The following is a 60948-nucleotide window of genomic DNA, read 5'->3' on the forward strand; positions in this document are numbered from 1 at the left end:
TTCATTCTTTGTAGCAGTGAGTATTTCTGTGTTAAGTTTCTGTTGTATTTCAGCTGAATGAGTTCCCCATTTGAAGAACAAGTGATGCTGTGATTTAAAGCACAGCGTGCCTTTTATTTCTTGCTGACTGAAATGTTTCTTATGGTAGTTTAAGCTCTGACTTTGGTCCCTTTCAAGCTGGAAGCAAGCTTCTGTAAGAACATGAGACAACAGACGATATCCCATCTCAGATATCTCAGATGGGATATCATAGTCACCTATTTAATTTGTTCTCTGTATCTCTTACAAATGAGAATGCGTTAGAATATTCACACCATCTCATAATCATGCTCTAATCTGTGAACAAGGAGGTGCTTGCGCCAAACTTTGCTTTCTCTCTATAGGGCTACTATGTAAATCATTACCATAAGTACTGAGTTACAATCACTATAGCAATGCAGGGTAGATGGAAAGATCCTTCAATGCCAAGTATTCCTAGACTTCTTTGAATAGGGAAAAGGGGGCAGGGGGGAAGTCCAGCTAGATCCTAAAAGTACGAATACTGTTATGGAAGTCTGTAGGGTAAAATTTATAGAAAGGAGGGAGGTCTTTAATTGGATACTAGATTATATTTCTTTTTATATCCCACTGGATAAAGCTGAAAAAACCAAAATGCATCCGGGGTATACTACCTGCCTGTTGATTACCAGGAATTTAATTCTTCTGTGATAGCATTACTCGCTTAAAATTAGGTCTTTAGCTTCAGCTAGTAATCTAGACTCCTTTGGTCATATTATTATCACTAAATAATTTATGCTGAAAGGATTTCTAGAGATCTGTACTTCACCCCCCTTGCTCAGAGTACAGCTACCTTCAAAGCCCAGTCAGGTTGCCTGGGGCTGTGTCCAACCAAGCTAGCCACCACTGAGGAGGTATCTTTGTCCTCCACTTTCAGCTCTTCAGTCTGAGAAGATGGCTTGTGAGAACTGAACTTTTTGATTAATCGTTGTTAAGCTTAATACCTTTATTTTGCCTTTTACATTAGGTATATGTGAGTAAAATTTAGATTTTGAGTGTGGCAATGCAGACTTGTGAATGTTTTTTGAACTGCAAAACAGACCAAAAAAAATCACCTTCTTTAGAAGGGAGATGCAATTTTGACTAAGTTACAACTTCTTCTTTCTTCCAGGTAAACCTCTGCAACCATTTCCACAATGAAAGATCAGATGCAGAGGGTCAACCTATCAATGGTATCTGAATTTGTTCTCGTAGGACTTTCTGATGCTCTGGAAGTCCGTTTTCTTCTCTTTGTGCTGTTTCTGATCATTTATTTGGCCACCATGGCAGGCAACATCACAATCCTTGTTGCAATTAGCACAGACACTCATCTGCACAACCCCATGTACTACTTCCTTGGCAACTTATCCTTACTGGATATCTTATGTCCCACTATCACTGTGCCAAAGATGCTGGAGGCCTTGTTGCTAGAGAACAAGGGGATTTCATTCACTGGCTGCATGCTTCAGCTGTTCTTCCTTATTGATGTTGTAGGTACAGAGATTTTTCTCTTGGCTGTGATGGCATATGACCGTTACGTTGCAATATGTCATCCTCTGCAGTACATGAATATTGTGAGTATGAAACTGTGTTCTCACCTAGCCATTGGCACCTGGGTAGTAGGATTTTTTAATTCTCTGTTGCACACATCTTTGATTTTTACACTCTTTTTTTGTGGTTCTAATGAAGTTGACCAATATTACTGTGATATTCCCCCTATGCTGGCCCTCTCCTGCTCACCTACTTACAGTAGGGAACTGGTAATTCTCACAGTTGCTGGGGTCCTTGGAAGCAGTGCCTTTGTGGTCACTCTGATCTCGTATATCTATATCCTCTTGGCTATCCTGAGCATGAACTCTTCTGAGAGCAGGCACAAAGCTTTCTCCACTTGTGGTTCTCACTTGACAGTAGTATGCCTTTTCTACGGGACCACCATTTGCACATATGTACGGCCTTCCTCCACCTACTCCCCTAATCAGGATAGGATAGTTTCCATGCTCTATGAAATCCTCACTCCCCTGCTAAACCCTATAATCTACAGTCTGAGGAACAACGAAGTTAAATGTGCCCTAAGAAGAGCGATCAGCCAGGTAAGAACTGCTTTAACAAGACAAGAACATCTCTCCATCTCTGTCACCCTCTGGACCCCCGGCAATTTGATAGGCACTGCAGTTTGTGACTGATCTTCTCTAACTTTAGCCATCTAAAAGTTAGATGCTGGAATCACAACTCCTTCTCTGGGCTCCCTTTACAGTTAAAAGGAAGAGGCGTTCACCTCCAGAAGGCCAACTGGATGGCACAGCTTTAGGTCACTATCACAGGAGGAGATGACTTCAGCTGGTAATGTTTTTCTCCACTGAGCACAGAGGAAGCTTAGATGAGAGCCTCAGCCTTAGACACAGGTGTTGGATGCATATCTTAGAGTGTGAATGCTCGGAATTGGTACTGTAGGCACACCTAGATATACATTCTTCTGTACTAAAGTGGCTTATAGGACTGATGCCTGTTATTGACCACATTGCTCCTGCTGAAAACATGAGCACATCCTTTGTGGGAGATTGACTGGAAGGAAGGCTCCTTTGCCATCATTTAAGGTCATCAGTCTGGGTGTGTTTTCAACCAGCATGCCAAGAATCCAACTGCAACACCTGCAGTGCCACCAGCCACAATCTGGCCATAGTTTGTACCATGTATCTCAATCAGTCTGCCAGGGTGCAAATCAACTCCCATAAGCTAGAGATGTCAACTCTGCTGATATCTATACATTAGATAGCTTTCTAAGACTCCTTTTATGGCCAGTGGGGGTAAAGGGAGGCTTTGCAGTCATGGGCTTTGTGACCATTGCACAGGCATGCCCTGGCTTTTCTCAGTGTTGGCAGACTGAAGGAAGGTTTACAGAGCGTGCTTTAGGTCTGTGTGAGTCCATAACTAGGAACAGTGCTTCATTCCAGGCAAAAAGGTGTGGCTGACAAGTGGAAATGGATGTGCAGAGAGAGGGAGTGCTGTGCAGCCTCCTCTGTGTGTTGTGGCTATAAGTCTGTGTATATCTTAGCTATGAGGCTCTATGCTGGGATGATAAACTCTTACAGCTTGAGATGGACCTCGGGCTGTGTTAGAGTGCTGTGGCATGTCCTTCCAGCTGTTGTGCCTGGTGCTAAATAACTGATGTGACGTTGTTGTTTGCACACTACTCCTTACTAAAACCAAATGTCAAGGATGTCTTTTAGTGGCCGTTTTTGTGGTTGCTGTCTTGGTGTAAAGGATAAGCTGGTAACTTTCCTGCAGAAATTTGTATCTTAGTGGTAACAAATGCACATTCTTAATATTAAACCAGTGGAAATAATTTAAGTTTCATCCATTCTCAGCTGTCAGTCATGTTGACAATGGGTTCAAAAGTCAACTGTAATGACCAAAGAGCTCTTCCCTAGGGTAATACAGTCTGGATTTTCTGGGATTTTCTTTTGTGTTAAAGTAGTCCATCCAAGACCACTTAAATTTCAAAGTCAAGCATTCAGAAGTTGGTAAGGCCACCCACGTAGCTGTAATGCTACAGAGCTTCCCACAGAGTTCAACGTCCTGACCTACAGTAAGGTTGGGTTTCAGTTCCCTAAACACAAGTTTTAAAGGCACGCAAGATGACCCAAGGTATCTTTCCTGGTCCATAGTTTCTGCTCCATAAAAAGTACAGACTACTCAGAGTAGGTGAAAAGATCAGAAGTCACCAACTGGGTGAAAAAATCAGAAGTCCTCTACTGCCAAATAGGGGCTATTTACCTATTATGAGCATAGCAGCAGATGTTTACACGGGGTTTCCTGTGATTCTTGAACTATGATAGTGGAAACCACTTTCAAAAGAAAGCCATTTATTCCAAAGCCATCTGACAAATCCCAAGACATGCATCAGTGTGGACGAAGTGACAGTCTGCGCTTCAGAAAACGTGCACAGAAAACTCAGTATAGGCTGGAGCACCATTCTGCTTCTGGGGTCAGTTAATGGCTCTGCAGGGTCCCAGAAATTACTGCAGACATTATGTGGAGATGGGGAAGGAGCAGCCATGCTCAATTTCCTTGTAAATCTAAAGCTTCTGGTTGTCAAACCTGGGGCTATGAGATCGGACTTGCTCAGGAAGCATTTCCCTTTTACACCTTACAATACCAAACATTCGGAAAGCTGGTATCTGTTGGATAGGAGAGCAGCAATCAGCTGTGAGTACCTGTCTGAGGGCTGATGTGTGCCCAGTGGGTCAGCATTAATGTGGCCCATGTGTATGCCTGGATGGAATAGGGGAGGGACCGGTTCAGCGAAGATGATTTCAGAAGTATAGATGTGAGAGCGACTAGTTGTATTATAAAAGGAGACTTTCCCAGCCTCATAGCTGAGGAAGACCCCAGAGGTTTGGCCATGAGCAGCAGTAGGGCAGAGAGGGTGGTCATGGCCATGTTCTTCATGCCACAGCTGCACTGTCCAGAAGCCCATCTCCTGTGTTGGGTCCTCTACCTGGCAGCTGCCGGACTTCTAGCAGACACTCACAGCCCAGTGGGTTTTGTCCCTGCTTCAACCTCTCAGCAGCGGTGGCTGGAGCCACAGACAGATGATCCCAGCATGCAGGGGTAGGCAGTGAAATGCCAAGAGCTGTACGGCAGCTCCTAGGGGATGTTGGTGAAATAGATGCCCCTGAGGTTCTCTGAGAGCACCAGGTTGGGGTGAGCTGTCTGAGGGTCCACAGTTACTTCTAGCACAGAGCAGGGATGATGGGGAAGCAGGGAAAGCCAAGGAGGGGAGAGGAGGATTCATGTGGGAAAGAAAAGACAATAATGACCCCCTGCCCCAGCCCTAAGTTTCTGCTTTGCCACCTACACACACAGACTTTTCACTGAATTCAGTGCATCCTAACTAGATAGGCAGAGCAGGGAAAAACATGAGGCTCCGCTTTCCTACACTGCCCTTCTAACCCAGTCTGGGATGTTTTGTCAGACTTCTCTCTCATCCTGGAACAGAGCACTAGCTGCAGATGTGGGAGTCAGGGCACCCTTCTGGTGTCCATTCCTTTTAGATTTGAGGAAAGACCTGCTGTGACCTATGTTCCTGCTCTGAATTCAATCTTAATTCCCCTATATCAGAGGAGCTGAGGAAAAAAAACCAATCCTGGTGTTCTTATATAGCACTTTCAACCCCAGGGTGCTTCCCTAGTGAAGAATTGTAGAAGATTCAAGGTGGTGGGTTATATTTGTTCCTGTGGTATCTCTAATGTCACCCTTTTTGCTGGAGACTGGCTTCTATGTTGGTACCCTGAACTTTATCCTTAAGCTAAGGAGTGTGAATAATTCCTTTTCAACACAACTATCCCTCCACCTAGCACAGGGAGTTCATGGCTTAATTTCAATGCTCCCTGACATGCACCCATAGGTGAGCTCTTCTAGTGCTTAATAACTTCATGGTCTCCAGCTAACACCTTGTCCTACCCCGTAATGGTAACAAGATGTCTCTATCCTGCTAGATCCTACGGAGGTAGCGTATGTGCTTCCACATATCAGATGGCAGAAACAGAGAGGTCTCCGCCTTGTCTGAGGTGGAAACTGGAGATAAAAATCCTTGATCCTTTTTAAAATGAGACCCCAAATATATTAAGTTATGTTTTAGGGATTAGTCATGAAATCTCTCTCTCTGCTTTTTGGGTGTATGTTGTTTGGGATGTTGCTGGAATCCTCCATTCCCTTCAGAATGACCTCTCTGATATTAGGAGAAACACTGAGGCTTTCTTTGGCTGCAGAAGCAAGTTTGACACATGTGGTATGGTCAGAAATACAAGTTCATTGTCCAACTCCAGGCTGTGTTGATTACGCTCAGGGCTTATCATCAGGCAGCCACTGGGTGGGTCCATGTGTGAGCCGGAAATCTAGTAAGGTGGTACTCTGGACCACTGGAGCCTCTGTCTGTGTTTGCCGCTAGTTTTGCTTTTTCCCATTTTTGCTGTTTGCTGCATAAAATCCTAATGGAAAGAGAGGTGAAGTGAGGCGATGCTGTTTCCTGCAGTTCACCCATCTCTTCACCACCGTTTTGTCTGATACCCGGGTAGCCGAAATACAGGAGATGGTGTAGTATATCTAGAAATTGGCAGCATGTTACCATCACGTAGGCAATCCTCCTTGAATGTGTGTTATCTAACACACAAGCCTGGTGGAGCTGCCTGCTAAACCTTGGGCTCAACTGGCATAAAGGAACCCAGAAAACCTAGTTCTGTTTTAGACTTCTATAAAGTCTTAAATTTGAGATTTATCCTGCTATATTTGTCTTCCAAACAGAAAAAATCTTGAACCAAAATGCCTACAAATATTCTCAATGGACTTGTCTGATGTTGTCTGTAGTTGCAGAGGTCGCAACGTGAGACCACATGTGAGGCACTACTATGTTACAGCGCCATTGCAAGAGTGAGTGTCACCATATGAAATTAGTTCCTATGCTCAGTGACATATCCATCTTGGGTGTGAGGGGAAAATAGGAAGCCCTGCAATAGGAAGGGGCCTGCCAGCTCTCTTCCACAACAGACAGGTGTGGCAACAAGCAGTCTTAGACCTTGCTCCCTTTTCCTTTCTCTTTGGCAGGGACAGCCAACCTACTTGCACATTTAATTATTCTCTTTTGACAATTCTCAGGTTCTTTTAGACCTGTTCAGACTCCTGAATCTCTGTGGTAGTCACGGAGACAAATACAGCCTTATTTGAAGGGCTTATTTGACCTCCTCGTTCCCCAGGCGGCAAATCATAGGATTCAGCATGGGAATCACCAGAGCATAAAACACAGCGACGATCTTGTGCTCCATGGAGAATCTTGAACTGGGCGGTAAATACATGAAGGAGCCTGTCCCATAGAACGTGGTGGCAGGAGTCAGGTTGGAAGCAGAGGTGGAGAAGGCTTTTTGTCTGCCTTTAGTGGGCTTAATCTTGTGGATGGCAACTCCGATGCAGATGTAGGAGATGAGAATGAGGAGGATGGTTGAGGTGATGAGCACAGTAGCACAGGTGAAATGGACCAGATCAGTGATGTATGTGTCAGAGCAGGAGAGCTTCGGGATGGGGCCCACAGCACAGAAATGATTGATGTTGGAATTGCAGAAGGACAGGAGGAATATAAATGTCTGAGTACCTGCATTCACACACTTCATGAAGTAGAAGCCACACACAAGGAGCACACAGAACCTCTTGGACATAATGACAGGGTAGAGCAAGGGGTTACAGATGGCTACAAACCAGCCATATGCCATCGTGGCCAAGAGGTAGCACTCTTCTGTCACTGTGATGCAGAATGGGAAGATCTGAGCTGTGCTTGCTGTGTATGACATGACTTTTGTCTCAGCCCCAATGGTCATCATTACACTGGGTCCGAGTAGCTAACATCTAAGAAGGAAAGGCTGCTGATGAAGTATGTGGAGGTGTGGAGCCTGGTGTTGATCCAGATGAGCATGATCATCCCCAGATCTCCCACTAGAGTCAACAGGTATAGTCTTCCTAAGTGTACTGAACTAACATGTTTTGGTTTTGTTCTGGAATGTTTTCCCAAAATCATGTCCAGGCTGCTACTGGTTTTCAGTGCTCCTTGGTGAGGAAGGGCCTTGGAGCCGGCTGGCGTTGGCTCTATTTGGACATAGGGGAAGCTTCTAGCAGCTTCTCACAGAAGCAACCCCTGTAGCCCCCGGCCCCCAAACCTTGCCACACAAACCCAATACACTCCCTCTCTGCCCAGCAGCCCATTGCTCCAGGAGCTGACCGTTCCCCACCAGGCTGGCGAGCACTGCTCCAGTAATGACTGCCGAGGTGTCCCAGGTGAAGGGGGAGCGTACAGGCACCAAGCCGTGTAGCAGGCTCACTCCCAGGACTCCTTATGTACATGAACGAATGAACACTTGCTGTTTCCTTATGGCTGCGTTGGTGGTCCCTTTGCTCTGGGTGAGTGGCTCTGACGGAGCCCAGGGGCAGAGGTGATGCTCTGTGGGGGTCTGGAAATGACCCCCCCCTTTCTGGTGTGCTCCAGCTGTGGGCCAGGGCTGGAGGAGCTCCAGCCGTGGCCAGAGAGGCTGATGGTGATGGCACCTACCTGTAAAGGGGCTATGTTGCTGGGCTGGCTGTGGGGGTGGCGGTTGGGACCCTGCCCTTGCTGCCCTGGGGTGGCTGTGGAGGGGCTGGTGTGGGACAAGGGAGGAGTGGTGGCTGTGGCTGTGGCTGTACCTGCACTGAGAGAGAAGGTGAGTGGGGTTGGGCCTCCCTTGGGCTGTGAAAGTGCTGGGCAGGGGGCCGGGGTGGCCCGGGGAGAAGGGTCTTGCGGAGTGGCCCCTGGCCCGGGGGCTGTTACGGACCACCGGGTGAGGGCAGGTGCTGGGGGCTCACAGGAGCGGGGCAGAGGGGCTCTGGGTCTGGTGGTGGGGCCACACGATCTGCCTGCCTCTGTCTTTCCCTGTCTGTCTATCCCTTTGTCCTTCTGCCTCCTCTCTATCTTTTTGTGCTCCATCTTTTTCCTGCTGCCCATCACTGTTGTTTTCTTTCTCTGTCCTCTTCTGCTCCCTTTCCCTTATTTTTCCTCTCTTGGTTACTATGCCTTTCTTCCTGTCCCTATTTCCCCCTCTCTTTATCCCTCTGTCCTGCTCCTCTGTTTCTCTCTCTGTCCAGGTCTGTGTCCTTTATTTTTAATTTTCATCTTCCTCTCCTCTTCCCTGTACCTTTCTTACTCTCTCTGTTCCTCACTCCTTCTCCCTCTTCTTATTTTTCTCAATCTATCACTCTGTATTTTCTTTCTCCGTCTCTGTCCTGCTTCCCGTCCCTGTCTGTCTTTCTATGTGTCTCTGCCTTGCTCCCTGTCCTTCTGTCTGTTATCCTTGTCTTCCTCTTTGTCTCCCTATTCTTCTGTTCTGCTCCTTGTCCCTTTTTTATTCTTGTTGTCCTACTGTCCTTCTTCCTCTCCCTATCTTTTCTGTCTCTCTATGTACCATTCCCTGTCCCACTGTTTCACACTATAACCTGTCCAGCTGGCTGCGTCCTGTTTCCTTTCTATGCCCATGTCCTGCTCCCTGTTGCTTCTTCATAGAATGGTTTGGGTTGGCAGGAACCTTTAAAGATCATCTAGTCCAACCCCCCTGCCATGGGCAGGGACATCTTTCACTTGCTATTTGTGAATAGAGAAGGACTCGTGGGAGATGCCATGGTAGGCGGCTGTCTTGGCCACAGTGATCGTGAAATGGTTGAGTTGAAAATTTTCAGTGTAATGAGAAAAAGGGACAGCAGAGTTGCTACCCTGGAGTTCAAGAGAGCAAACTTCAAGCTATTCAGGGAGCTATTTAGCAGAGCACCCTTTTGTGCTTTTGAGGGCTTAGGAGTCCACAAGTGCTGGTCAGTTTTTAAGAAGCACCTTCTAAAAGCACAAGAGCAGGCCACCCCATTGCGTTGAAAGTCAGGCAAGCGGGGCAGAAGACCAGCTTGGCTGAACAGGGAACTCCTCGTGGAGCTCAAGAGGAAAAAGAAATTATATGATCTCTGGAAGCGAGGTCAGGCTTTGCAGGAAGAGCACAGAGCTGTGGTTCGTTTATGCAGGGAGAAGACACAAAAGGCCAAAGCTCAGTTAGAGCTGAAACTGGCCAGTGTTGTGCCAGATAACAAGAAGGGCTTTTAAGTACGTTAATAGCAAGAGGAGGTCTAAAGAAAATATTGGACTGATACTTGAAGATGGTCATCTGACTAATGGGGATGAAGAAAAAGCAGAGGCATTCAATTCTTCCCCCCCCCCAGTCTTTAATACGATTGACCTTGGGCTGCCCAGTCCCCTGACATGGAGGACCACGAGTGTGGGAACAGTGACTTTCCATTTGTGGACACTGAAGTTGTCAGGGACCAGCTGTATCAGCTGAACGTTCGCAAGTCCACAGGGCCTGATGGGATTCATCCCAGAGTACTGAAGGAGCTAGCGGATGTTATGGCAGGACCCCTTTTGATCATCTGCCAAAGGTCTTGGGAGCCTGGGGAGGTCCCTGCTGACTGGAAGCTAGCCACCATTATTCCAGGCTACAAAAAGGGTGTGAAGGAAGACCCAGGGAACTACAGACCTGTTAGTGTTCCTGGAAAAATTATGGAGAAGATTATACTGGGTGCTATTGAAAGGCATTTAAAGAATTATGCAATCATCAGGCACAGTCAACATGGGTTCACAAAGGGAAAGTCCTGTTTAAATGATTTGATATCCTTCTATGATAAGGTCACCTGCCTAGTGGATGAAGGGAAGGTGCTGGATGTTCTTTTTCTGGATTTCAGTAAGGCTTTTGATCCTGTCCCTCACAGCATCCTTCTGGATGAGTTGTCCAACTGTGAGATGAACAGGTTCATGGTGTGCTGGGTAAAGAACTGGCTGAAGGGCAGAGCTCAAAGGGTTGTAGTGAATGGGGCTACATCTGGCTGATGACCAGTCACCAGCAGTGTTCCTCAGGGCTCAATTCTAGGGCCAGTTCTGTTCAACATATTTATCAATGATCTGGATGCAGGAGCCGAATGCACCATTAGCAAGTTTGCTGAGGATACCAAACTGGGTTGAGGGACGAAAGGCCTTGTAAAGAGACCTAGATAGATTGGAGCATTGGGCTATGATTAATGGGATGAAATTTAACAAGTCCAAATGCTGGATTCTGCACCTAGGATGGAGTAATGCTGTCCACAAGAATAAACTGAGAAAGAAGTGGCTAGAGAGCAGCCCTGCAGAAAGGGATCTGGGGGTGCTGGTTGACTTTTGGTCAGGCAAGCTGGACTAAATGATAGTTGTAGGTCCCTTCCAAATGAATATGCTCACCCCCGCTGCGGGTACCAGCCGGCAGTGCAGCCACCCAGCATGGGGCCCCCGGGGCTTTGGGCATCCTGCTGCGTGCTGGCAGCTTCCCATCCCTGTGAGTGGGTTGGGAACCCCAGTCCCAGAATCGCCCATGGTTGCCCACCGCATCTGCAAGGATGAGGAGGCATGGAAGAGGCTCTGGGAGGGACAAGTTGCTCCTTGTCTGAGAAGAGCCGACAAACTCCGAGTGGGATGTGCCTGCAGGCTGGAGGGGGGAGCCAGGGAAGGGGTGTCCCTGGGGCAGGGTGGTGCTGGCTGCTGTGGGGGTCCCTGTGGGTGACTGTGCCCTCCTGCCAGCGGTCTCCATGCCCTCCTGAGCTTGGTAGCTCAGTGTGAGTAGGGCCTCCTTGCTGATCTTTGGGATATGTCCTTTGAGGATGCCCAACTCTTGATAGCTCAGAGTGCCCTTTGGAGGAAAGGCTGTAGCTCATTTGGGTGAGAATGTCTTTGTGCAGCAGTGACTGTGGAAGGCTGTCACGTGCAGGTGTTTGTCTGGACCTGCTCTGAGTCTTTCCCTGTGCCCTGAAGGGACGGCTCGCTGCTTGGGAGCTAACTGGGCATGGGTTGGTGAGTGGTGAGCAACTGCCTTGTGCATCACTTGTTTTGTATATTCTAATTCTTTTAGTAGTATTATTGCCATATTATTATTATTATTTTTCCTTCCTTTGTGTCCTGTTAAGCTGTCTTTATCTCAGCCCATGAGGTTTTTTTGTTTGTTTTTTTTTTTTAATTCTCTCCCCCATCCCACAGGGTGGGGGGAGTGAGCAAGTGGCTGTGTGGTGCTTAGTTGCCAGCTGGGGTTAAACTACGACAGCTGCAGGGGAATCTCTGCTCCACCGTTAACCTCCATGGGTTGCAGGAGGAGAGCCTGCTGTCTCACCACGGGCTGCAGGGGAATCTCTGCTCTAGCCACCTCCTCCCTCTCCTTCTTCACTGACCTCAGTGTCTGCATGGTTGTTTCTCTCACACTCCTCTCCTCACTGTAGCTCCTCTCCTTCACTCGGCCATCTTTTCCCCTTTCTAAATATGCTGTCACAGAGGTGCTGCCACCATTGCTGATTGGCTCAGCCTTAGTCAGAGGCGGGTCCGGGTTGGAGCTGGGGAAGTGTCTGGCAGCTTCTCCCTGTTGCTGATTTGGCTCGACCTTGGCCAGAGGCGGGTCTGGGTTGGAGTGAGGGAAGCTTCTGGCAGCTTCTCTCCATTGCTGATTGGCTCGGCCTTGGCCAGAGGCGGGTCTGGGTTGGAGCTGGGGAAGCTTCTAGCAGCTTCTCCCTGTTGCTGATTGGCTCGGCCTTGGCCAGAGGCGGGTCTGGGTTGGAGCCAGGGAAGCTTATAGCTGCTCCTCACAGCAGCCACCCCTGCAGCCTCTCCTTCGCTAGACAAACCTCGCACACGGTGCCCATCTCATCGGCAGAGCTGCAGGACGTGGTGGGCAGGGTGCTGGCCTCCAGGGACGCGTGGCTGCCCACCTCCCCAGGCATGGGGCTGTATAAGGGGACAGGCACCGGCGGGAGCCTGCTTCTGGTCCTGCTGTCCAGGCTGGGAAGGGCAGGGGAGGCCATGGCTAAACCAAATGGCCACAGGAGCTCCTTGTCCCATGGCGACAGGCCCCTGTCCATGCGAAGGAAGCTCTCGCGCACAACCGTCCCCAGCTGTATTGGGTTTGTGTGGCAAGGTTTTGGTAGTGGGGGGGCCACAGGGGTTGCTTCTATGAGAAGCTGCTAGAAGCTTCCCCTGTGTCCGATAAAGCCAATGTCAGCCGGCTCCAAGTTGGACCTGCTGCTGGCAAACGCCGAGCCCATCAGCAACAGTGGTAGCGCCTCTGGGATAACATAGTTAAGAAGGGGAAAAAGCTAGCTGCAGAGCAGCAATTGCAGCTAGAGAGAGGAGTGAGAATATGTGAGAGAAAACTCTGCAGACACCCAGCTCAGTGAAGAAGGAGGGGAGGAGGTGCTCCAGGCGCACATTGGTGAAGTTCATGGAGGACTGTCTCCCGTGGGAGGGACCCCACGCTGGAGCAGGGGAAGAGTGTGAGGAGTCCTCCCCCTGAGGAGGAGGGAGCGGCAGAGGCAATGTGTGATGAAGTGACCGCAACCCCCATTCCCTGTCCCCCTGCGCCGCTCAGGGAGGAGGAGGTAGAGAATTCGGGAGTAAAGTTAAGCCTGGGAAGAGGGGAGGGGTGGGGGGAAGGTGTTTTTAAGATTTGGTTTATTTCTCATTACCAGTGAAATCAGAGTAGGATAATAAAATAATTTTTTTTTTTCCCCAAGTCAAGTCTGCTTTGCCCATGATGGTAATTGCTGAGTGATCTCCCTGTCCTTCTCTTGACCCACAAGCCTTTTGTTATATTTTCTCTCCCCTGTCCAGCTGAGGAGGGGACTGATAGAGCAGCTTTGGTGGGTACCTGGCATCCAGCCCAGAGTCAACCCACCACAGCAGCGCTGGTGGATGGATGGAGGAGCAGACCCCAGCGGGCAGCTCTTGAGCTCTGCTGCTTGCCTAAGGGCTCTGAATCTCAGTGCTGATGGGCACGGGGGCCATCAGGACCTGCAGACAGCAGCCGTGCCTGGGGAACCTGCCTGTGCTGGGGCTGCCGGGAGCCACTCTCAGGGAAGGCTTGGACCACAGGCTCAGATGAGCCAGAAGACCTGCCCTGAGGGTGTAAAACCTGCCTGGCTGCAGAAGGGGCTGATGGCCTGTTCCTGCCACTGTCGGAGCCTGCAGTCTCCTCTGTGTGTTACTAGTGCAGCCTTTGGGGTGAGGCTGAGGAGGAGCTCCAGGAGGAGCAGCCATCGTGCCCAGGCTTATCCTCGTTGCCTCGTCCTCCTGCTGGGACAGCACAGCTTCCTGAATTCCCCTGAGCCCACCTTCCCTTTCCCGTCCCCAACATACCCTGCCCCGCTGGCAGGTGAGGCCCCTCAGACGGCTCTCTGGGGAACAAGTCAACAGGTTTATTTACAACAGAGGGATGTGGAAGAGCAGGAGCTGCAGAAGGCCTGGTGCTGCCACTCCACAGCATGGCAGCTGTGCTCAGAGGCAGAGCTCTCCAGAGACAGGGCCACCTTCCTTCGCTGCTGGCAAATCTTCTCCAGGACCAAGCGGAGGGTGTTGCCAGTCCGCACTGCTGCAGTGTCCTGGGTGCTGCTGGCTGGGCGCAGGTGGCACAAGCACACGTGCCTGGTGACAGGGGCACTGCAGTGCTGCTGCAAGGACGAGCTGTACTGGCTGGGGGTCCCCTCTGGGCTGGAGGGTGTGAAGGTGGGAGGTGGCATGGCCGTCTGGGGTGGCATTCCCTGTGGGAGGCCAACAGGAGGCCATCTGCCTTGCCAGTCCATGCTGTTGGAGGTGCCCTGGGAACATGCCCCCGAGCTTGCAGAGCTCTCAGAGGTGGCAGGGCACTGCCTCCTGGAGAACCACCACCTCTTCCCTTTGCGGCCTGCCTCAGCCCCACATGGCTTGGATGCTGCGGTCCCCTCTGTGCTGGTGGTGCCCTCCATGCTCGTGGTCCCCTCCGTGTTGATGGTCCCCTCTGTGCTAGTGGTCCCCTCCAGAAGGACTGCAGCGGTCAGGTGGTGGAAGCCGCCATCAGCGGTTCTGGCCTGTGCCTTGCAGCAGCCCCAATGGCCTTGTGGGGCTCCTGGGGCTGGTGCCACAAAGCCTCCGTGGGGCACCCACACGTCTGCTCCTCGCCAGGGCTCAGGCCTCGGGTCCGTAGCAGGGAACCCTGGGACGAGGCCTGGGGAGACCAGGGTGGACGCTTGCCCGGCCAAGGCCTTCGCCATCCCCCAGGGTGTCCTTGGGACTGCACCCGTGGTGGCCATGCCCATCTTATCAACAGAACTGCAGGCCGTGGTGGGCAGGGTGCTGGCCTCCAGGGATGCCTGGCCGCCGTCCTTCCTGGGCGCGGGGCCGTAGAATGGGAGAGGCACCGGGAGGGAGCGTGGTGTCGTGGGGGCCGCCGGGCAGGTGAGGGATGCCCCAAGCTGCTGCAGCGTGTCCTGGTCCGGCTGGACGAGGTGCTTTAGTTCCAGCAAGGGGGGAGAGGCACTGTGTGGCCCCAGGGGCCCAGCCCCAGCCCGCCCTGGTTTGGGCGTGGACCGATGCAGCATTTCAATGGACTGCTGCACTGCCGCGGGGAGCCTTTGCAGCTTTATCTCCAGGCATTTTCTTGCTGTGTGCATCCAGAGATTGCTGCGCACCGCCAGGCTCAGCTGCAGCCTTGAGATGGCGACAGGTGCTGCAACACGGAGCCGTCTCTTGTCCTTGACATCGGCCTGGCCCCCGCACTGGGTGGTGAAGTTGCTGTGACGGCCGACATCTTGCTTTGGCAGGATGGAAGCCGATCCTGCCGCCGGTCCTGCTGCCCCATTGTCCAGGCTGGGAAGGGCAGGGGAGGCCGTGGCTACACCAAATGGCCACAGGCACTCCTCGTCCCACGGCGACAGGCCCCCGTCCGGGCGAAGGAGGCTCTCGCGCACCACGTTGCCCCGCGCTGATGGTGGGATGGCTGGTGCCTCCTCAGAGCCGTGCCAGCTGTGCGGCTCCTGCTCTCCCTCCCTGGGGTGCCCCACTGCGCTGGCCTGTCCCAGAGCCCGGGACCCCCACACGCTGTGCTCCTGGGAGAGCTGCGGGTCCAGGGGAGCGAGCAGCGGTGGGGGGCACGGCACCAGCAGGGCCAGGGACTCCTCGGTGGGGTTGGGGTCCCCCCACAGCCTCCGGAGCTTCTTCTCTTTGATATTGTTTGCAATGGCGTTCGCCTTTGCCTGCAGCGATGGGCACAGCCCGCGCCGCGGCAAGGGCTGGCTCTGCCCCGGCTGGATGAGCTTTGGCAGGACACGGCGGCCCCACTGCTGCGCCACTCGCTGCTGGGACAGCTGTACCGGCACGGGCAGGGCCCCCAGCCGTATTTCCAATCCCTTCCTGGCCACGTGCATCTTCAGGGCTGAACAGGCTCGGCCGACATGCCCGGGTCCAGGGGAGCGGGCAGAGCTCATCTCCACGGGGGCTCCTCCATCTTGAGTCAGGCCCACGTCTCTCAGGCTCTCGGAGGGACAGAGGCTCTCGGGGGAGCCGGAGGAGCTGCAGCCGCAGCAGGGCAGCTGGCCCTGCTCCACCAGCTCCTCCAGGTCCTGCCACAATGCCCGCCAGGTGCCAGCATCCAGCGTGGCTGAGGCCCTGCTCCCAGCCCATGCTGACAGCACCAGCTGCTGCAGCTCCTGGGCAGCCTTGCTGCAGTGGGCGCAGCCGGGGCTGCAGCGCCAGGGCCCGCAGAGAGGCCCCGCAGGAAAACCTGCAAACCAGGGAGGGGTTGCCTGAGCCGTGGGGGGCCGGGGACACTGGGACCACCCAGGGACTGTCCACCCGGGCTGCTCCGCAGCGGGGCTAGGCTGCTCTGGCCTGGCCTGGGGATGCACCTGCGCAGCCCCGCGGGGACCCGCAGGGGACTTACATGGCTCTGGTGCCACCGCTCGCCGCCTCCATCTCCGGCATCGCCGGCTCCGGCCGTCACCCTGTGGGCACAGGCGTGTGGCACAGTCACCCACCTGGGGCCAGCTTCTGCCAGGGCTGGCCCCAAGCGTCTCCCCTGGTCCCGAGCGGCCCCGTACCTGTTGGCGATGGCTGATGGCGAGCAGGATGGCCCCAGCCGCCAGGAACAGGATGCCAAGGCCCAGAAGAAAGCTGCCGTTGCTCATGCTGCAGAGTCCGACACGGCCGCACTGGGAGCTGTGGTTTAGTGGCACGTGTCTTGTAACGATGCTGCTGCAAGGTCATAGACCTGTGGGTGGGGACACCTCAGTGACATCACCTCTGTGACGTCACAGCCCCACATCACACCAGCGCTCACCCCTGCTGCGGGTATCACCCGGCAGTGCAGCCACCCAGCGCAGGGCCCCCGGGGCTTTGGGCATCCTGCTGCTGAGGGTGTGAAGGTGGGAGGTGGCATGGCCATCTGGGGTGGCATTCCCTGTGGGAGGCCAACAGGAGGCCATCTGCCTTGCAAGTCCATGCTGTTGGAGGTGCCCTGGGAACATGCCCCTGAGCCTGCAGAGCTCTCAGAGGTGCGAGGGCACTGCCTCCTGGAGGACCACCACCTCTTCCCTTTGCAGCCTGCCTCAGCCCCACAGGGCTTGGAAGCTGCAATGCCTTCTGTGCTGGTGGTGCCCTCCATGCTGGTGGTCCCCTCTGGAGGCGTGGGGTCCTCCACAGGCTGCAGGGGAGTCTCTGCTCCACCGTTAACCTCCCCGGGTTGCAGGAGGAGAGCCTGCCGTCTCACCACGGGCTGCAGGGGAATCTCTGCTGTGGCGCACCTCCTCCCTCTCCTTCTTCACTGACCTCAGTGTCTGCATGGTTGTTCCTCTCACACCCCACTCCTCCCTTTGCTGTAGCTCCTCTCCTTCACTCAGCAGCTTCTCCCCGTCTTAAATATGCTGGCACAGAGGCACTGCCACCGTTGCTGATTGGCTCGGCCTTGGCCAGAGGCGGGTCCGACTTGGAGCTGGGGAAGCTTCTGGCAGCTTCTCCCCATTGCTGATGGGCTCAGCCTTGGCCAGCGGCGGGTCTGGGTTGGAGTGAGGGAAGCTTCTGGCAGCTTCTCACTGAGCCACCCCTGCAGCCTCTCCCCCGCTACACAAACCCAGCACATGGTGCCCATCTCATCAGCAGAGCTGCAGGACGTGGTGGGCAGGGTGCTGGCCTCCAGGGACGCGTGGCTGCCCACCTCCCCAGGCATGGGGCTGTATAAGGGGACAGGCACCGGGCGGGAGCCTGCTTCTGGTCCTGCTGTCCAGGCTGGGAAGGGCAGGGGAGGCCATGGCTAAACCAAATGGCCACAGGAGCTCCTTGTCCCATGGCGACAGGCCCCCGTCCAAGTGCAGGAAGCTCTCATGCACAACCGTCCCCAGCTGTATTGGGTTTGTGTGGCAAGGTTTTGGTAGTGGGGGGGCCACAGGGGTTGCTTCTGTGAGAAGCTGCTAGAAGCTTCCCCTATGTCTGATAAAGCCAATGCCAGCCGGCTCCAAGTTGGACCTGCTGCTGGCCAAGGCCAAGCCCATCAGCGACGGTGGTAGCGCCTCTGGGATAACAAGAAGGGGGAAAAAACCTGCACAACAGCAGCTGAAGAGAGAGGAGTGAGAATATGTGAGAGGAACAACTCTGCAGACACCAAGGTCAGTGAAGAAGGAGGGGAGGAGGTGCTCCAGGCGCCGGAGCAGAGATTCCCCTGCAGCCCATGGGGAAGACCCTGGTGAGGCAGGCTGTCCCCCTGCAGCCCATGGAGGTCCACGGGGGAGCAGATCTCCACCTGCAGCCCGTGGAGGAACCCACGCGGGAGCAGGGGGATGCCTGAAGGAGGCTGTGACCCCGTGGGAAGCCCGTGCTGGAGCAGGCTTGTGGCAGGACCTGTGGCCCTGTGGAGAGAGGAGCCCAGGCTGGAGCAGGTTTGCTGGCAGGGCTTGTGACCCCGCGGGGGACCCACGCTGGAGCAGTCTGTTCCTGAAGGACTGCACCCCGTGGAAGGGACACATGCTGGAGCAGTTTGTGAGGAACTGCAGCCCATGCGAAGGACTCACATTGGTGAAGTTCATGGAGGACTGTCTCCCGTGGGAGGGACCCCACGCTGGAGCAGGGGAAGAGTGTGAGGAGTCCTCCCCCTGAGGAGGAGGGAGCGGCAGAGGCAATGTGTGATGAAGTGACCGCAACCCCCATTCCCTGTCCCCCTGCGCCGCTCAGGGAGGAGGAGGTAGAGAATTCGGGAGTAAAGTTAAGCCTGGGAAGAGGGGAGGGGTGGGGGGAAGGTGTTTTTAAGATTTGGTTTATTTCTCATTATCCTACTCTGATTTCACTGGTAATAAAATAATTTTTTTTTTCCCCAAGTCGAGTCTGCTTTGCCCATGACGGTAATTGCTGAGTGATCTCCCTGTCCTTCTCTTGACCCACAAGCCTTTTGTTATATTTTCTCTCCCCTGTCCAGCTGAGGAGGGGACTGATAGAGCAGCTTTGGTGGGTACCTGGCATCCAGCCCAGAGTCAACCCACCACAGCAGCGCTGGTGGATGGATGGAGGAGCAGACCCCAGCGGGCAGCTCTTGAGCTCTGCTGCTTGCCTAAGGGCTCTGAATCTCAGTGCTGATGGGCACGGGGGCCATCAGGACCTGCAGACAGCAGCCGTGCCTGGGGAACCTGCCTGTGCTGGGGCTGCCGGGAGCCACTCTCAGGGAAGGCTTGGACCACAGGCTCAGATGAGCCAGAAGACCTGCCCTGAGGGTGTAAAACCTGCCTGGCTGCAGAAGGGGCTGATGGCCTGTTCCTGCCACTGTCGGAGCCTGCAGTCTCCTCTGTGTGTTACTAGTGCAGCCTTTGGGGTGAGGCTGAGGAGGAGCTCCAGGAGGAGCAGCCATCGTGCCCAGGCTTATCCTCGTTGCCTCGTCCTCCTGCTGGGACAGCACAGCTTCCCGAATTCCCCTGAGCCCACCTTCCCTTTCCCGTCCCCAACATACCCTGCCCCGCTGGCAGGTGAGGCCCCTCAGACAGCTCTCTGGGGAACAAGTCAACAGGTTTATTTACAACAGAGGGATGTGGAAGAGCAGGAGCTGCAGAAGGCCTGGTGCTGCCACTCCACAGCATGGCAGCTGTGCTCAGAGGCAGAGCTCTCCAGAGACGGGGCCACCTTCCTTCGCCGCTGGCAAATCTTCTCCAGGACCAAGCGGAGGGTGTTGCCAGTCCGCACTGCTGCAGTGTCCTGGGTGCCGCTGGCTGGGCGCAGGTGGCACAAGCACACGTGCCTGGTGACAGGGGCACTGCAGTGCTGCTGCAAGGACGAGCTGTACTGGCTGGGGGTCCCCTCTGGGCTGGAGGGTGTGAAGGTGGGAGGTGGCATGGCCGTCTGGGGTGGCATTCCCTGTGGGAGGCCAACAGGAGGCCATCTGCCTTGCCCGTCTGTGCTGTTGGAGGTGCCCTGGGAACATGCCCCCGAGCTTGCAGAGCTCTCAGAGGTGGCAGGGCACTGCCTCCTGGAGGACCACCACCTCTTCCCTTTGCGGCCTGCCTCAGCCCCACACGGCTTGGATGCTGCGGTGCCTTCCGTGCTGGTGGTGCCCTCCATGCTCGTGGTCCCCTCCGTGTTGATGGTCCCCTCTGTGCTAGTGGTCCCCTCCAGAAGGACTGCAGCGGTCAGGTGGTGGAAGCCGCCATCAGCGGTTCTGGCCTGTGCCTTGCAGCAGCCCCAATGGCCTTGTGGGGCTCCTGGGGCTGGTGTCACAAAGCCTCCGTGGGGCACCCACACGTCTGCTCCTCGCCAGGGCTCAGGCCTCGGGTCCGTAGCAGGGAACCCCGGGACGAGGCCTGGGGAGACCAGGGTGGATGCTTGCCCTGCCAAATCTTTCGCCATCCCCCAGGGTGTCCTCGGGACTGCACCCGTGGTGGCCATGCCCATCTTCTCGCCAGAGCTGCAGGCCGTGGTGGGCAGGGTGCTGGCCTCCAGGGATGCCTGGCCGCCGTCCTTCCTGGGCGCGGGGCCGTAGAAGGGGAGAGGCACCGGGAGGGAGCGTGGTGTCGTGGGGGCCGCCGGGCAGGTGAGGGATGCCCCAAGCTGCTGCAGCGTGTCCTGGTCCGGCTGGACGAGGTGCTTTAGTTCCAGCAAGGGGGGAGAGGCACTGTGTGGCCCCAGGGGCCCAGCCCCAGCCCGCCCCGGTTTGGGCGTGGACCGATGCAGCATTTCAATGGACTGCTGCACTGCCGCGGGGAGCCTTTGCAGCTTTATCTCCAGGCATTTTCTTGCTGTGTGCATCCAGAGATTGCTGCGCACCGCCAGGCTCAGCTGCAGCCTTGAGATGGCGACAGGCGCTGCAGCACGGGGCCGTCTCTTGTCCTCGACATCGGCCTGGCCCCCGCGCCGGGTGGTGAAGTTGCTCTGCTGGCCGACATCTTGCTTTGGCAGGATGGAAGCTGATCCTGCCGCCGGTCCTGCTGCCCCATTGTCCAGGCTGGGAAGGGCAGGGGAGGCTGTGGCTACACCAAATGGCCACAGGCACTCCTCGTCCCACGGTGACAGGCCCCCGTCCGGGCGAAGGAGGCTCTCGCGCACCACGTTCCCCCGTGCTGATGGTGGGATGGCTGGTGCCTCCTCAGAGCCGTGCCAGCTGTGCGGCTCCTGCTCTCCCTCCCTGGGGTGCCCCACTGCGCTGGCCTGTCCCAGAGCCTGGGATCCCCACACGCTGTGCTCCTGGGGGAGCTGCGGGTCCAGGGGAGCGAGCAGCGGTGGGGGGCACGGCACCAGCAAGGCCAGGGACTCCTCGGTGGGGTTGGGGTCCCCCCACAGCCTCCGGAGCTCCTTCTCTTTGATATTGTTTGCAATGGCGTTCGCCTTTGCCTGCAGCGATGGGCACAGCCCGCACCGCGGCAAGGGCTGGCTCTGCCCCGGCTGGATGAGCTTTGGCAGGACACGGCGGCCCCGCCGCTGCGCCACTCGCTGCTGGGACAGCTGCACCAGCACGGGCAGGGCCCCCAGCCGTATTTCCAGTCCCTTCCTGGCCACATGCATCTTCAGGGCTGAACAGGCTCGGCCGACATGCCCGGGTCCAGGGGAGTGGGCAGAGCTCATCTCCACGGGGGCTCCTCCATCTTGAGTCAGGCCCACGTCTCTCAGGCTCTCGGAGGGACAGAGGCTCTCGGGGAGCCGGAGGAGCTGCAGCCGCAGCAGGGCAGCTGGCCCTGCTCCACCAGCTCCTCCAGGTCCTGCCACAATGCCCGCCAGGTGCCAGCATCCAGCGTGGCTGAGGCCCTGCTCCCAGCCCATGCTGACAGCACCAGCTGCTGCAGCTCCTGGGCAGCCTTGCTGCAGTGGGCGCAGCCGGGGCTGCAGCGCCAGGGCCCGCAGAGAGGCCCCGCAGGAAAACCTGCAAACCAGGGAGGGGTTGCCTGAGCCGTGGGGGGCCGGGGACACTGGGACCACCCAGGGACCGTCCACCCGGGCTGCTCCGCAGCGGGGCTAGGCTGCTCTGGCCTGGCCTGGGGATGCGCGGGGACCCGCAGGGGACTTACATGGTTCTGGTGCCACCGCTCGCCGCCTCCATCTCCGGCATCGCCGGCTCCGGCCGTCACCCTGTGGGCACAGGCGTGTGGCACAGTCACCCACCTGGGGCCAGCTTCTGCCAGGGCTGGCCCCAAGCGGCCCCCCTGGTCCCGAGCGGCCCCGTACCTGTTGGCGATGGCTGATGGCGAGCAGGATGGCCCCAGCCGCCAGGAACAGGATGCCGAGGCCCAGAAGAAAGCTGCCGTTGCTCATGCTGCAGAGTCCGACACGGCCGCACTGGGAGCTGTGGTTTAGTGGCACGTGTCTTATAACGATGCTGCTGCAAGGTCATAGACCTGTGGGTGGGGACACCTCAGTGACATCACCTCAGTGACGTCACAGCCCCACATCACACCAGCGCTCGCCCCCGCTGTGGGTACCAGCCGGCAGTGCAGCCACCCAGCATGGGGCCCCCGGGGCTTTGGGCATCCTGCAGCTGCGCGCTGGCAGCTTCCCATCCCCGTGAGCGGGGACATCCGAGTCCCAGAATCACAGACTGGCTGAGACTGGCAAGGACCAATCTGGTCCAACCCCCCCTGCTCAGGCAGGGCCACCTGCAGCCCAGGACCACAGCCAGGCAGCTTTTGACAGCGGGACCTGCCGCAGACCCCCAGCCCCGCGCCGCCTCCTTCCCCTTCATCGCTCTGGGGCAGCCGAGTGGCAAGAGGGCGAAGGGCCCGTGGGTGCCCACCACATCTGCAAGGATGAGGAGGCATGGAAGAGGCTCTGGGAGGGACAAGGGTGGGAAGATGAGAGGGAAGGAGAGGGGCTGGCTCTCTATCTCCTGCTGTCCCTCCCCAGGGTGCCCCACTGCGCTGGCCTGACATGGGGCATGGGGGCTCCCACATTCTGTGCTGCCAGGGGAGCCCTGGGTGCAGGGGAATGAGCAGCGCTGGGGGGCATGCCACCAGCGTGATCCACCACTTTTTCTGTGGTTTCCCCGCAGTGATTGTTGCACCTGCTTCGGCACACACAGCAGCAAGGTGGTGCTTTTCACCCTGTCCTTCGTGCTCAGCACCCTGAGCAGCAGCGTTGTCCTCATCTCCTAAACCTACATCCTCACTGATATTCTGAGGATAACTGTGCTGAGGGCTGGCCGAAAGCCTTCAGCACATGAACTTCCCACCTGACTGTGGTCGCCCTGTTCTTCAGGACTGTTTTCTTTATTTACATGCATCCTAGCTCCCATTTCTCCGTGGACAAAGACAAAGTGGCCGCTGTGATCTATACCCTGCTGATGCTCATGCTGAACCCTCTGATCTACAGCCTGAGAAACAAGGAGATGAAGGCTGCACTCGGGAGCATAACCTTGACACAAGACAGAGCTTGACTGAAGGCCAGCTCCTCACAGGTGCACGAGCTGTCATTTTACTCTGCCTTTATGTTCTGTTTGCAGAAAAATTAATGTTGTCTTTTACTTAAAATAGTATGCCAGCCTCTCTAATGGAGCACCATAAGACATAGCACCATCTGTATTCTTTCTCCTAGGGTGTGAGCCAATGTTCAGTATTGGGAAGACATGGTATGATAGAAATTAGTAGCAGAAGTGATAAGCAATGACAGAAGCAGGTTGTGCTCACACAGGCAGTTGCTGTAGAAAATGGCATGTTTTCATCAAATCCATCAGAGCAGGAGGACAAGGAACAGAGATGCACAAATGAGGCACTGTGGTGAGTATAACGCAAATCGCAGAAACAGCCTCGAATCTGTCTCATTTGTACTTACAAAGGCTTCCATTACCTATACATCGTGACGGCAGCAACCCCACATTCCCCACCACACGCCTTCTCCCAAGTCCTAGCGCAGCTCCCTGCTCTTCCAAGGTAGCTGGAAGCACTTTGGGTAAAGCAGTTTCTTCCATGGAGACAAATCACTTGCAACCAAATCTTCTCGACTTGCAGAGCCCTGAGTGGTTCCTGGGCAAAGCGCTGGACAGCTTCAGTAGCACATGCTCTTCCTGACCATCTCCAGCATGTCCCATGGGCGCGGTCCTTACCTCATAACAGGTCCATGGTGCCCTATATGAAAACCCACATATTTTTCCAAAGCTGCTTGCTTTACTGGTTCTTCTTCACTTGCAATTGAGACCCTTAAGTTAAAAAAATCAGCGCTGACTGACATCCCCAATAGGACTTATTTGGTGACCTCATTGAGCTTGCTTGCTTTGTAGAAAGGTGCTCACTCTGGTACCTCAGGATGAACCTGCTATTTCTATGGTGTTTCATAGAGAAGCTATGAACTTTATGTGACTCTTTTCTTTAGAATTATGAATTCATACTTCATGTGAAATACTCCCTCTAACTTTCTGGCCAAACAGCAGTGGCAAAATAAATTTGACACTTCAAATTCCTTCACTGTCTGATGCAATAATTATTAGCTTGGCTTCTTTGGGACATAATGCTGTGCATTATGCTGTACGTGCACACATATGTGCATGTATTTTTGTGTTCTCCTAACAGCAAAACCTAGCAGCCTGTTTCAGTCCAGCTTGGTGCAGGATAAGGTCTCACAGGAGCATGGCTTCTTGAAGGGCTCATGCATAACTCTTCCTCTTGATTGTTCAAGCATGCTCCAACCCCGGAGAATGCAGCCAGAAAACACTGGAAATTACTCTGGTTTTGATACCTCAGGTGGGGATCATCTCGCCCAACTTCGTATGTCCACTCCTTAGCTAGTACTTTCTACTTTAGGATGAGGTAGCTTCTGGGGACGCTTTAGATGTCAACATGTAGGTGAGACAAATCCCTCTTGTTTTGCTCAAGAGCCGAGTTTCCTACATTTGCATTATGGCTGGATTATTTTTTCCCTGGTAGTTGTTGCACTTAATTTGGGTCATTTTATATGACAGGACACTGGGGTGTAATTAACTTTCCTCTGGAGAAAAAAAAAAGAAAAAAAGGAAGCAAAACAAAACAGCAGAGTAGTTGGTAATTGCTTCTTCTGGGCATGAGACATCTCTGGAGACTCATGGAACACCAGGGACAGCTTTCAAAGGCAAAAATTGTCCATTATAGATCTACAGATGACAGAAGCTGGGCAAACTGGAGTGTGCCTTGCTTTCATAGGACCTGAATAAATCCAAGTGCTCTCTTATGCCTGGAGGATGGCTCTTGTGTTGGAATAACACCTCAAACTAACATAAACTGTGAACTGAATTTCCAGAGTCTGAGTTTACCCAACATTCACATCCATACACCCAGCATAGTGTGGCTCCTGCACTCTTTCTCCACACCAGGTTTGTACCAACCTCCCAAGCCCTCATGTACCCAAGGTCCCAACCCACCATTTCACACCATAATTTGAATCATTGCAACTTGGGCCCATTTTTAATACTTTCTAATACTTATTTCTCTTGTTAGCTTAATTGAATAGTAGGGACTGAGAGAGCATACTGGAAGAGGGTAATCATCCTTTCCAAGCTCAGATGGAGACTGCACATAGGGGCAGCCAAACATGTAAGAGCACAAGCTAGAAGAGCCAACCGCATGAAATTTAACAAAAACAAGTGCCGGATTCTGCACCTAGGATAGGGTGATCCTGGTTATACATACAAATGGGGTGACGAGAGGCTGGAGAGCAGCCCCGCGGAAAGAGATCTGGGGGTTTGGGTTGATGGCAAGTTGAATATGAGTCAACAGTGTGCTCTGGCAGCCAAAAGGGCCAACCGTGTCCTGGGGTACATCAAGCACAGCGTAGCTAGCTGGTTGAGGGAGGTGATTGTCCCACTCTACACTGCACTGGTGCGGCCCCACCTCGAGTACTGTGTGCAGTTTTGGGTGCCTCAATGTAAGACGGACATCAGACTGTTAGAGTGTGTCCAGAGGAGGGCAACCAAGATGGTGAAAGGTCTCAAGGGCAAGACTTAAAAGGAGTAGCTAAGGTCACTTGGCTTGTCAATACGTACTAACAGCCATACATGAAATGTGGAGAGCAGGATGCTGTGGTGAAAGCAGAGCTTGATCCTCATGAAAATGAGCGCGGCTGTGAGCAGAGGGCATCAAGTAAGCCCATCACAAGCCAACCTGCACAAGCCGGAGGAGCACAGGGATGCACAGCAGCAGGCGGGAACCCAAATCAAGGAGTTGCGAGGAACGACCATCCTGTCCGGGCCCCTCCCAGAGCTGTCCCAGCAGAGCCATCAGCTCCAGTGTCCAGTTGTGAAACCCATCACCATGAGCCATTGGCAGCAGCTCTCCAGATCAGGCGGGTCAGCTATTGGGACCTAGAAAGTCCTGGCCAGTGTGACGGTCTGTACCAGCAACTGGAGCAGGGCTGCAGCCTCGGGAGCCCGTATGTCCAGGTGTCAGCAACTGGGGAGACTGGGATCCAGGGGCAGCTGCTGGGCAGACTGCGTGTCTGAGCCCAGCTGCTGGAGGATCCACCTTTTACATATGTGTGTATATATATATATTCTCACTAGTGGCCTAGTGGTCTAGAGGCCATTGGTGCTGTCTATGTTCATGCGGGAGCTCTTAGTGTCTGTCTGTCTGTGATCTGTGTGGCCAGCCATGTATATAAGTATACATACATGTACCTGTAGACATGTATACATGTAGTATGTATGCGTGCTCTGTGTGCATGCATCTGCTGGGAATATATCTTCAGCCTCACTACAGTTTGGACCTGGGGACATGCAGCGGCAGCAGCCTCACCTCTCTTGGGCTGTTGGATCATGCAAGATATATTTCCCTCTAACAATCGCAAAACCAGAAAAGTGGGAATATAATAGCAAATTGATTTCTGTATTTTGATTTGCTTTTTCTTTAATATATATACATCCACTTTAGCCAAAAAAATGCAGTACAAACGAAAGTACATTTAACCTAACTGGCCACTGCAAAGATAAACACCGATTTCCCTAACTTGACTCATTAATAAACAGTTACTGTAGTTTATTCTCCAGAAACACAGGAAGAAAAAGTTCTTCCGATTCAAATCCTACAAGATGTATCATCTTGTGCTTATTTTTTTCTTGCAAAGTTAAGTACGTAAGTAGAATTACTTATCTTCCGCACATATTATTTCTGAAGTTTTGACAAACTGTCAAAACATAAACTTCAGAGAGGAATCCCTGCAGGATGCCCTTGGGGAAACGTCACTCTCTTTTCCAGATGCCCTAGAGAGGCTATGATGATTTACCCCATGATCATGGGATCAATGGGACATCATTCTGGTTTCATAAAGACCGATGGAGCCTGTTTTGGGACTTCAGCATAATAATTGCTGAGTGTGGGTCTGCAAATAACATGGGCGACCTTTGAAATGAGAGAGGGTGGGTGAATTTCTGATACAAAGTTGTGCTGTATGGTAAGGTGTTGACCGTCCTCATGAGTCTCTGTTAACAACTAAGTAATTTTGTGCGTGGACAAAATCTTCCGTCAACACCTGCTTGATGATCCTACCTGCCTGCAGTTTCACTGGGATGGAGGAGAACTATGAAAAACTGCAGAAGCTCTTATGTAAGGTAGGAAAATTAAGGATCTTATTAAGAATCTAGTGGTAAAGAATGCAGCAAAGATGCAAAAGAAGAGGAGGAAAATGACAATGCATGTTGAATAACACTTTCACACATGAATTCACGAGGAATTTGAGCATCACAGCAGATAATAAACACAACAAATAAGGATTCTTAGTTTAGCACTGTGTTTAAATCACGTGGCTAAAATCAGCTTTTCCTAAGTTTGTCATTTTGTCTTGCCCATGGCCCGTCTTCAAAATGAAGGGTGGCAAAATTGCTCACCATTATTATTCAGTTTTGAAAGTTTGTCTGAATCACTGGTATAAATGGCATAAGAGTCTGAAGTTTCAAGTCTGGCTGAAGACTGTAGAGGACTCTCATGTATATTAACAGGATGAGGAACTGAGGGAAGTTTTAAATCATAATTGATGGAAATGCCTATTCGGGTGTCAATATCTGGCACTGATCACCATTCTCAAAATAATGGAGATCTCAAAAAGAGAATATGTACTGACAAAAGGCACTCTGCAGACATACTCCTCAAATGTATTTCACTGCATCACCCCCAGGAGCTGCAGGAGAAGAGACATGAATGAATGAGAGAATAAACATGACTACTGTAATCTGTAAGAAGGAGTTTTAGTGACTGGTGAGATTGAATACCGCAAATAAACCTCATAAGTGTAGCTGCGCTGTCTGTCTACCCTCTCGTTAAATGCAAGAAGTAAGCAACGACAAGTGATAATTCACCTCAAATATCTGAGAGCTTTTCCAGATGGATAGAATTGCCCTGTGGAAGTGTCTGACTCCAATCTTAGCAAGCATATTTTCTGATAATGCTATTGAGAGCTTCTCAATAAAGACATTCGTGGGAGTGAAAGCCAAGGATTGTATCATGCACCGAGTTGGAGGAGCATGTTGGCGCTCTATTACACATTGGAAAATCCTTTCTAAAGCCTATGAAAATGAGAGCTTAAACAGACATACGTCTCAGTATACTGAAAGGGAGTTTGGAAGGCATAAAATTGTAGGTATCTTTGAGGCTGTTTGAGGAAGGCTGAAAGATGAAAACTCCTTTATAGAGAATATGTCATTCTGTAAAAATGCTGAGATTATTTTCACTTGATTGATCCCAGAAGTTTCTGATTCGATATGTTTAATAAAATCTATATTATTTAACTACAATTGGCTCTGGATTTTTAAATGAATGATATGTATTTTACATGTCTGCTTGAGCAGTTTCACATTAGCTGTGCAAAAGAGATCAAAATCTTGAACTGGAAAGGACGTAATGAAGGGAAAATTTGCCTTGAGATTTACCCACTTGGGCAATCTTTGGTCAAAATGTTACAAGTGAAAGTGTCAGTCTTCAGGAGTTATGTTGCATCCATGATGATCTGCAGGGAGGCAGCTGGGATTGATAACGCTCTCCCTTTCAACATCTACAGCGCAAGTGTCAACCTCTGAACAGGTCATCTACCTTCTGAGGGTACCCATAGTCAAGGTACCCTCAGAGGGTGAGCTGTCTTATCCCAAGCAAAGTAGTTCATAATAGGTCAGAAGAGCTAATTTTGTATGTTGCCTGGGAGGCCCAATACTCAGCTCATTTATAGCTGTGTATAGCGTGGTCATCCAAAGCAAGATGGATCTTACTTCTAACGACCAAGGAATCGATGCCAGAAGGAAGGACTACACCTAGCCTGCGCATAGATAAAAAGATACCGGTTCCTAGACTGAAAAGCACAGCCACTGTCCCCCAGGATGTTAAATTCCAAGTTACGCTTTCACTTTGTGATGGGACCTTGTATTAACTGTAGCCTTAAGATGTTTGAAGTGAACTAGATGTTTGAAATACAGGAAAAATCGTCAGTGTGAACAAGGTTCCATGATTGCAACTGTGGACAGGATATTTATGAAACACTTCATGTGCCCCAAAAAATCCTTGTGCAGATACGGGACTTGAAACTGATAGGTCAAAGGAGAGGTTGTGACAAACTGCTTTCTGTTAAGGCTTAAGAAAAAAAAACTTCTAAGAACTGCTGATGTTTCTTCCAGAGACAGCACTGTCGTTGCAAGAAAAAAATCAGCAGTTCTTACATTTTTTTCTTTTCCATTTAAATTCAATGACGGTGTCAACTTTTTACGTTGATATTTATGAAGTGGAAATTGCATCAGGAATTTTTTCACCCTCTTCCCTCCCTGTCTCTCTGCAGTGATGTAAAAATGGCTGATGAGAACTGCACCAAGGTGACCCAGTTCACCTTCTTGGGACTCACAGAGCACCCACAACTGAAGCCCGTCCTCTTCGTGCTCTTCCTGGGCACCTACGTGCTGACGTTAGCAGGAAACCTCATCCTGATCGCCCTAATCAGGGTCAGCCCCCAGCTTCACACCCCCATGTACTTTTTCCTCAGTAACTTGTCCTTCTTAGACGTTTGCTACTCTTCCACCATCAGCCCCAAAATGCTGCTGGACCTTCCAGCAAAAACCAAAGTCATTTCTTTTGCTGGCTGCCTCACGCAGCTTTATTTCTATGCTGTTTTTGCTACAGCTGAGGTTTACGTGCTGGCTGCCATGGCCTATGACCGCTATGTGGCCATCTCCAAGCCCCTGCTCTATGAGGTTTTCATGTCTCCTGGCGTCTGCATGAGCCTCGTTGCTGGGTCCTACCTTGCAGGGTTGCTGAATGCCATCGTGCACACAGCTGCCCTGCTCCGGCTGTCCTTCTGCGGTCCCCTGGTCATCAACAACTTCTACTGCGACGGGCCACCGCTGTTCGTCGTCGCCTCCACCGACACGCGCCTCAATGAGGGTTTAATGTTTGCGTTTGTGGGTTTCAACATGATGACCACCAACCTGCTCATCCTCACCTCCTACACCTGCATCGCGGTGGCCGTGGGCAGGATGGGCTCTGCTGCGGGCAGGCGCAAAGCCTGCTCCACCTGCGCCTCCCACCTGGCAGCTGTCATCATTTTCTATGTGTGTGGTGCTTTTAATTACATGCAACACAGTTCATCAAACTCACTGGAGAGCAAGAAGATCGCATCCATCTTTTACACCATTGTAGTCCCCATGCTGAACCCCATGATTTACAGCCTGAGAAACAAGGAGGTGAAGCATGCCCTTAGCAGTTTTATCAGGAAGAAAACGTACTTCTGAAAGACAATCTCATGTTATATTATTCTCCTTTTTTTCTCTCTCTAAGAAGAACGTTTCATCTAGGTCTCTGAGACTGTTGCCTCCAAAACCATTTGGCACCTCATATGTTAGGGTTGAAACATTAATTAGTCTGCTCTCAAACTGTGCCCACTAACATAGCTACATCGGTCTTGTCTCTAGTACAAACTTCTTGCCCAGTTACTCTACCTCCCATGCAAGAATCATGATGCCACTGTGCAAAACAAGGTGAAAGGTAAGTCTGTGGGCCAGAGACGGTGACGATCTGGATCTTCACACAGAACCACAGGATGGCGGACGTTTGACGGGACCTCTGGAGATGACCTAGTCCAACCACCTGCTCAAAGCCAGGCCAACCAGAGAGGCTGTCGAGGCACGTGTCCACTCTGAATATCTTTAAGGATGGAGACCCCACAACCTTTCTGGGTTTTCAGTGCTTGATCACCTTTACAGGAATAAAGCTTTTTCTTATGTTTAGGTGGAATTCTCTGTCTTTCAATTTGTCTTCTCACTGGGCACCACTGAGAAGAGTCTGGTTCTGTTTTCTTTACCCCCTCCCCCTCCGACACTCACTGATAAGATCCCCCCTGAGCCTTCTCTTCTCCAGGCTGAACTATCTGAGCTCCCTCCTGGTATGAGATGTGCTAGTCCCTTAAGCCTGATCCTGTTTCAGCATGTCCTTGTCTCTCGTGCACTGAGAAGCTGAGACCTGGACACAGCACCCCAGGTGTGGTCTCACTGACTTGACCTGCTGGCAATGCTTTTCCTAATGCGGCCCAGGAGGCTTTTGATGTTCTTTGCCACAAGGGCTGGCTCATGGTCAGCCTGGTGTCCCACCGGACACCCGGGTCCTTCTCTGCCAAGCTGCTTTCCAGCTGGTCGGCCTCCAGCCTTTACTGGTGCCTGGGGTTATTCCTCCCCAGGTGCAGGACTTTGTTGAGCTCCATGAGGTCCCTCTTGACCCATTTCTCCAGCCTTTCCAGGTCTCTCTGAATGGCAGCACAACCAGGGTGCAGTAGTTGGAGTTCCCGTCAAAATATTTGCAGCTACTTAGAACCATCACTCTTTTTTGGTTAACCAGAACTATTTGTTTCTATTTTCCATTTTTGTTAAGCAGTCTGACTGCAAACCGTATTTCCAGAATGCTTGGTGCACATGCTGAGCGAGCATGAATTTTAATGTGCAGTACTAATGAGGAATTCTTTAAAAGCCATGATAAAATATAAAGTGTTATTAATTCTGAAAAAACTTATGTAATATATCTGAGTATTTTTAGGCTGAATCATAAAATGTTGCACTAGCTTATTTGTTGACCACCACTAGCCTCCAAGATAGTAAATGTATAACTTCATATCCTTCAGCTGAATATACTTTTCTGTATATATAAAGAACACATTAAATGAGCTGTTCAAACTAATTTTCTGAGTCTTTCCTTAAAGTAAGTTTTCTTTAGATTATATTGAGAGCCAGAGGCACTTTTCCCATTTGCTTAGTTCAGCGCAGAATATGAAACAGTGATCAAGTACAAAACCTGGGGCTCTGACCTGAAGTGAATGCTTTTTATTTCCCCCTGTGCATTGCTTTATATATAGATAATGCTGAATTTCATCAGCCATCCTATTCCTCAGCCTCTCCTCATGCGTGACTCTGCTGAGAGCGCCTCAGGGTGCAGACCCCTGCGTTGTGCTTGGTGTTTCTCGACTCCCCCGTGCTCACACGGGCCAGCTCCAGGTCGCATCGAGGAGCTCACGCCATGCACCACCCCACTGGTGATTCAGGCAAGCGCTCGATTACAAGAGGTTCTCTAAGAGAAATAAGGTGCTAATGTCCCCTTCCCCAGTCTGAAGAGAGAAGTTATGAGCTCCCCCACGCCTGCCAAGACGTTGGCCTGCGTGAACAGTGAATTCAGTAGGACTGATAGCATTTTTCACAACATTTAGCATTTTTAACACACGAATGTTCTTCACTACCTTATCCAAGTGAATTGTTTTTAAGCAGCAGCATGTCTCGGGGAGGTGCAAGGCTGCAACGCAGCAGCAGACAGGACTATGCTTTGACATCTGCAAGGGAGGGAGATGGAGGGCAAGTGTCAGGATGAGCCCTGGATGGCTGCAGATCAAGCTTTTACTGATAGAGCTGCCTATGGAGGAGACCACCTCACAGACTTCAGCCCCTCAAGCAGCAGAAAGCAACTGAGAACCACCAGCACAGTTAGCATCTGTGAACTGGGGCAGTTCATGTGGGTCAGGACCCTGATGGCAACAATAGGTTGTAGTGGACCTGATCAACCTCACCTGGTGTTTTCTTGCCTCACCACATGCACATTCACCTCTTCCCATGGACTAGGATCCTCCATTTTAGGGGGCCTTCAGGCCTTCCCTACGCCACATTGCAGGTGTGCCTGGCTGCATCTGGCTCCTAGATGGACCTTGGACCTGTGCTGTAGATAGTTTTATTCCTGGATGGGCAAAAGTATGTACATTGTGTTTTATCTCCATCCATAGCACCTTTTGCTTCTGACTGGACTCCCTGGATGAACCCTTGTCCTGGACTCAGCTGGGATAGAGTTAATTCTCTTCCTAGTAGCTGGAACAGTGCTGTGTTTTGGATTTAATGTGAGAATAATGTTGATAACACGCTGATGTTTTAGTTGTTGCTAAGTAGCGCTTATCTTAAGCCAAGGACTTTTCAGTTTCCCATGCTCTGCCAGCAAGCCGGTGTGCAAGAAGCTGGGAGGGAGCAGAGCCAGGACAGCTGACCCGAACTAGCCAAAGGGGTATTCCATACCATGGAACGTCATGCCCAGTATATGAACAGGGGGAGCTGGCTGGGAGGGATGGATCATGGCTCAGGCATTGGTCAGTGGGTGGTGAGCAGTTGCATTTTACATCACTTGTCTTTTCTTGGGTTTTATTTCTCTCTTTTTTTTGTTATATTCCTTTTCATTACAATTATTATTATATTTTTATTATTAGTAGTATTATATTTTATTTTACTTTAGTTATTAAACTGTTCTTATCTCAACCCACAAGTTTTACTTTTTTCCTCCAGTCCTCCTCCCCATCCCACTGGGAGGGGGGAGAGGGGAGTGGCTGCGTGGTGCTCAGTTGCTGGCTGGGATTAAACCACGACAACCCTGAATCTGGTTCATCTTCTGCCATGGCTGTGGCTGTTGATGGACGCCTTGTGGTGTCCCAAACACTTGTTGCAAGGTGCTGGGTGACTTCTGCCAACCAGAAGCTGTTGGCCAGGGGCAGCCGCTCTCTCAGCTGCTGGTGGTGTGATGCACAGATCTGTTATCTTTCAAACTCCAGTGGTAACTTCTGTACCAACCGAGTGGAGGACTGGAAAGATGTATGCCAACCCATGAACTCTACAACCACCAACTTCAGGGTGTAGAATAGTTGTGACAAACTAAACTGCTTTAGAAGTGCTCATTGCCTTTAACAAAGAGGAAAGTTTCCTGCTCTTTAGTGTCTGTGAAGTTGTCCCCAGGGGCTCGTTAGGAAGAATGAGGTAGGTTTACTATGAGCTTTCTAAGAAGGTTTCAAGATCATTAGAGGCTTCTTCAGGATGCCCAGAAGGGCTTGTTAAGCTGATGACTCTTGGGTGGCTGGCCCCCAGGGGAGTTCCTTCTTTTGGGAAAGGGAGAAGGGTAATTTGTGATGGAAATAGATTTAATGACTTAGCTGATGTTGGAGTTCAGGCCTGCTGAGAGGCTTCCAGTGGGTCATGCTATGACTATTGCCTCCACCTACTGCTAGACAAGGCCTCTTATTTAGTCTCGTTAAGGGTTAAGAAATCTCCTGTTCTCCCTACAAGTACAGTTCATATGCATTTGTTTGCCTTCACTAATCACATACTTCATCTTTGCCTTATCTTCCCTATCTTTCACTCATGGGAAGAATGTTTTTTTAAAAAGTAAAGAGTCCTTTAGGTGTGGTGGGAGCTTGGGCTGGTCTAGGAAAAGGCTGGTGTCTGGCGCTGGCTACGCTTCCCCTTTTCTGGCTTACTCTGCACTGAATATCTTTGCATTTATCTTTGCATTTACCCGCTAAAGGCTTCATCTATCCAAGGGCTCACTTACGCTATCCCAAGAGACTCTGCAGGAGATGCAGACTTCTCCAGTACATAGCCCACCAGGTCCAAACTCAATTCTGGGCTTGCTCAGTTGACATCATTCAAGGCTAACTAATGCTCCTGGGAGGTGGCTGGAGGGTCTTGGTCCGGGACGGTGCTGAGCAGCAGGAATATCTGCCAGCGTAGCACGCCTCTGCTGGGGCTGTGAAGAATGAGTCGTTCATCAAAGTGGCAATATGTCCTGCCCCAGCAAGGACTTCTGCCAGATGTCAGACCCAAACCTTTCCCCTGGCCACCCTCAAAGGTGGCGTATAGCAGTCGGGGCAGACCTCTGGCATGTGACTTTCCCCCAGGGAACAGCAATCGGCCCAAAAACCTAAGCAAGGAGTTTGTCCTCATATGTTTTGTATCTTACATGGCATAAGAGTAAAGGAGTAGTTGAAGATACAACACTAAATAAGCTTTCTCCTTTCCCTGCCCTTGCTAGGAAGGCAAGAGCCACAGCTGGGGCCACGTGCCCTGCTGTGAGCAGCAGGAGAGCCCAGACCTGTCTCTCTGGGATGGGTTTCTGGACTCAGACCCATGAATGCCACCTCCAGATCTTGGTGTTTGATAGCAGTGTAAAGAGCCAGGGCTGAAATTATCCCTTAGTTTGGTCCTTCCCTGTGTGGGACGGGTGTAAGCACACTTCTGGTGCGTAGGATACTGGCTAATGAGTGACATTTGTTCACTAATTGCATTTTCCACACTTCAACCTCCAGGCAGGGTCAGGATGCACCGATCTCCCTCAAAACACCTTTCTAGTCGCTGCTGTGATCTTCCTTAGGCGGGGACAAGAAGTACCAGTCTCACTCAAAAAAACTTCCTTTACTTTCTGCTGGGACTCCACTTTCTGCTAGCTTGCAGAGGAAACCACATCAGTACAAATCCTGCCTATTAAGGCTGGTTGTTTGGTGTTGGCAAACTTTAAAAAAAGAAGGTACACCACGAAATTATAATTACAAATTTGTGTATCTGGGACAACTGTTATTTTTAGATGTGTTGTTAAAGCTCGGTCATGCTGGGTGGGGTGGGGAGAGAGTGTTTGCATACCTGTAAGGTTACAGGTATACTTGCATCTATAAAAGCTGAAATTCATCCTGCCTAACTCTGGTACTCTAAAAACTAATTGTTTAGAATCATCTTGAAACAGGTGTCTAAAAGTCAGTTTTCCTGGACACACAGAGAGGCAGAAACACAAAATAAGTACCAGGTCACAGATGCCTGTGACAGCTTATTTGTATTTTACATTTTTTCAAGGATATTATTCAAGCATATCAATTTCATTACCTCCCTTCTCTGGGGGAAAAAAAAAAAAGAGAGATATTAAGGTGAGAATTGCTTTCTTAGTCTTCCATTCACACACGAATCTGTCAGCCAGCGTACTGTCCTGGCAGCAGTTTGGATTTAGTATGCCTTTCTTTAGTACAGCTGTAGAATTTGGACAGCTTTCCCTCAAGTCTAATGTTGGCTATGAATGAGCAGCTTTGTCCAGCAGTTCAGAAACCAATGAGGTTTCCTTTCCAGACCTGCGTCTGGCAAACCAGCTGGGGGTACGCCTTGCGCTCTCCGCTGATGTGCCCTCTCAATACCCTTCTGAAGCCTTTCCACTGCCCCTTCAGCCAGGTTAAGGAACTTTTTGCACTGCTGCTTGATACCAAGCAAACACATTTCTGTCTAGCTCTCTGACTTCATGAATGTGATTCTTCTTCTTCCCTCATTTATAGATAATTCACTGGTACTTTCTTAGACACTTACCGTAGCACGGGATGAGTTTCTCTGCCCACCGTACAAGGAGCCCAGCGAACCACCTCAGAGCCTTGGGAGCTAGCTTAGACTTAGACGCTTCACTACAGATTTTTAAAAACATGTGAGATGACTCTCATCTTTAGAGATCAGAAAGTCGGCTGTGTCCCACCATGTTTTGTTATAACTTTCCATACGCTTGATCTAGTTTTCCTGATACCTTCCTCAGGTGCTTCTGGTGATGGTTATTTGACAGGCAGAAGGAAAAAGGGACAAAGCTGGAGGATATTTCTTAGAGCAGAACAGTTTGGACCGCAAAATTAAAGGGGAAAGACAAGATTTTGGCTTTAAAGATGCTCTATCTGCCTTGGCTGTACATGTCTTAGATGTCATAGGGATTTGTTCTTGCTTTCTTTTCAAGCATTGGTTTATTTAGACTTTGAAGTCCTTTGGGGAAGAACTTTCTGTGGGTTTCTCTAGGCTTGAATTATTCCATCTAACTTTAGCCATCAAAATATGCCTACATAAGGAAGGATGATCAGTCTGTGGAGAGGAGTTCTCCCTCTGTAGTCAGTGGGGTATTCAGATATGAAATTAGAATTACAGTGGCATCCAACAGCATCCAGATTTTGGCTATAATGTCACTGAGTAACAAATAAACCCACACCACAGAAAGGAGGATGCACAGTCGTCCATGACTGAGAAAGCTAGCGGGTGGGGAGCAAAAACACCTGCGTTGCGTGAATGCGAGTACAAAGCACATCTTTAAAAAGGTTAGTTTAATTGGCAGTAAGTTCAGGAGGTCTGAAATACTCTTCATCTTGCCTGGGTTACTTAAAACCTAAGGATCTGTCTTTGGGTTACAGAAAGAAAACCCCTCTCTGATGTTCATGTCTGATTATGCTCTACTCAAATCGGAAAACAAAATAATCTACTGTCAGGTGACCGCATGGCAAAATAACATTGAAGGATCTTGGCCCGTGAGCACCCAGAGTTGGACTGAAATGCAGTAGGAATTAAGAGGGGCAGAAATCAGTTACAGAGGAAGCAAAGTGCGTTATGGAAACAGGGTTGAGAAAATGCTCACAGCGCAAGGGGATAAATCTGAGTTGCAACCAACTGCACCGTTTATTGGAGAAGATGGCAGTTTTGTTTGCTAACCAACATAACAGATGTTAAATCTTCAGGTCTGAAGAGAAATCACAGTAGCACCTCCTGTTTGCAACATAACTTAAATGTTTGTACGCTCTGAAGTTAATTATGAAACCCTTCAGAAGCAAAATATATTTTAAGCTTTATATAAAGCACTTAATTTTCTCACAGTTTTTTAAACTATTTTTTCTTTTTTCTTCTTTTTTTTCTTTCTTGTCATGATGCTATTGGCGTTTTGCACTTCTATTTTAAATGAATTGCCAGTGAGGCAGGCTGAAGTCGCAATGTCTTTATTTAGCCTCTGGGTTTTAGGCCAAATCCCAAACATTATTTAGAAAGTTATTTGTATGCAAGGTCTTTTTGTTTAGGTGCTGTTCAATTTAGCACATTTATGATTTCATTTCAGTCTTTGTAATGATAAGTCTAGGACAATTGCAGGTAGAGAAATAATCACATTTGAGTATTGTTTCAACTCATAGAACTAAATGCAATACTACCAGTCCCTGAAAAGCCTTTAAATAAACAGGGATTTGGGTCTATTCATTGCCCTTCTCAGGGCACGCTTCACGTCCTTGTTCCTGAGGCTGTAGATGAGGGGGTTCAGCATTGGGGCTACGACGGTATAAAACACTGCAACCACTTTGTCCCTGTCCTGCGGAGGCCTCGACTTAGGATTCAGGTACATGCAGATGGCTGTCCCATAGAATATGGTTACCACCGTCAGGTGGGATCCACAGGTGGAGAAGGCCTTGGATTGCACATGTACAGATTGAATCTTCAAGATGGCAGAAAGGATATGGGCGTAGGAGGTGATGATCAGAAGAAAGGGGATGAAGACTATGAGGATGCTGAAGATGAAGATGACCAACTCCATGAGGGCAGTGTCGGTGCAGGCCAAGGCCAGCACTGCTGGCACTTCGCAGAAGTAATGGTTCAAGATGTCAGGCCCGCAGAAGGGCAGCCGCAAGGTGAGGACGTTGATGACCATGGAGCTCAGCAGGCTGCTGGTCCAGGAAGCCACGACCATGTGAATGCAAACCTTCCTGTTCATGACAGTGGTGTAGAGCAAGGGGTGACATATTGCCATATATCGATCATAGGCCATGACCCCAAGCAGGACACACTCTGTCATGCCAAAAGCCAGAGAGAAATACATCTGAGCAGCACATCCAGAGAAGGAGATGGTCCTCTTCTTGGTCAAGAGGTTCACCAGCATCTGGGGGATGTTGCTGGAGACATAGCAGATGTCTAAGAAGGCCAGGTTGGCAAGGAAAAAGTACATGGGTGACTGCAACTGGCAATCAGCTCTGATCACTGTCATGATCATGATGTTCCCAACCAGTGTAAACAGATAAAAAACCAGGAACACTATGAAAAGAACAGTCTGTGTCCTTGGCTGGGAGGAAAGGCCTTGAAAGACAAATTCTGTCACTACGCTTTGGTTTTCCCTGGCCATTATTATTCTGGTGGTTTAACTGTCAAGATAAGAAATAGTAACAAAGTCAAATCAAATCTGTTGCAAGATAAGTGTAACAAGAGGTCATATTTTTCTCTGAAGGGAAGAAAGTCTGTCATGGAAAATAATGTACCAGACACAACATACCATCCATTTTACATTGTCTATTATGGTGACCAGAGAAATGAGAAAATGTTGAGAAAGTTTTCTCATGGTACATTTAGCTGAACCCCTGTTCATGCTGGTTGCAGTCTAATTACACAGATTTAACAGAAGAATGCCTAATTTATACATATTTTAATGCCCAACAGAGTTACTGTCCTCCTACAAAAACAAAATTCAATGTTAGATCAAAAGATTATGTGTTGAAATCCCAGTTCTCAATATCCTTTCTTAACATGGGAAGAAGCATGAAACAGAGTTCTGGAGTGAAACAATCCTTCAGACACTCTTATTGTGACACAGATCTACTCTTTTGGACAAATATCCGTAGACCTGTATCCTTTTCCTGCAATAAAGCCAAAATTCAGCACACAGACCACATCTAACAAATTAAATATGTCCGACCACCTTAATGTGTATCTAGGATCTTATGGCATTCTCATCACTATAGCTCCTAATGTTCATATTCTGTCTTTACACTGTATTGTCTAAGATGTTTTAAGGCTTTACTATGACATGAGAGTTTCTGAGTAGTATACGGTCACAGTTGCTGGATCCTGAGTCTTCGTGAAGTAAAAGGAGAGTAGCAGAATGCCTACATTAATAATGCAATGGAAGACACTCATAAATGTCACTTGATAGGCTGTAGGGTATCTGAGACATCTGAAGGCGGCTGTCACATTTGATGCAGGGATGTTGGAGGGCTTGTGCTCCTCTGGAATGAAAATTGGACAAATGACAGGTCACACCGGGATGTCTCAAGTGGTACCAGACTGCTACAGCTGAACAAATTATTTGGATGCCTAGTTGATACAGTCAATGGACTCCCAAGGGCGATTCAGATGACCAGCTAGGTGATAACTTTAGCCATCTCAACTTGTGAGCTATTCCTGAGAACCTGAGCAGCCTTCTGGACTTAACTTTGACACCTGGTTTATTCCTCACTCATGACAGAAATTTAGATGTATAACTTACATATAAATGTTTATATGTAGATGCCTAAATCTGATGCCTTAACCTGAAACTGAATCCTATCCTGTATTTTTAAGACCAAGCAGCCTCTCACAACCTGAATTAGCAATTATGCTGTCAAGGGAAAGTATTGCAAAATGAAGCATCTTTCCAAAACAGAAACTGTTCTGGAAGGGAGGTTAAGAAATAATCCCAAAAGCTCAATTCAAGGAGGCAGTTTGCCTCAGCCCAAGATTACTGTCTCAGGTAGGTGAGATGGCTGAGCTATCACTCCAGTCAGTACAACCGGAGGACTCTGTCTCCGCTGCAGCCCAGGGAGCCCAGACTGCTCAGCACCTATCTCCTAGTCAGCAAAGGCAGGTGCATCCCTCCTGACTTGAGAGGAAGGATTAAGGTGCCAACGCATCTGCGCCTCTTGCCATTTTAGGTACACTATGGTATCGAAGATATCTCTATGGGACAAGCACATATGATAAAAGAGCTGCAGAAGACTCGTATATCAACTGTACCGACTAGCTTTGCACTGGCACCTGTGCAAATGTGGCAATCAGCTCATACGTAAACACCTAAATTTCGGTGAGATGGGTCTGATCCCTGATGTTTAATGAGATTAATCCAATTCTTATTCAAGACATGAACTCTCTAGACTAGGTGGACTCTATCAGTTATGATGTCAACTATAAGAACCTGAATAATATGAAATTCAGCATCTTTCTTAAGATGGATGTAGAACTTGAGAGACATCTTTCTCTCATTTAAGCACATATATACACAATCATTTTAAAGCCTGTGCCAACATAAACAGCTACATTCAACTTCTGATTCTGTTCAGGAATTTGTAATTTACACAACTACACTGCGTAGGCAAAGAACAATTAAATTTTGCCTTCAATAAACCAGTTGTGGTAAAGTTTTTGATGAATATTATACCACATTAAAAAAAACCCTTCAGGATCTGAAAACTGTAAGCCTCTGAGAGCAAGGAGGGAAATTTACTCTAGCAATAGTATAAATAACTAGAGTGGGATTTTCTATAGGATTTAGTTTTCTAAATACTTTGGAGTATCTCAGACCAAGTGGCTCATGAGAAGTGCCATGGACTTGAGATCTGTGCTTCTACATCACTTACCTACTTCTGAAAATCCTCTCCTTATATTATTGACGTTAGTAGACAGCACAAGCTCTGAACTTTACATCTTTTGATTTCAAAGCAATTTGAAGGATGAGAGTCATTTAGGTTTTGTAGGTGAGAAAAAGTAGACAAAAACAAGGTAAGAAGTACTTTGCTCAAGGTTGACAGGTTTCTTAGAGAAACCATTACCTTATCATGACATATCTATCAGCAGGGACAACCATACCTTGGACCTATGTGAATTCTCATATAGACCAAAATACCTTGAAATCATCCTGACACATCTCTGTTGAAGATTTGTAAAATTAAAGAATGTTTTTTCTGTACCTGAAAATGTTGAATCTGCAAGAATGTTGAAACTCATCCAATAACGGGAATACTGATAGCAGAATACACAAAAGAAAAGGGCAGACACCCTCTCCAGTCTCAAGAAATGTTAGATATTTGTAGGTAAGAAATAAATGTGGAGTGGCTTGGTCCTTCACAAAGATCTAACTCATTCAAAGTGATAGCAATGTAGTGGCAGAATTGAAATCACATTTCAAAATTTCCCTTTTGAGACACCATAACTTATTTTCAATGCCAAAGGGAAGAGGTCCCAGAGGTAACATTGCAATTACTTCTTGTAAGCACAAGCCCAAGTATACTTTTAAGTATTTAAGTCATAAACAATTGTAGTTGCAGTAAAAGTTATTAAAATTGCCTGCTCTCTGTTCAAGCCTTGGTGAACTGTATGTTACACTTCAAATCTGAAGAGACCAAATATTTTAATGGATTTGTGGAGTTTTTAGAGGATTGTCTAAACATGGAATTCTATCCAGTTATTCTTATTTTGAGCCAAATGACTTCTGTGCGGGTGAAACACACCAATAGTCCAATTTTGGTCTGAAGACATCAGGAGATGCAGAATCTGATACATATCATAAGGTGAAAGCCTCCTCAGATGTCTGAAAGTGAGTCATCTAGGCCTAAGCTACTAACTTTCTGTATAGTTAACAAGGAAAATAGCCATTTTCAGAGCACAAGGGAAACAACGCTTCCTCCATATTCAGCTCAGAGGAATCAGCATTTCTAGAGAGTGATTGATCTGTTTGGAAAGAGCAGGATAAATACCTATATTTGGTCAAATGACTTGCCAAGGGCCAGTGGGGCGGGAAGGCAGGGTGGAACGGACAGTCTAGATCGTTTCCCCTAGCACCAGGTATTCATTTCTTTCCCATCTGTCTGGACCTAAGACGGACACCTCAAGAAGTCAGAAGAGCTTCTGAGGGAACTGCACAGGATTCAGCAAATATGTTTCGGGTTTTTTTTTTAACTTCAGCCATTTGAACTACAAAAATTTGGGCTCAGTGACTGGGTTTGTTTCATGACACGTTTTTGATGAGGCGTCAGTGCTGGAGGAGGTGTGCCAAAGATTCATTCAAACTTTTGGAGGCCTGAGGGGAAGTAAGACCTCACTTTGGACCTGCTTCCATTAGGAAAATAAGCATCTTCAGCCAGGATAAAGAGGTGCACTCATCTCTGAGGAGAGGTCATCAGCTGTAACACCTTCCTGGAGCTAGGTGCTCATCCACAAGTGTTCCTCAAAAACGAGAGGTTTTTTTTTTTCTCTCGTGCCCAATAGCCTACAACACTAGAAAGAGGGAGCTCTGTCAGACAGCTGTGATTTTCTTTGCCAGAGCTGGAAAAATTCTAACAGGGAAGGATCATAATATACTCTTCCAGTTTCTGATACTCTTTCTCTGAAGACCTATTTTTGGCTGCTGTCAGAAATCGATACCCCTGGGCTGACTCGTCTCTCATTGCAGAGCTATTCTCATATTCTTAGAAGTGGGGCTGCCTTGTTGGAACAGCAGGGTGGGAGTACAGACAGTGCCATCACCGAACAGCCAGCTCAAACAGGCAGAAAAATGTTGGCAGGCTCTGTTTGGTGATCTTTTTTTATACTGCTGCTTCGGGAGAATCTCCAGTCTTTCCCTGCAGTTGCTCACTCACATCTCTACAAATACAGTCTTCTCTGACATGCTCTTTTGCAGCAGGATGCTGGGAGGGGAAGCAGAATTTCCCCTCTAATCGTATAAAGGTATCCCTGTAAATGAATAAAATATGGAGGAGTCCAAATAAAGGGAAGAAAAATACCCTGTATCAAGGAAATCCCCGTACTAATCATCATCTGCGCATTTGCATTTCGCATTTGCCACTGAAAATCAGACTTCACCTATCTGCATATCTGGCTAATCTCATATAACCAGTGAGGGATGAAAATGAACCGTTTTCATGTATCTATTCCTAAAGATAAAGGATTCCTGAAATTCTTGATATGCCTTCAAAAAAATTTCATATGCCTATTGCTATTGAACTTCAACTGAAACCTCAGCAAAGACATCGGCTTTTACTGCTTAATATAACCATATAGACCAGTTGTAGATGGCTTAATATGCCTCCTGAGCCACTCCGACAATCACTGCCATAATTCATTCCCATATGAACACCTTGTATTCTTACAAAGTGTATGTTAGCCAAGACGTAGAACCAGTGCAGAAGAATACAGTTAAGTTGTGAATTTTCGTCTGTTTTCTCACTTCTCCGTATTTGCTGTGGAGAAGGTATTTCTTAAGGAAAAAAAAAAAGTTTTTTTTTTCCTTAAGCAAAATTCAAATATCTTATTAATGTGTGGGGTTTTATTGTTTGCAATGCAACCAGGGCAGATTTCCCTATCTGTCTTTTGTATGGTGCTGTCAGATATGAAAATGTGCAACATGAAAGAGCTTGTGAATGATTAATTTTTCTCCTTTAAAAATACTATCCAGTTGTGAAATTCAGGTTGGGCTATAGTTCTGGCTTTAAAATTCCCAAGACTTTGGGGATCAAAAAAAGTTAGCATTCAGTGTTTCAGTGCCATTCTCTCCTCCCTTTCTTCTGTATTTTTTTAAATTCTGCATACAAAGGACAGAATCATAGAATCGTAGAATCACAGAATGGTTTGGGTTGGAAGGGACCTTTAAAGATCATCTAGTCTACCCGCCCCCGTCATGGGCAGGGACATCTTTCGCTAGATCAGGTTGCCCAAAGTTATGTGCAAAGATGCGCATACCTGCCATGACCACCTTCCTTATACCCATGGAGCATTATAAATTTGGAATCGAGGACTTTCAAAACTTCAAACCCAAGACTCCTACTGCAGAAAGTAGCTGAGTAAATCTAATGATGCTTTCCTAAGATCCCTTGTTTCCTCTAAGAAGTGGGCTGTTTTCCATTGAAAGTCTTTTTTATACTCTTAAATACTTAGTACATACAATATGTGAGATGAGCTGTTTAGACGCAGTGCAATCCATAGGGCCAACATAAACACTGAGAACAAACAGATTAAAGACTAACACGTAACTGTCATTCACCTTGGACTGCACATGCACACATATGCACACACACGTGGAGCAGTGTTTATTACTTTGGTGGCACTTCATAGAATCATCATAGAATAGCCCAGGTTGGAAGGGACCTCGAAAGATCATCTGGTCCAACCTTTTGTGGGAAAGGGAACCTAGATGAGATTATCTAGCACCCTGTCCAATTGCATCTTGAAATCCTCCAGTGATGGGGACTCCACCACGTCCCTGGAGAGGTTGTTCCAGTGAACAACTGTTCTTACTGTAAAAAATTTCTTTCTTATGTTGAGATGAAATCTCTCCCGGTGCAACTCATACCTGTTGCCCCTTGTCTTCTCCATATGGCTCCTTGTGAAGAGAGAGCCTTTGTCCTCAGTGTAGCCACCCTTTAAGTACTTTGTGTCTTCATATATTAGAAACTGTATTTCCTCTACTTGGGAAGCTGTGGATCCTTGAAAACTTACTATCATGTAAAGCGGGTACTTCAGCTGATTCAGAAAGTGAGGTTTATGTTTAGTTCTTTCAATTTGGAAAGCAAAAGGAGGGGTTAAATGGCATAGGACAGCCCTTATCAGTGGAGTCTTAATGAGTTCCTCAACTTCTCCAAAAGAATCACTCCTCTTACAGAGATTCACCCTCTCACTAGTATTATTCTGCTAATTCATAGCCAAAACTCAGCCTTCCTGCTACTACTTCCCAAGTCCACCTAGAAGCTGCCAGGGCCTTGAGGGCACTGACAGGACTTAATGGCCCTGACGAGTTTCATCTGGACCACTCCACACACATGCCCATGGCCCAGGAACCCCATTTAAGCTCAGTCTAAGGCCATTAGTCCTTCCTTGACTACGCTGTAGGTGTGCCTGGCTGCTGCTGTGTCTCTGCCTCCTGGATGGATCCCGGATCAAGAGCGCAGCCTTGTCTCCAACGCTGTTCCTGGCCCATCTCCCTTTGCTCCTGGTGGTACGCTGTGGCTGGACCCTGTACCTAGTCCACTGCTTGCTGTGGCTGGGGCTGTTAATGGACCCTGTTGCCAGCCCTTGGCTCTGCGTGCTGCGTTCAGCCTCTGTAGGTCTGTGCCCCAAGAGTCAGGCGCTGCCTGCCCTCGTGTCCCCCTTGGCTCCTTGCCCCCTGGCCCTTGGGGACCACCTGGCCCTTGCAGCTCCCTGACAGTAGCCATGCGGATATGTTGCAGGAACATGCCTCTACTTCTAAACTTCCTTGGACTCTGAAAGAAAACACTGCTCGGTCTGTCTAACCCAGGTATGAAATATCCCTGAATATCTTCAATATTAAATCCCTTTCCTTTTTCTTCACAAAACTTCTTGTTTTTAGGGCTAGACTCTGATGTTTTGCTCCATCTCTCCCTAAAGCTATTTTCTTTCTGTTCCCAACCTATCACATACAGTAGAAGTGACTAGGAGCTCTCATTCTACTAGGTGTGTGCATTTTCTGCTGTCTCTGCATGGTCACGTGGATAGAAGATTTTCATTCAGTTTGATGTCCCAGCTGACTGTGGTGAAATAATTGCATTGCTTATACCTGGTGTGTAGTTGCATCTCTTCCCCAAAAGAATTTCGAAGCTCTAAAACCCAGTTGTTGGCAGAAGCAGTCATAAATATATAGCTCATCGTTGCGAATACGATTTAGTAAGAGGATGGGACCAGCTGTGGTGGTCAAGCACAGGGCTCGGTCAGACAACAAACTGACCAGCAGCCTGCTTAGAGGCCACCAGCCCCTTTTAACGCCTCCCTTCTCTCATTGTCCCCTTTTTGCTCTTCCCTCATCAGCCATGATACCTCGGTTTCTCCACCATTGTCTCCTCCCACATAAATGACCCACCCTGATCACTTCCCCACGTTCATTCCAGTTTTGCTACGTTCACATCTGAATTTGCTATTCCTGATACCCAGGGTAAACTAGACCCGTGGTGTTTCTGGTATGGTTCCTAGGCACTGGCTGGCCTTGTGAGGATCTGCTCCCCAAAGGGTGCCCAATGCTTCCCTTTCAACCATCTGTGAAGTCTGCCCATCTCTAGCACCTCTGGTGCCTGCCCAACCACTGGTGAAATCTGGCTATCCGTCATGGTGCTGTTAATTCGACAGTTCCTCACTGTTACTTGTTATGTCCAGTGGTTTCTAATGTCACATCCAGTAGTTTTTCGTGGTCTGTTCAGTGAGTTTGATGTCAGGCTAGGGACTACTCATCCTCCCAAATATCTTTTCTAAGATGAACGTTATCACAGGTGTGTCTGAACCACTCTGTTTCTGCACGGCTAAGATTCATGTCCCTAGTTTTGTGTATCTAACAGGGAAATAGGCAATTAATATTTACTTGTCTCTGAGCAGTTCATTATCAAAGGGGTGAAATATGTATCTCCTAAGGTAATTTTTCCTACGTGTGGCACATAGGAAGAGCTCCTCCACAAGTATTTTGAGACAAAAGCTCTCCTTTTCTCTGCTGCTCCTAAGGGCTTCAGTTGATGTGGTGTGGTTTGGCATTGGTCCTGCTAATGAATAAATATTTGTGAGTGGTGATCCATCATCTTAGATGACATTTTCTATTTAAATCCACAGCTGGGACTTGCAAATATTTTTGTTTCTCTTTTAAAAATAGATGGGTTTTCTGTATCAGCAAAGGGTCCTATAAAGATGTCACATAGAATTGATTGCATCAAGCTGTGTCTGATTGCTGAACCCTATCTGGGGAATGCACATATGTAGCATTCATTTATTTGATCTTAAAACAGCACTGCTCACTAGTAATGTTAAACCTGGCTTCTGCAAACTCAGACTACACCGTCAATTGGAAATGTTCCTGGTTTCAAACACATAAACCCAGATTTATTCTTAGCAAACGTCCATGAGGACCTGGATCTCCTCTTTGCCCCATCATTCCCTCTTGAAGAACTGCCAGAAGAACTAAATAATGTGAGGGATGCTTCTCAATCTGAAAAATACAGCTCCTTATGGAGTGACCCAAAGAACACCAAGTCTTTAAAGTAGGGGGTGGCATGTGGGAGAGGAGTGCACGTGAGGCTTTGAGTATAATTAGTGGGTTTAAGGGTAAAATCAGACAGTATAGCTACACTCTGACAGAGGAGAAAGCAAGCAGTGGCTCACTATATCTCGTAGCAATGACATGCACAAGCACTCGGGTCCTCATGATTGCTATCTCCTTTTCACTTTCAGTTTAAATGGTGAGCCGCCAAATGGAGACTGAAATTCAAGAATGTCCAAGTTTATTTTGTTTAGTTTATGACACCTCTTTACCAGTTTGATTTCTAAAGGAAACGAACTTTTTCTAGGAGTCTCTTGAGAGCATTCTTCACCTCCATGTTCCTCAGGCTGTAGATCAAGGGGTTCAGCATGGGAATCACCAGGGTGTAGAAAACGGACACCACTTTGTCCTGGTCCAGGGAGTAGCTCGAACTGGGGCGGAGGTACATGAAGATCATGGTCCCGTAAAAAACTGAGACTGATGTCAAATGTGAGGCACAGGTGGAGAAAGCTTTGTGCCTGCCCTCTGAGGAGCTGATCCTCAGGACAGTGGTGAGGATATAACCATAAGAGACAACAATGAATGCTAAAGTGCTGAGTGCAATAAAAGTAGCAACGGTAAAAAGCACATGTTCCTTGACAGTCGTACTGGAGCAGGAAAGTTTCAGGAGCGGCGGAATGTCACAGAAGAAGTGATTGATGACATTAGGGCCACAGAAGTGTAAACTGAACACTGAGCTGACAAGCACTGTTTCACTCACAGTAGCTACTAGGTAGGATCCCGCAGCCAGTTGGACACAAACCTTTTGAGACATGGTGGCCCCGTAGAGCAGAGGGTTACAGATGGCCATGTACCGGTCATAGGCCATCACAGCCAGCAGGTAACACTCGGTGATTATGCAGACTCCACAAAAGTACATCTGGGCTGCACACCCTGGCAGAGAGATGGCTTTCCTTTCTTCAAAGAAGCTCACTAGCATTTTGGGAGCAATCGCTGAGGAATTACCTAGGTCTACCAGAGAGAGGTGGTAGAGGAAGAAGTACATGGGGGTGTGGAGTCGAGAGTCAAGCCTGATTAATGCAATCATGCCAAGATTCCCCACCAAGGAGGTGACACAGATCAGAAGGAACAGCACAAAGAGAATGACCTGCAGCTCCCAAATATCTGTGATTCCCAAGAGAATGAACTCATCAACAGTTGTCTTGTTTCTTCTGACCATTCCCTTAATGAACCTGAAGCTTTAAAAGGGAGAAAAATCAAAGAACACAAGTAAGTTACAACTCTGGATAGAAGAATAAGTCATAATGATGCTGGTAACATCGGGCAGGAATGTAGTAGAAGAAAATTGGATGCTGCTTTATTTTAATGGAAACCTAGCTGTCTGTTAGTATGCAAGAACTGAATGCTTAACCCAATTCTCTTGAGAAGCTTGCTGTTATCCATTTAACACTTTTGTAATGACAGTCTCAAAGAAGGATTACTTTGGTTCCATTGCTGAGATTGTTCTAGGAAAGAGGAGAAACTTGTTATTCATTCTGAGCTTTTTTTTAATATTTCCTGCTTAGTTCTATTGTTAAATTTTCTCAAATGCTTATCTGTGTCCGTGGTGCCTAGGAGGACTAACAGGATGATTCTGGTTATCTGCTCTGTTGGTCTTAAATAAGGGAGTAATAAATTGCTCTCAGCTTCTAAGGATGACATTTAAGTTGGCCAGTGCAGTTCTGAGGAGAAGTCCTCATAGGAAGATAGCCCCCAAATTAAAAAAAATCTGTGTAGAAAAGCAGTTTATGTTAAAAAGCAGATGATAATTTCATTAAAGTTTATTTGCTGGTTCCAAACATAACAATTCAAAGGAGAAGACAGGGGCAGCGTAGTCATGGACCTTGCCCTGCGTCCCTGAACCTGTTCGTGCTAATGGCAGGAGGAAAGTCTGTAAGGCTGTCCTGACAAAATCACACTTGTTTCGTCCAACACTAAGAGAGGAGTTGCGTATACATTGAAAGAAACATAGGAGCTGACACTGAAGACAGAATCCATCTTGCCTAACATTACCTACTTCCTAGGTGGATAGCTACATTTGAGGTAGCCGTTCAAGGCTTCACTTACAGTCATTGAAAAGAAGTAGGCACTTTAAGGCAAAATTCATGTAAGCTACTTAAAATGTCTACTTACTTTGAGGTGAAATGAATTGCCTCTTAGAGGTGCTGGTTTCTCATCCGTGCTTATAAAGAGCACACAATGATTAGATAAACTGTAGAAGTCTATCTCTGTAGGGGATAATATTTAGTCGGACAAATCAGACCATCAGACTTGATAGGCATGTTAAATAACAGCACGTCCATGGGTGAAACAAAGAACACTATAACCTCATAGTTATCTTTTCACTTCTCTTAAAATGTTGACTTCAAGAAAAATGCCTCTCTCATTTTCAGATTGTCGTCTTGTTTTGACATTTCTGCTTAGAGTTCTGTAGAAAAGGAGAACTGTTAATTGCAGGTGTATTAAATGAATGCCTGAGCTTGCAAGGTGGAGCTTCTTACTGAAACAATTGAACGACTGAAATATCTTTTAAGCTGTTGCTATTTGCATTGTATTGAGAGTAACTGAGTGCACTTTCAGACAGTTACAGTAGTTCAACTGATGAGCAGCACCTTGCAGAGCCCCACAGCTTGATTGCTAATAACTTTCTGTGCTGTAGGAAATTCTAGACAAGTCAGTTGGACTATTTGTAGTGATCAACACTACAGTCTGTATGACAAGGTGATGCTGTGAAGTGATTTTTCTTTTGCTGTGACCCCACATTTCAGTGCTCATCAAGCCAATATTAGAACTTCTGTGGATTTTGGTGGTTTGAGATTAAGACTTAAACACATGTTTAAGTCTTAAACCAACCCTGCATCTGCTGTAACCACAGCGAATGGCTGAATTGCAGCTATGGCAGATCTGCCCCAGCTGTGAGGGCAGAGACCTCTCTTGTAAAGTACTGACCTGAATGTCATTTGTCACTCTACGTACGAACTTCCAGGAGCAAGAGTCCAAAAGTCTCCACGTTAGGAAAAGAAGCCACATGGACATTCACAAGTATTTGTTCTCCTATTTTCCAAAATAAGAAAAAGAATCCAGCTCAGGTCAAAACAATTTTCCTCTCTATGACCGCATTTTTGTTTTTGTAGACTTTACTTTTAGCATTCCTTATATGAAAATTCATTCATTAATTTTTTTACTCTTGTGTATATGAGCATAGACTGCAATTACGTGCATTCTGTGTGCAAGATTTAAAGTACAGAGTAAGGATAGAGAATAAAACAGTGACACAATTAACAGTCTGTCAGATTTTATAATATTTCAGGCTATGGATAAGTTTCCTACCTTGGAAACTAACGTTAAAAATGATGCTTTCTTTTCCTCAGGAACAAATGCTGCTAGAAAGCTGGACACACAATGGCACTTAGAGAAGCTCTGACTACAGGATCAAGTAAGCTGTTGGCACATTCTGCCCCTCCCCGTCTGGCATTGACTACAGATGAGATGGTACGCACACTCAGCAGGGGAATGGCAAGGTCTTCACAATCAACTTCCCTTAAGTGCTGTGTGTGTCCCGGAGGGATCCCGTTGAGTGATGTAACGGTTGCAGTCTGCTGAGGTCTTTGGTTCATGAATACAGAGCTCATTAGGGGAAAAAAAATAACAACAATGAAAAAAAACCCTCCAGAACATAAGCAGAGGATTCATATTCTTCTCTAGGTAATGCTATCATTAATTTTGACAATAAGTTGGAGCTTTCTTTTTGTGTTGTTTTTACATAGATGACACTTTCTCTGTGGCCACAGATCCTCCAAGTCATGGGGTCATATGGAGCAACAGGCTGCAGGGGATTGCTGGCCTCATGAAATTATCAGCCTTTATATGAGAACTAGAAGGAGCTGACTTGAAGGGAGGGTAATCATTATTTCAAGTTTTTGCTGGCCCTCATGAAACAATACCAACACATGCAAGCTGAATTCCAGTCCGCGTTCTCCTTATTTGATCTAAAGATAGTTTACATCACTGGCAGTCTTCCTTATTGGACTGTTAAGATGTATTTTCCCTGATTCACAGTCTGTAGTCATCTGAGAGAGCTGATTAATACTAGATAGTTGATTAATACTAGACACATGACTGGTCTCTGAAAGCACAACTGGATCAGAAGAGAGAGATGCACAGTCCTCTCCTGAACTCAGATAAGCAATGCCCACAGTAGCCTATATATAGATATTTGTGCTCTGAATACTTTAGGATTTGAGTGATTATTTCTCTACATGAATTACAGAAGTCACCTAGAAGTTAGGCTTAGACAAGTAACTTCTAATTAAGTTGAGTGACGAACCCCATACTAAGAATATCAATGAAAGAGCAGAGATGCATAACAACCCAAACATGGTAATTTTCCCATATTCCTCTGGAGGGGCTTTCCCGCATCACTCCCCTCACCCCCCAAACCAGAGCATCCATTACATCCCTGTCATGTGTCACAGTTTAGCCCCTGCCCAGGGTTTCAGAAGGTCGAAATACATCCGTCACTGGCTACTGGAAACCTCTGTGGAGCTTTCCCATCTCTTCACAGACTGTTGAAATGGGAGAAATAAAAATCAGTTCTGCTGTGGTGTTCTGCTTTCCTCCCATGTGATTGTTTTGGTCACAAAACAGGGTGTCTTGCCTCAGGGGTGTCATCTGTGAACTCATACCCCAGAGCTTCAAGCTATGTTCTGTGTAGTGCTGAGGATCAGGGTATGGGGATAGGAAGGGTAGGATCCATTTTGTATAATTTCAGCAGCATAACATGGAGCTATGCAAGCCTAACCTAGCCGTCTGGACTTATTTTATAGTCATATAAGATCTGTAGGGAGGGAGAGACCTGCAGAAAGCAATACGTGCCATTTGCCTTAGAAACTTATTTTACGATAGGATGAGTCGTCCTTTGGAAGTGCCTATTTCTTGCCAATGATAGCTAAAAAACCCCAACTAACTTAGCCATCTAAAAGTTATTAATCTAAAACTAGTTGAGATCATTTTTCATGCATTTTTGGGGTTTCTCTGACCTCAAGAGCCTTTGAGGTCTGGTGTATTGCCCAACACAAATTGCATGCCTCAAAGTTGTCCTCATCCCGTTCTGATGTTCTCAGAGACCCCTGGGAGGAATGGCTCAGGTTCAGATGAAATAAAACCGTAAGAGCTTAAGTGCTTGCCTATGAACATACACGTGCCCTCCATTGCACTGGGACACATGAACTAGATAGAAGGAAGGAAAAGGCAAGCAATGCAAATGAAGCTTGTTAGTTGGAGAATTAGAATGTCGAAAGAGTTACCCAAGTTTCCTCACAGAAAAAGACATCAGCTGCATGTTTGTCAAAGAAGCTAAACATCTGCTAGTGAAGAGCGGTTGAATTGAAAGCTTTTTTTATTGTATCTGTCCACCTAGGCAGCTGCTTGATACCCTTACTTTATTCACTGAACACCTTTAGGTCAATTTAATATCACAAGTCTCCTATGAAAGAACAAAGATTAGCTCTTTTTTTTTTTTTTTTTTAACCAAATTGATACTAATGAAAGTAAAGAGATTAACTACTACTTAATATAAGTAGTAAGGTAACAAGTTAAACTGCTCTAAATCTTCCTCTGGGTGTATAATTCCTGTATTACATAGGGTGTTTAGCTAGTGAGAACCACCGCCTTTTAATTTGATAGGATCATAATCACATTACCAAAAGTTCTAACGACTGCCTGAATTTTGTTTTCTAAATTGTCATGATCACTTTGAGGTGCATTTGCATTTTTTTTTTCAAAAAGTGGTTGCTTCAAGGTCACAGTGGCCTTGTATCCATGACTCCAGATCACAGGTTGGGACTCCATTTTGCCAAAATGTCCATCCTTATTTTGGCACTGTTTTGATGCTTCAAAAAAAATCCTGTTTATGGGTTTCCAGTCAAAGGAAATATTAGAAGCATTTCCAAGAGTGTGTACAGTATCTTTAGAGTGTATCATTTAATTGAAACATTTCTACACTGAGACAACACCAGTAGCATTTTAATTGTTTGTTCTACTCTTCCCTTGAGAGCATCATGGTCTCCCGTGTCCAAAAGAAAGATATAAAATCTGTGACATTCCCCAAAAGAAACATTTCCTGCATCCAGGAAAAAAAAAAAGAAATATTTCCCTAGCAGGTAAGTCTGCTAATGAGTAAAATTTCCTTCCATTCGGGGAGTTGTGTAGAAATTGTTCTAAGTCCATCGCCTTGTTGACTGAATGAATTTCAGACGCACTAAAGGAAAAGAGTTGCTGCATCAGGATACAACAAAAGAAAAAATAATTATGAATATATCTTTAAAAAGGGGGGGAGTTTATTTTTTCTTAATTTTTGCACCTAAAATATTGATCTGGGAACTGAAATCTCTTGCTGGTCTTCATCAAAGACCACTGAATTCTTAGCAGCTGGTAGGATTTCCGTACCTAAATTTCTGAGCATGATCAATGGCTGAAAATAGGAAGAAACAGCCACATGTGCGTAACCACGGAATATTTTTCATGGCAGAAAGGTTCTTTTTTTACTTTCACCAGAAATCCCTAACAAATTGCCTGTGATAGTGTCAAAATAAATTGTAATGTTACATGGTCGCTGTTTAACTGGTCTTGGCTAAAAATAAAACACGATTGAAATTTTGTGGAACTTGGCACCTTATTCTAGGAACGTAACTGGGGGACCTATGTCATGACCTGAGTCACCGAAGACATTTTCTGGAGTAAACAGTCACATCCAGAAAGTGATTCAGATTTTAGGATGCACCCAACCTTCACCAAGAATGAAGGATCTTGAAAAACAAGAGCAGACAAAGCCGTCTAAAACAGGGTTCATCTCACTCGAGGGTAACCATCTAAAATTTTGGCAGTGAATTTATATTGGTCATCCAGGCTTCCTTTCTCATCAACAGACACGCACAGAGCCAGGATACGATGCATCCCACCTATCCCCCTGTAATGGTTATAGACGGAGCTGAAAGATGATGCACGCAGACCAACCTTTAGAAAGCCAAATACAGGTGAGCTTCGTTGCAGCTGGAGTGCCTGGAAACACCGCTGGGAACTAAAGCCCTCCTTTCCGAACCCCCAGACTCTACTGTAACAATCTAATATCCTATCCTGAATCAATCAGCTTAGATTATTCTTCTTTTTTTCAGCAACACAGACATTTCTGGTTTGTCTGTGCCTTTGTCCACATAGCATTGATATTTACAGGATTATTTAACTGACCTGTGTTAGCAGTTCTTTTATTAGATGTCCTTTTGTAATCCTTATATTTCCTGTAAATGTAAAGGTGAGCAAGATATATCTGCCCTGCCTAGAATTTATACTGGCATCAGCAGAAACGTGTCTTAACTTTTGCAAAGTTAAATCGAATCATGCACTTTTTCTGGAAAGGTAAAATTAATATCCAGAATTAATTTTCTATGGGACTGAGACTAATTCAAATTCAATTAATAGTTTCGGGGGGGGGAAGTGTGGAAAATTGCTTGGAAAACCTAAAAATATTTGTGTTTGAATATTTAAAAACAATATTCATGGCTTTCTTTTCATCAATTGCTTAAGAATTAATCAGCCTCAGGAAAATAAACCCACAAAATATTTGTAAGAAATCCCAGAATGAGATGCAATATTTAATTTCATTTTAAACTCAATGATTTGTGATTGCTCCAAAATAATTATGTCTTTTCTTTTTGTCTTAAAAAAAATAAATCTGCTTATATTCCAGCATTTCAATCCATTTTTTCCAGTGTTCAGTTTCACTGCTGCCTCAGAAAGGTCATTATTAACTGTGCCTGAACTCCTTACTCTACTCGTCACACAGGTAAATGCGTAGCAGCCGTTATACTCAAATAATGTTTTTCCTCAAGTAATATATCATACAAAGTTTCTTCTATACCTGCACTATGGCCTAGCTCTTAAATAAAATCCCATCTGAGGTCCTATTTCATATATATGAAAGGAATATACAGGAAGGAATTCCACATATGAAGTGTGTTTGTAAAGCTCTCTTTGAATGTCCTCCTAAGCTCTCCTTTCAATGGGCATCATCTAAGCCACTGGTTTCCCCTTCTGATATTGGGTGAGACACTGACATTTCCACTACCTCTGTCTTGTGAAGAATGTAACGTGTTTGTGCGTTGCTTACCCACTAGGACTGACCGATCCCCTGACAAATCTTACGTGTACGAAGCCAAACACAAGGTAATGAAATGCCTGCAGAAAACTGCACCGCACTGACCGAGTTCATTCTCTTGGGTTTCACCGACCGTCTGGAGGTGGAGATACCTTTGTTTGGGCTCTTCCTACTCGTCTACGCCACCACTTTGGTGGGGAATGCTGGCCTCATTGTGCTCATCCAGCTCAATGCCTGCCTTCATACCCCCATGTACTATTTCCTAAGCAATTTATCTTTCTTAGACCTTAGCTGTTCATCTGCCATTGCTCCCAAGATGCTGGTGAATCTGTTAGGACAGTGGAAAACCATTTCTTTAATCGGCTGTGCAACACAGATGTTTCTCTTTGCTGCCTTCGCTGATGCCGAGTGCCTCATTTTGGCTGCGATGGCCTATGACCGCTACGTGGCCATATGTCACCCTCTTCTCTACACCATTGCCATGTCCCGCAGGGTCTGCACCTCCATGGTAGCCGGGGCTTATCTCAGCGGGTGTCTGACCTCGCTGGTGCACACGTCTTTCACGTTCACATTGTCGTTCTGTGGCTCCAACACGATCAACCATTTCTTCTGTGATATTCCCCCACTGCTGGAGCTCTCCTGCTCCGATACACGCATCAACGAGATCCTCCTCTTTGCCCTGTGCGGCTTTATACAAGCCAGCACCTTCCTGACCATCGCCGTCTCCTACGCCTGCATCCTCAGCACCATCCTCCGGATCCACGTGGCAGATAGCAGACACAAAGCCTTCTACACCTGCACCTCCCATCTGACGGCCGTCGGGTTATTCTACGGCGCCCTCCTCTTCACATATTTACGGCCCAGCTCCAGCTACTCGCTGGACACGGACAAAGTGGTCTCTGCATTTTATACTGTTGCCTTTCCCATGCTGAACCCCCTGATTTATAGCCTGAGGAACAAAGACGTGAAGGTTGCCCTAAGGAGAACAGTAGAGAGAAGAGTGTTTTCTCAGTGATTTTCTTAGAAGTGAAAAGATATAGTGTGTTTCTGGCGCAATACACAATAAAAATACAAGCGATGGGAACCACCTGACAAAATGTAAGTGGCTTGTTCGGAATATCTGCATCTGAACTAGCTTCCCAGGTTCATTTGGTAATCACTGGGAAAAAAGTGGTCTATTTAGAAGGTGGTTCACCTTATCATAAAACAGAAGCCCGGGTCAGATGGATCCCAGCCCAGAAGGATCTCTTTCTCCTCACTGTCTATAAAGGGAGTCTATCCCAAATGCAGAAGAAAGTTATATTTTTGTAGCTTACAATTATTAAGACAACTCTCAACCAAGATGTTTTAAAGAAAAGTCCAATTTAGACAACTACTACATATGGGTGTGATGGTATGTATTAAATTTGGAAAACTAAAAGCTTTTGTACAGTGGAAAAGACTTCCCTTATTTGGCAGCCAGCTCTGCCATACCCTCTATAGAGAGAGGAATCTCATCTGCTCACAATATAGTTTGTCGTATTTTTAGGACTGGACTTGTTCAGGTTTCACCAGGCGTCCTTCCTGCTGTTCTGCTCCCACCAGACACCTTTCATGCTTGTTCTCGTCCTGTGTTCTTACCTTGAAGATTTTACTACTTGCATATGTTTATCCATAATCTGTTTCTGCCTCTATACCACAAGCTCTTGTTTCCCTTCTCACGGCATAATGAGTTCTTTATTTCTGCTTAATCGTGTTACGAAATGCTTGTTGATGGTTGCGGTATTGGCAGCGTCACAGTGTTACGGAACACATACACCGATGTCGAGATAGACTTTTGTAGTACGCTGGTGTCTGGATTCAGTATAAACAAATATTAATTACACCTTGCTTAATATACTGGTGCAGCATGGGTGCAGTGGGCCTCTGCTTTGGTTCGTGTCATTTCAGCACTGGACCCTTTTATTGTTGGCTTTCCACTTGCTGGTGTCTGTAGAAGCCCTTCTAGTTGCCCTTGCCCGTTCCTTGTCACTCTAATCTGCAGCTAAACTACGGGTTTCCTAATTCCATCCTTTGCAAGCCCAAGAAATGCTCCTGTGTTCCCCCTTGGCCTTTGGGAACCTGTTCCTGCAGAGCGGTGGTGAAGGAGATGGGGAATGGCAGCTGCCCCTCTGCCAAGCAGGCAAGATGAAGATGAGGGGCAGGACCTTCAAGGTAAACGTGCAGCAGTCAACAGCTTGAAGTCCAAGTGGCAGCCAGTTATGGGTGGCATCACTCAAGGAACAACACTGGGGCCCCGATCCTGTTCAGCATCATCCGTTACCAACACAAGGGGCAGAAGGCACCTCAGCCAGTCTTGCAGGTAACGGTAAACTGGAGGGGAAAGCAGTTCATAGCCACGAAGGTAGGATTAATCTTCAGAGGCACCCGTGATGAGCTGGAGGAACAGGCCAAGAGGAACCTCCTGAAGTTCAGCGAAGACAAGCACCATGTCCTGTCCCTGAGCCAGAATAATCCCCAAGCAGCAAGACAGGTTGTGGACCCACTGGTTGGAGCAGCTCAGCCGAAAAGCATTGGGATGCTGGCAGGCAAGACTGGGTGACTCCCTCAGACCCTTCCCAATCCAAGTGATTCTGTGATTCCTAATAACTGCATCTCCTGAAAACCAACTTGACTTGACCCTGGGTTTCTTCACCTTCTTTCACGTGTCCCCACCAAAATCATGGCTTTTTGTGAACAGTGAAAATGGCCACTTCTTAGGTTAGCAACCTCACTGCAAGAAAATGTTGTGTGTGTGTGCCCGTTAGGCACAAACGTCAGCAGCAGAAAATGGAAGATGGAATTTAACTCTCCTGTGAAGTTGCAACGTACTGTTGTACTTGGTGCCGTTTCCACTAAGAATGCCAAGCGTGCTCCTCTTTACCTTCCTCCTATACATTGTGAGCGTCTGTCGTGGTTTAACCCCAGCCAGCAGCTAAGCACCACGCCGCAGTCCCCTCTGAGGGGCTCCCGCCGCTGCGGCCGCCGCCTCTCCCTCCCCGCCTACACTTCCCAGCATGCCCCGCGCACCGCCTGGCGGCGCCGTGGTAACGTCATCACTCCACGACACGGAGGCCTGATCCCGGTGGCAACACCGGGCCGGCCCTGCGGGGCCCGAGATCCCTGCCGCCATCCGAGGGCAGGCCGGCGCCCCCGCGCAGCCTGCGGCAGCACTGGGGGATGCCGGAAAATACCCTGCAGGTCCCCAAGTGACCTTGAGGAGAGAACTATACGCCAGCCGCCCCGGCCAGTCGGCAGCACCCTGCAGAGGGCTCCCCACCGGCCCCGGAAACGGCCCCGCTGAGAGCGGCTGTGGGGGGGGCACCGCTCCGTGCTCCCGCCACGCTGCCAGGGACTACATCTCCCAGCATGCTCCGGGGGCAGCGGCGCATGCGCCCCGCCTGTCCCGCTCACGTAGCCTCCTGATTGGCTCAGCTGGGAGCTCTTCCGCCGTCAGCGCCCCCTTGCGGCCCGCGCGGCGGCAGCGCAGGCCGTGGCTCCCCCCGGTGGCGGCTCGGCGCAGGCCCGGGACTCCGCAGGCTTCACCGGCCCGGCCCGGCCCGGCCTCACCTCACCGCGGCCCCCGCCCGCCTGCCCCTCGGCTCCACAGCGATGTGTAAGCTCCGTCCGGGCCCCAGGCCTGGCTTGAGCTACCCCGCTGTTGCCTGGAAGGGAGGCCGTGCCGTGCCGGACCGGGTGGGCTGGGTTGGTAACGGGGCCAGGTGCCGTGGTGGTTCCCCGCTGTGGTGGTTCCCTCGCCTTGCCTCGCCAGGCTGGCCTGGCCCCTCTCACTCCGGGTGGGAAGGTGCCTGCGGGGTGGGTGCTGGTTTCTGGTTCACGTGTCCTTGCTGCTCATGAGGGTGAGTGGGGTGAGCAGCGAGGCTGGAAGGAGGAGAGGGGCAGTTTAGTGCCGTACCTGGCCTTCCTCTCTCAGTTACCGTTGTCTCCTTCCTCCCCTAAGGTGCACTGACACGGACACCAGAGGCCTAAAGCTTGTATGAGTACTGATGTGGCCGCCTGGTTCTGACAGCTGAGTGTTTGCTTGGTGACTTGCTTTGGCCCCGCTGGCTGGCAGGGTGTGCTTGCTTGCTGCAATGGCAAGTTGAGGTCGTGGTGAGTGGAAGGAGCTCTGGGTCACAGGCTGGCAGGGAGATGCCCTGATGTTACAGGCAGCCTTAGGCAGTCAGATGAGGTGGAAGTGTCACTCAGATTGGTTCTGCTGAGGAAAGAAGACTCAGATGAGTTATGACACAGTTGTACAGCTTGAGGAAGCAGAGCTAATGTATATGAAGACCAACGAAGTGGAAAGTACTTATAGGAAAATGAGCTTTCTTGCTTTACGATGACAGGATTAGGCAGGTGTGTTAGCTGTGCAAATGGTAATGATACTGAAAGGCACCACTGGCAGTTGGCAGCTTTCTCTTGTCCTTCCTCCCTCCCCCAAATTCTATTAAACCTCTGCGTTTTGGGGGGAAGGGGTTGAAAGGGGAGGAGGAGGGGTGCTGGGAGTTGTGACCAACTTCTCAGTGTGCTAGCTGTTGACTGTAATCCTGGTGCTGTAAGCAAGATGGGAACGTTAACAAAGTTTCTAAAATCTTCCTAGAAAGAGTTGTAAAGGACAGCATTCTTTGCAAGACAGCTGAACTCTGAAATGAAAGCCAAGTGCTGTAACCTTTCACGTATCCCCTGACTTGCGGTATAACGCAAGGACAATCCACTAGTTTTCGAAGGTGAAAAAAGGTGCTTTTTAAAATTTGCTCTTGGCAAACGAATAGTGCCTTTCTTAGTTTGGTTACTGCAGACATCAGACAAAACGCATTGCCTGAAAATGAAATCCTATCTAGTTCTCAAGAAGGAAAATCAATAAAGGTCACATGCTGGTCAGGAAGAGATTCTGTCTGCTTCCTAATTCCTAGCCCTTAGGGTTTGGTTGCTTTCGTAGGTGCTGTTGCTCAATCCTGATACTCCCACCTAAGAGGAAAGCAGAAACTGAGTGAAACAAAGAGAGGTTGGTCTGA

General features: G+C 48.5%; 6 protein-coding genes and 1 long non-coding RNA gene across 10 annotated transcripts in view; 4 read left to right on the plus strand and 3 right to left on the minus strand.

Annotated features, from left to right (window-relative positions):
* The window catches only part of LOC127016864 (olfactory receptor 5V1-like), a 9637-nt gene extending 7355 nt beyond the window's left edge, over positions 1-2282 (plus strand). For 3 of the 4 annotated variants that reach the window (XM_050897617.1, XM_050897620.1, XM_050897618.1), the window contains one exon: positions 1169-2282. In XM_050897617.1, coding sequence (XP_050753574.1) covers positions 1194-2219 — 1026 coding nt within the window. In that variant the 5' untranslated portion in view covers positions 1169-1193 and the 3' untranslated portion in view covers positions 2220-2282. Of the gene's footprint in view, positions 17-1168 lie in introns of all 4 variants that reach the window. The other variant, XM_050897619.1, reaches the window with a different exon arrangement.
* Positions 2283-6764: 4482 nt separating this feature from the next.
* Positions 6765-7349, minus strand: LOC127017075 (olfactory receptor 1020-like). The gene has a single exon (XM_050897956.1). The coding sequence runs from the start codon at positions 7296-7298 to the stop codon at positions 6765-6767; it is 534 nt and encodes a 177-aa protein (XP_050753913.1). The 5' UTR covers positions 7299-7349.
* A 22284-nt stretch (positions 7350-29633) lies between these two features.
* Positions 29634-30581, plus strand: LOC127016584 (olfactory receptor 1052-like). The gene has a single exon (XM_050897182.1). It carries the CDS (start codon positions 29646-29648, stop codon positions 30579-30581), a length of 936 nt encoding a protein of 311 aa, XP_050753139.1. The 5' UTR covers positions 29634-29645.
* Positions 30582-38130: 7549 nt separating this feature from the next.
* LOC127016583 (olfactory receptor 2D2-like) lies at positions 38131-39072 on the minus strand. Its single transcript, XM_050897181.1, has one exon. It carries the CDS (start codon positions 39070-39072, stop codon positions 38131-38133), a length of 942 nt encoding a protein of 313 aa, XP_050753138.1.
* Positions 39073-45619: 6547 nt separating this feature from the next.
* Positions 45620-52382, plus strand: LOC127016381 (uncharacterized). Its single transcript, XR_007766495.1, has 3 exons — positions 45620-45793; positions 45917-45984; positions 51132-52382. It is a non-coding gene; the product is annotated as an uncharacterized LOC127016381 (long non-coding RNA).
* Positions 48005-48943, minus strand: LOC127016380 (olfactory receptor 1019-like). Its single transcript, XM_050896822.1, has one exon. The coding sequence runs from the start codon at positions 48938-48940 to the stop codon at positions 48005-48007; it is 936 nt and encodes a 311-aa protein (XP_050752779.1). The 5' UTR covers positions 48941-48943.
* Positions 52383-55988: 3606 nt separating the features above from the next.
* Positions 55989-56927, plus strand: LOC127016368 (olfactory receptor 5AS1-like). Its single transcript, XM_050896798.1, has one exon. It carries the CDS (start codon positions 55989-55991, stop codon positions 56925-56927), a length of 939 nt encoding a protein of 312 aa, XP_050752755.1.
* The last annotated feature ends 4021 nt before the right edge of the window (positions 56928-60948 follow it).

Source organism: Gymnogyps californianus, chromosome 5, assembly GCF_018139145.2.
Source record: "Gymnogyps californianus isolate 813 chromosome 5, ASM1813914v2, whole genome shotgun sequence".
NCBI lineage: Eukaryota > Metazoa > Chordata > Aves > Accipitriformes > Cathartidae > Gymnogyps > Gymnogyps californianus.

What these genes read in the sequence shown, in the direction of transcription:
- LOC127016583 (XM_050897181.1), bottom strand. Translation starts at nt 39,072, where the DNA reads ATGGCCAGGGAAAACCAAAGCGTAGTGACAGAATTTGTCTTTCAAGGC.
- LOC127016380 (XM_050896822.1), bottom strand. Translation starts at nt 48,940, where the DNA reads ATGGTCAGAAGAAACAAGACAACTGTTGATGAGTTCATTCTCTTGGGA.
- LOC127017075 (XM_050897956.1), bottom strand. Translation starts at nt 7,298, where the DNA reads ATGGCATATGGCTGGTTTGTAGCCATCTGTAACCCCTTGCTCTACCCT.
- LOC127016368 (XM_050896798.1), top strand. Translation starts at nt 55,989, where the DNA reads ATGCCTGCAGAAAACTGCACCGCACTGACCGAGTTCATTCTCTTGGGT.
- LOC127016584 (XM_050897182.1), top strand. Translation starts at nt 29,646, where the DNA reads ATGGCTGATGAGAACTGCACCAAGGTGACCCAGTTCACCTTCTTGGGA.